The 72,089-nt window shown below is 44.9% G+C and overlaps 1 protein-coding gene across 1 annotated transcript; it reads left to right on the top strand.

Annotated features, from left to right (window-relative positions):
* Positions 1-34,190: 34,190 nt before the first annotated feature.
* On the top strand, positions 34,191-56,242 carry SP6 (Sp6 transcription factor). Its single transcript, XM_088474698.1, has 2 exons — positions 34,191-34,754; positions 53,508-56,242. Exon 2 carries the CDS (start codon positions 53,545-53,547, stop codon positions 54,562-54,564), a length of 1,020 nt encoding a protein of 339 aa, XP_088330824.1. The 5' UTR covers positions 34,191-34,754; positions 53,508-53,544; the 3' UTR covers positions 54,565-56,242.
* The last annotated feature ends 15,847 nt before the right edge of the window (positions 56,243-72,089 follow it).

Below are 72,089 nucleotides of genomic sequence, written 5' to 3' on the forward strand. Positions count from 1 at the left end.
ACACAAACGGAGGCGTTCCCTCCGTTTGTGTAGTATTATTTTTACTTTTTAAAAAAATAATTTTGTTGTGCCCCTTATTATTTACCGTTGTTCTTTGTACATAACTTTTTTTTTTTTTTAAGATTTTAATGTCTTTGTGTATTATGATTTTCTATACTTTTCTTATCCATTATAGAAGAATAGCTCCTCAATTTAGTTTCCTAATGTAAGTATAATAGAAGATGTTCAACTACAGAAGTGGGTTAGAGTCTAATAGGTGGGGTGTTATTTATACTATATTATCGTATATTATATTGATGTGGTGTAATGGAAAATGCTATTGTAACATGGAGTGTAGAAATGAGGATTCAAGACAGGCAGGTACTCAGTAAAGCAGTGTATTTTAATAGCAGCAGACACTGCACTTTAGCATGCATAGACTTAGGCCTGGACATACAGGCATATAACACAAATAATCAAACACAAATAAATGTCCCAGCACTCACAGTGCTTAATAGTAAGTCCCTGACACTACAACACTCTGGCCTACTAAACTGGCCGCTAGTCAACATCAGTGCCCAGAGCAGTGGGTGTATGAAAGTTTTAAACATGTTCCTGAGTGATGAATTGCAGCTGGGTCTGTGTAACTGTGAAAACCCAGAGTTTCAAATTTCCCTTGCTGCAAACTGGACAGGTTTCACTCTAGACTCCCATGGAGGGAGTTGATCCCTCAGGAATGTGGGCAATTCAGGTGAGAGATCACCCCTCTCACCACACTATATAATAACTTTATGTTTCAGTTATAGGACAAGAGAGAACACTATCTTATAAAGTCAGGTGCATAAATATTGGGACATTGACAGAATTTTCATATTTTGGCCTCTATTCACCACCATAATGGCTTTGAAATGAAACAAACAAGATGTGCTTTAACTGCAGACTTTCAGATTTAATTTGAGGGTAATTACATCCAAATCAGGTGAACGGTGTAGGAATTACAATGGTTTCTATATGTGCCTCCCACTTTTTAAGGGGCCAAAAGTAATGGGACAAACTAAACAATCCTAAATCTAACTTTCACTTTATAATACTTTGTTGCAAATCCTTTGCAGGCAATTACAGCCTGAAGTCTGGAACGCATAGATATCACCAGACGCTGGGTTTCATCCCTGGTGATGCTCTGTCAGGCCTCTACTGAAAATGTCTTCAGTTCCTGCTTGTTCTTGGGGCATTTTCCCTTCTGTTTTGTCTTCATCAAGTGAAATGCATGCTCAATCGGATTCAGGTCAGGGGATTGACTTGGCCATTGCATAACATTCCACTTTTTAGCCTTAAAAAACTCTTCGGGTCATTGTCCATCTGCACTGTGAAGCGCCGTCCAATGAGTTCTGAAGCATTTGACTGAATATGAGCATATACTATTGCCTGAAACACTTCAGAATTCATTCTGCTGCTTTTGTCAGCAGTCACATCATAAATAAATACAAGGGAACCAGTTCCATTGGCAGCCATACATGCCCACGCCATGACACTACCACCACCATGCTTCACTGATGAGCTGGTATGTTTTGGATCATGAGCAGTTCCTTTCCTTCTCCATACTTTTCTCTTCCCATCACTCTGGTACAAGTTGATCTTTGTCTCATCTGTCCATAGGATGTTGTTGCAGAACTGTAATGGCTTTTTTAGATGTTGTTTGGCAAACTCTAATCTGGTCTTCCTGTTTTTGTGGCTCACCAATGGTTTACATCTTGTAGTGAACCCGCTATATACACTCTTGTGAAGTCTTCTCTTGATTGTTGACTTTATGACACATATACACCTACCTCCTGGAGAGTGTTCTTGATTTGGCCAACTGTTGTGAAGGGGTTTTTCTTCACCAGGGAAATACTTCTTCTGTCATTCACTACAGTTGTTTTCCGTGGTCTTCGGGGTCTTTGTAAGAATGTTCCAAAAAGTTGATTTGGCCACACCTAATGTTTTTGCTATCTCTCTGCTGGGTTTGTTTTGATTTTTCAGTCTAATGATGGCTTGCTTCACTGATAGTGACAGCTCTTTGGATCTCATATTGAGAGTCGACAGCAACTGATTCCAAATGCAAATGTCACACCTAGAATCAACTCCAGACCTTTTACTTGCTTAATTGATAATGAAATAACGAGGGAATAGCCCACACCTGTCCATGAAATAGCTTTTGAGTTGATAGTCCCATTACTTTTGGCCCCCTAAAAAGTGGGAGGCACATATAGAAACCATTGTAATTCCTACACCGTTCACCTGATTTGGATGTAATTACCCTCAAATTAAATCTGAAAGTGTGCAGTTAAAGCACATCTTGTTTGCTTCATTTCAAAGCCATTGTGGTGGTGAATAGAGGCCAAAATATGAAAATTCTGTCAATGTTCCAATATTTATGCACCTGACTGTATGTAATACAGAACTTAAATAAAATAGCTACTAGGGATGGCAGTTCTTCATAATGCTATTGTCACAAGCCGTTGTCACGGCTTTTTACCTTCATGCCGTATACTCCGGCTGCAGGGTTTGACAACCTTCCCGTTATCCAGGCAACATGGACGCCAAACTGGGACAGCACCCGCGGTTACTGGGAGACCAAGATACCGGACAGCCGCGGGTACTCCTGGTTATGCCAGATAGACATGCAGTGTCCCAGCTGTCAGTCGTCAATCAATCTGTGCATCCGCATTGGTGGAGGATCTTCCATTAATCTGACTGGACCGGGGCCACGCTGCTGGTGATAGTTTACACTTCATGTGTGAATCCTGGTTCCTGTATGTCAGAGTCACTGTCTGCTACTATCCTGCCAGTTCATGTCTTAGACTGCCTTGTCTGTATCCCTGGCCGTCTTTACCATCCTGCTGTCATCCTAAGCCTGCAGTCTCGCTGCACCAGCGGCATTCACCTTTGAGTGGTGACTTCCATCCCTGGCTAAGAGTCATCTACTTTGCCGCTCACGCTACCATCACCTGCAGCCTACTTACCTTTACCACCAAGGTGGCATCTCGGCCCTCAAGGCTGCACCACAGCCTCCAAAGCACCATGACCCTCAAGGTCACACCTTGGCCCTCAAGGCCGCATCATGTCCTCCAAGGCCACATCATAACATTTCGTATGCATCTCGGCCCTCAAGGCCACACCTCGACCCTCAAGGCTGCATCATATCTTCTGAGCCACGTCTCGGCTCTCGAGGCCGCATCATTTCCTTGGAGTCGCACCTCGGCTCTCAAGGCTACACCATGACCCTCAAAGTCTCAACGTGCCGTCTAAGTCGAACCTATGCCCTCAAGGTCACATCCCAGCCCCCAAGGCCACATCATAACATTAGGATTGCTTCTCACCCCTCAAAGCCGCACTTTGGCTCCCACGGCCGCATCATATTGTTGGAGCGGCTTCTTGGCCTTCAAGGCCACTTCATATCTTCTGAGCCACATCTTGGCTCTCAAAGCCACATCCTTTCCTTTGAGTCACACCTTGGCCCTCGAGCCGCACCTCAGCTCTCAAAGCCGCATTTTGCCCTCCTAGTCACATCTCAGCTCTCAAAGTTGGATCTAATCATTTCAGATCACTAAACAGCGACTATTCCAGCGTAGTGACTTTCACTGTGACCTGTGTACCACCGACTGCCACATAACATCTTGTGATCTGCAGGATTGCTGTGTGAGCCCCTACTGTCCCGAGTTTAAGACCAGGCATCCACCTAAGTACCAGTGAGCGTATACAGCTCTAAGGGAGCAGTGTGTGGCTGTTATTGGCAGAAGACCTTGCCAGCTGAACTCTAGGGTTCTTACACGGTGGTTCCTTACAGATCATAACAGCTATTTTAATTTAGTGTAAGCAAGTATACACATAATGAGCAATACAGACTTGTATAGCCAGGGGCGTGGCAAAAGGCAACTCCTGAGTTTCTAAAGAGACACCTCTTTCCACAGTGCTCTGCCGGAGGGGGCATGACTAGTGCTGCCCAAGTGGTGCTGGGCCACCTGTATATAGCTCCTTGTACTGTTGCTAATGTACTATATACTGGGAGAGAGCCCCCCTGTGATATTCTGTGTTAGTCCCTTTGTATATTATTATTAGTGTGCATTATATTAGACAGGGTGCACTGCAGTCACATGTAAGGGAGGGGGGTGGCCCGGGTGGATACTTCATGTAGTCAGTGACTAGCTCTATGTGATGTGAATTGTTATCACGTGCAGCATCATAGGCAAATGCATGGGAGTTTCCGGTTGCCTGGAAACTCCCCTCCCCAGCCCACACCATGACCATAATAGAAATAGTAATATAATGGAATTTTACTAGTGCTGCATGTTCTTCTTAGTATCACAAATTAAATAATTAGCACCACCTGAGGATCTTTTAACATGTGTCAGACAGTAATAAATATACCTGTGTATCAACCAGGAGATCAGGAAAACATGCACTGTTAGGTTCTTCTGCTGTTCCCCCAGACTCCCGTACTTGCTCCAATACTCTGGAATGGTGCCCACATCTGAATTAAGAACATTCAGCTCAGGCAGGATGGCCCTACTGCCACATTTAATTGCATACTGTGCTGGAATTATGACACACAATACACTTTGTATGATGCATATTAAAGCTGATTACATGCTAATTATGCCCTCTTCATGGACTGGCCACACTCACTCTAAACTCAGGCATTTGGAAACCCCCCTCTAGAAATCCTGCGTTTGCCACTGAGTATCATAATTTCAGAATGGGGTGGGATTCGTAGAATTATCTTTATGGCTTCAGATTAGTGTTGTGTGTGAGAAATGCATATGCATCCCCGCCAAATTCCCCCACCCTCCACGCTCATGTATACAGTACATAATTTACTAGTTTCTTCATCCAGGACTCTCAGTCTCTCTCCCCCATCCAAACAGCCTTATTCCCCTCAGCTCTCCTTTGTCATATGCAGGGGCGCCGAGAGGGGGGGGGCGGGTACAGATTACCTGGGCCCGGGCTTCCAGAGGGGCCCGGCAGGGGCCCGGGTCCGGCGCCGGCCACCCCTCCCTCTGCTGAGCAACAACCACAGCAGTCTCCTATGCCTGTGGGGGTGAGCGATCACACTGATCTCGCCCCACCTGGCTTTGAGCTGGGCTGAGGGGGCTCAGAGCGCCCCCTCTCCCCAGCGCGCAGCGCCACTGCAAAACTTTTTCTTTTTTTCGGGAAGGGGGCGTGGCCATGCCTCCCACGATAAGGCCACGCCCCCTTGTTAACCGGGCCCGCCGCAGCTCTTGGTGGGCCTGGTCATATGTGCTCTCTCCTCCGTCCTTTACATCCTGATCTTTCCCTTTATCTTTCTGTTATTTCCTTGCTCTCCCTATTTTTTCCTCCTCATTGTTCCCTCTCTTCAGCTAACCCTCTCTGTTTTACTGGCTGTAAACCCTTGCTGCGGTCCTTTCTCCCCCCAACTAACTCTCTCTTTTCTCCTTTAAGCCCCCTGCTGCTGTCCTTCCTAAGCTCCCACTACAGCTATCCTTTTCTCTTCTCCTGTAACCCTGCCCCCACTACTAAATACAGGCCACGCTTGCTCGCCATCAGGCCCACCCAACTGTCACTCCAGCCTGCACCTAGTCGTCTGGCCCGCACTCACTCCTCATCCAGCCCACCCCTTCTCCTCATCTGGCCTGCTCATTCTACTCTTCAAGATCGTCCCCTCTCCTCGACCTCTCCTTGTCCTCCATGACACAGTGTGTAGAAGGCAGGGACAGCATGTAAATGCAAACTTGTGTTTTTTTGGGGGGGTCTACAATACACTTATCGCGCAAATGCTCCTAATTGCCCACCTTGCGCATTACAAAGAGCACAGTTGCAGCACGGCTTCATTTCGGGTTTTGGAATGGACCCTATATAAAAATGGTAAAGGGGGTGGGATAATGAGTCAGGGTTGTCAGCTCAGAGTATAGGGTGGAAATTAGTGAAAGCCTGTCATACACACAATGACTCTATGGTTGTGAAATGTCTAATCTTATTAAAATGCAGAATTCTAAGGAATTGAAAACAAATGTATTAGGGATATCAAATTTGGACTGTATGTCTGAGAAGGAAGGAAATGAGGCATTACAGGTACAGCATGTTCCCAGATTGCCAGGAGTATGAAAACAATTGGGTGATAAGATCCAACTTTGAACGTCGGTAGAGATGGAGCCAGATTATCAAGGAGGGGGACAGTCTCCCCAGACTGGTCCAGAGCCGTTACAAAGGATGCATTAAGCAAGCCATGCAGCCATGTAACATTGCTTGAAATCAAGGATACATAGACCACTCCCCTCGGAGGGACTCTGTAAAATCCTGAAGTACACACAAAGATATCTATTTGCCCATATAAAAAGGTATGATGTGGCAAAACAATTTAATACAGAGGAAGCAACGTGGATGAGAAAGAACTAGAAAAGGTTCAATATTCTGGGGAAAATTTTCATTTTTTTAAATTAGGTGTTAGGGCAGATCCAAGAAAAATAATATTTATCAAGGATCAAGATCTGCTGTTATCAGAGAGGAGATTTGTAAAATTTGCCAGGAAAAGTTGATAATGTTTTCTGGTCAGGGCCATTGAGACAACTGTGAGGCCCGGGTACTAAAAGGGGCATGGCCAAATCAGGAAAGCCCCCACCATAACAAAATAATGGAATTATACTATGTTTCCTGGTGCCGCATGCTGCAAAGGTGGACATTTGTCCCCATCAACAGCTGGCCCGGCCCCCCACCGGGACCATCCAAGATGCCTGGGTAATTAGTACGGTTCACTATAGAGATCTATTTCATCAAGAAGGTGCAGAAGAGAGTGGGAGGATTTTGAGGTCCACATTGAGTAATAATATTGGCCTATAAATGAAGTCTAATTTGAGGTCTCCGAAAGTTTTTGAAATAACCACTATGTTGGCAGCAGTGGTGGCTAAATCAAATAAGTCCCTCTAATATTATTATAGGATAGTTAGGTGGGGAACTAAAATAGCAGATAATTTTTTGCAGTATTGGGCTGTAAAGCCATCGGGGTTGGGTTTGGAACAAAATTTTTGAGCTTTAATAGCTCGAACCTCAGTTATCAGCATTCGGAAAGGTTAGCTGAGTTTCTGTAAGGTTAAGAAGTGTATGATGAGTATGCATCAAAGGTTTCAGCAGTAACAGCTGCAGGTTAGGGAGGTCTGAGCAGCTTGTAAAGGGAGTGATAATAATCAGTGTGACTAAACATAGTTTTCTTACTTCTGGGAGGCCACTGACCACTTAGATATGTTATGTAAATGTAGCAGAATCATCTATATCTTATCTTCACCATAACTAGTGGTAGATATAATCTTATCTGGTCCCATTATATTAGATTGATTAAAAGAGGGCTCATTGCCCAGAGGATAGAGAGATGATGAAGGGGGGCTCGGGCCCACGTCAGAACTATGTGGCTGCTTTGGCTATGAGGTGGCTGGTTGGCAGGGGCACTCAGTTACACAGTGAGACTAAACATAGGTTTTAAACTTTACTTACTTACTGCTGTTCTGGAAGCCCGGGGCCTGGGCCCACACCAGAACAGAGTGGCTGGCTCATCTTAGGCTGCAGATGGCTGACGGTAGAGACTATTTCCACTTCAAATTCTGTACCTGGAAGTGACATGCACTGAGGGCGGAAGTGTAGTTTCCTGCCCACACAGTCCACCAAAAAAAAAAAGTTAACCCCTCACGGGCTCGCTTTGCTCACAGCGCTTCAGGCACGGTGGCTCGCTACGCTCACCACATGGTTATATTCCCCCTCTATGCCCATTTGGATGGTAGGGAATGACATTGGACACTGGCTGATGATGTCATGGTCAATCTACAGAAGGGGATCTAGCTGTTACCGATGGCTGACTGCATGCAGAGGTAGGGCGACTCCTCACATCCGCTCTGTCCGAGTTTTCACTCTGGGTACAGTCATGAGATTGTGGCGTCATCCCAGGCAGCAGGAGCAGGACTGCCTCCCCATCAGCATAACCCAGTCACTCAAGAGGCAGAGAGGAGGAGCTGGGGAGAAATGAGGGGAGAGTCCCACTGCCCCTCCTCCTCCTCTGCATCGTCATTGTCAGGGGCCACAGAGCTTATAGTGAAATACAGCAGTTGGAAATTCCCACTATCCTGCATTTGCATGGCATTAACAAACAAGAAACACCAATATATCCTCCCTTATAGACTTCTTAAATAGCTGTCATACTTAATTCTGACCTAAACAAGCAGAAACAGACATTTCCGCATATTTTAAGGTCAAAATTACTTTGATAGATAGGCCCCTAAAAACCAAGCTGATCACATTCTCATTTGGAATTAGGGAAACAAGTTAGAATAGTTGAATTATCTGAGAATACACAGGTAGAATGCTTGTAAAGGGGATTTACTGTAATATGTCAAAAAATCACATGGCTTCTGAATAAAGATAGTGATTGTATTATAGGAATATAAATGCAAAACAGTTTCTTAAAATAGAATGTAAACAAAAGTCAGAATTGCAAGAACTACACTGACATACTCTTTCAAGTAAACTGCTACCTGGATGCAGATTAGAAGGTCTAAACAATTTCTCAGTATAAGGCTGGGTACACACTAAACAATGTGTGTACGGGAAACCCCCCGCCGATGAGCCAACATCTGGGGCATTAGACGATCCGCAGTGCCCGGCCACCCGCCTCATCCCACTGCATGGGGTGGTCAGCCGCATCGTCAGATTGCACTGCTTGCAGGGCCGACCTGACGATGCAGCCGACAACCCCAAGGGAGCGTGCACCAACCGACATAGTGGGTACACACTGCACCATTTGAACAATTTGTCGTTCCGATCCGCCGGAAAAGTAAAATCGTCCAAAATATTGTCTAGTGCAGGGGTTCCCAACCACGGTCCTCAAGGCACACTAACAGTCCAGGTTTTAGGGATAGCCATACTTGAGCACAAGTGACTTAAGTAGTTATATTGATTTAACCATCTGAGCACAATCATGGATATCACTAAAACCAGGACTGTTAGTGTGCCTTGAGGACCGAGGTTGGGAATCACTGGTCTAGTGTGTACCCAGCTTTAGACTGAAGGTGCCCACATACATAGCGATATTTTACACGATCTGGCCGATTCTGACGAATTGTGACGACAGATCGTGTAAAATATGGCCAAATCGTGAGTCCTAACTCACGATCACGATGCGATGCGCGTCCCCGCTGGTCGCACATCGCATCGTCAGATCTGCCGTGCAGTAGGGCAGATCTGACAATCTGGGACAAAATGCACTGGGGAAAAAAAAAAAAAGTTAAGATGCACGATAGATCTTATGCTTTTTACTCCAAATCGTGTGTAGGAGCTGCCGAGGGAGAGTTCAGGGGAAATCGCACACATCGTGGGATCGTGTGCAGGTCGGTATGTGTGTGGGCACCTTGATGCACAAAAACAGACAATTTGTAAAATATTACCTGATTTTTTAACCTTTTATTCCTTGCCTCCAATACATCCCAATTATACTGTCTAACAAGAAAGACATGCGGTGATCCGCCTTACAAATGATTTATTGCCCTATTGTCCAACGCTTCTATTAAGGGGTCACAAACATATGCCATAACTTCCATCCACAGCATAGAAATATTTTTTCCATAATTTAACTTGATCAGGCTATAACAATGACATGGGTGGTGAATCTAGTTAATGTTTTTATTTTCCAGCATAATCATTATATAACTATGCATATGTTTATTTTTAATATGTTTAAATGAAATTGTGTATGTATCCCAGGGTGTGTACAGTTTGGGACAATGTATGCCTCCTTACATCAATTAAATTTTATGTTGTTTGAAAGGCAACTAATTATTTCTTACAAGACATGAGTGATAGGAGTGTGCTCCAGGAGTGACCTCTTTAGTGGTGGTTGACAGTAGCAGGCATTGTAAATTGTAAGCACATTATAATACTACCCACAAAAACATTGTGCCTTCTCCTTAACATGTATCTGTTGAGTTAAACTTGCACGTCAGTAGTCTACTAAACTGCTGGTCTGTCATGGAATCTGTGGCGTAAGTTCATCCCAGATGCCCAGAGGCAAGTTATCATTTAGTGCCCCCTTATCCCCAATATTTATAGCCCTAAGTGGGGTGAATATATTGTGGGTGATGGAGGAGGTGCCCCTTAAGTGCTGGCGCCTGGCGGCAGGCGCCTCCATTGTCTCCCATACTTCTGCCCCTGCATGGAATAATGGCATGTCCTACTATAGCAAAGTGAAGACTGTATCTGCTAACAGTGCCACAACCCCAGGTATATTTATTTCTGTTGTGACAATTGTTACAGAGCAGTTTGCTCCGACACTGTCTTCTCTCCCCACTATACATGCTCAGTAGTAGGACCCAGCGTCAGAGGGGGGTGTGACCTCTGACCTGATGATGTTCGCGCTGGTCTACTGCTCATGTGCAGCTGGCTCCATCTTTACTGTATAGAGTGTCACAGTACTGTGTGGATGCCCAGTACTTAGCTTATGTGGTGAAACACCTAAATACAGCTGTTAACCCCTGTAATACTGCTATTCTGCTTACCGCTGTTACCCTGTTGACATCAATAAACCCAGCATCCTGGTTAAGGACTCTCTGTATGGCCTAACAGTCACTTACATACAGAGATGGATGAAATTGCAGAGCAGTACATAAGCAGCTGTGTAATTTCGTCCATCTAAAAATGTAAATGCAGCAGGAGGTGTCTGTGGGAAACAGACACTTCCTTGCTGCATCTGCGATCTGTCACCGAGGTCTCAGCCTGAGATCACCATCGCAATAATCGTGACCGATGGTCGCGATGGTTGCTCCAGACTGAAGCTTACCATAGCCTGGCCGGGTCCTGGCAGCTGCGAGGCCAGGAAATCTACATCCACCGATTCAGACCGTGGCCTCGGTCCTCCCAGGAAAATGGGGGCGACATGCCCCCGTTTCTGGAAACGGTGGCCAGCCACGCCCCGCTCTGCCCTCCAAACACCATAGCATGTCAAATATGCTGCAGCTTGGGGATGTTTGCGAGCAAATTTGGAGGACCCTTGCACAGTTCAAAGGTGTTTTGCTGTTGTATGGGAGGTGGGGCAGATGGGCATGCTCCCATAAATACAGGAGGTTATGTGCACCTTCAGTCCTCTGCCTGTGAATAAGAAGGAGTTCAAAGGTGAAATCATTGCCAGTCCCCCATCTGAGCCTGAGCCCAATACATTGGTACCAGATGTACCAGGGCTGTAACTAGGGGTGTGCGAGCTGTGCCATTGCACAGAGTGCAGGGCCCTGGGGGGGCACCATCGCTGCCCCACGGCAACTGCATGTGGCTTGCAGGGTGCCTGGAACGGCACCCTGCAGCCAGTAGAGCTACTGCAGAGTCGCCCAAAGTCTCCAAGGCACTGTGGAGCTGTCCAGAGCATCCTTAGGACGCTCCGAGCAGTGCTCTACTTCACATTACAGGAAGCCTCCCCCCCTAGGTGTGACACCATGACATCACATTTTGAGGGGACGGGACCAGAACAATGCAAGCACTACCGCCCTGTCATGGAGCTGGGATGTACCACCCTGATGGTGGCCCTACATGGCTCTGCCTCCTCATTGACAGCAGCAGCCTCGGTGGGGCCTGCCTGACAGGCGGCTGCTTCCTGCACACAGTGGCTGCAACAGGAGAGGAACAGATTCAACTAAAGAGATCTCCAAAATTGTAAGTTAGGCTGTGGGAGGTGAGGGGGGGTGAGGTTGGGTATAGTCAGTGGCGGATCTAGGGGCAGGCAAGCAGGGCTATCGCCTGGGGCACTGTGGACTGAGGGCACAGTGGCAATCACCCCACTGGTGCCATCTAATCTGATGGCACTTGCGCACTCTTGCCCGCCACCGGGACTTGGAGTCCCAGTCTCCCAGCAACCCTCCCAGAATGTTAGTGCCCAGCGTGATGATTTCATGCCGCGTGTTGTCATCATGCATGGCATGCTGGGAGCGACCACAGAAGATGGAGGAGCAGCACAAGGAGGAGGGACCCGCCTGCCTTCATTAGGTAAGACCGGCTCCCCCTCCCCTCTTGGCACAAATGGCTCCCCCCGGCAAACGGCACCCCCTCCCCGGTAAATGTTGGCCCTCGTGTAGAGGCTTCACAGCCCCACAATTACAATTTATTATTTTTTTTGGCAGTCATGCCCACGCCCCTGTCAGGCCACGCCCCCAGAGCTGAACGAAGCTCTCGTCCTGAACATTACTAACACTAGAACCAGCCCTGGGTATAGTTTATGGTAGATAATACTAAGAATAGGGGGTTAATGATTTAATGGGGTTAAAATAGGATTTAGGTTTTTTTTATGAGACCATTGGATGTATTTTTAATGAGTTTCATTCTGTCTGTATTATATGGCAGTCACTAATGCTGTCTGTAGTATATGGTGGTCACTTATGCTGCCTGTATTATATATCGGTCGCGATGTAGCTTTAGAAAGCACCCATGGGTCTGAAACGTTACTGTTTTAATCAACAAACCAAGTGTTGCCCTATATCTACATAATTCTACTATATATATATATATATATATATATATATATATATATGATACAAACTCGGCACTCACTCGGTTTTCAAACTGCAACTCCTTGAATACAGGGAATGTTGGTTCCAAAATATTGCAATAATTTGTTAAGCTGGCCACCACTTCACGGTCATTCCCATCTGGCTAGTCCCTACACTGATTCTCAGATAAATGATCTTGGGCTGTCTGAGAATCAGTGTAGGGACTAGCCAGATTGGAATAACCGTGAAGTGGTGGCCAACTTAACAAATTACTGCAATATTTTGGAACCAACATTCCCTGTATTCAAAGAAGTTGCAGTTTGAAAACCAAGTGAGTGCCGAGTTTGTATGATATTTTTTATGTAGATGGTGTGGTCACATACCAAGGGCACCCCAGATGGTTGAGTGCCATGGATTAAGCCTGATATATATATATATAATTAGATGTGGGAAGAGCCGCACTCTCAGTAGTCCAAATATCCATCGATTGCTGGGGTGCAACAAACCAGAGATGTCCCAACTTCCACTGGGATCCCAATAATAGTATAAAAAATTGGCCGCACTCATCAGGCTTGTTAGAAGCAATAGTGTTTAATCATAGCATATCAACAAGGTACATGTGCAGGGCGTGCACATGTACCCTGTTGATATGCTGTGAGTGACCACTAGCCGCTGTAAATCGTAAACTTTTCGTACACTGGGCAGTGAACAAATTGTTCATGAAAGTCTGGGTAGTGAAATACAGGATGCACACCGCACTAATATTCTGGGGCTCTATATTTATTTAAAGATAAAGATAGAGGGAGAGGCAGTGGCGGTTCTAGGGGCTGGCAAGTATGACTATTGCTCGGGCGCTGCGGCCTGAGGGCACAGCTGCAGTAACCCCGCTGGCGCCGTCTAACCTGGCGGTGCCCGCTGCTGCTCTGCCATTACAGACAGCAATGCGGCGGCAGCACCATGATGTTCAGTTGCTCCCTCCATCTCCCAGAATGCCGGTGCCCATTGCCAAGCGTGATGACATCACACCGTGTGATGATGTTGCGGTCGCGCATGGCATTTTAGGCCTGGGAATGGCAGCAGGGGAGAGAGGAGCGGGTCACGATTTGATTGAATTTGATGGATTTTTGATCAGAATATCTGATCTGCTGATGAGTATCATACAATATGAAACACTGTTCACCTTGCAGTTCAGAGTTGAGAGCAAAGCAAAAATAAGAAAGCAACTTTGTAGCTGGACAAGCCATGGGATCAGGGCGTATTAAGAGAGGAGGGGGCCCGTGTTCACTCACCCTCCGGGGCCCCCTCCTCTCTTCCTGGCTGCTGTCAGCTAACTGACAGCAGCAGTAGACTCCGGGCACTAGAGGGTGCCCAGAGTCTACTGCGCATGCGCAGTTCTCTGGGAAAATGGCGCAGCAGCCATTTTCCCGATGATTCCCTACTGCGTATGCGCAAAACGCCTGGAAAATGGCGGCGGCTGCATTTTCCAGGATTTATCAGCAGCAAATTACTGCATGGGACATCGGAGAGGTAAGTATGAAAAAAAGTATGGGTGCAGGGTGTGCAGTGCGGGGCCCTACTGGACCCAGGGGCCTGTGTGCACCGCACACACTGCACCCATTGTAAATATGCCCCTGCATGGGATACATATTGCCTGCTTTTGCATGTAGCCCACAAATTTATTTTTCCATTACATTTTAGAGTTTAGCCAGGCCATACCCCTCCCAACTTATATCCGCCTAATATCACCAGCTTTGACAGATGGTTTTAAAACAACAGTAATAAATGCTACATTAGGCTGGTTTAGTATTTATTGCTGTTGCTGTTTTAAGACTATCCATCAAAACTGCAGATCATCAGAAACACCATGGCACAGTAAATCTGCCCCTAAATCTCTCTGCCCAGTTTTAATCTGCCCCAACTGCAGCACTACATGGTTTTACCAAGCTGTAAAAATCTTCCTTTTTTTGTTTGGCTCCTAACTCTGAATAAACCCCATAGTCCCATAATCATTATACTTGAAATAGTAATCTGTATTCTGGATCTAAACCTTGGAATTAACAACATATTTAGTTTTATATTACCTGATCACTTTAATGAAAGATATGTGAGCTAGCAGTGTATTACTTAGGTCAACCTATAACATACAGTATATTGGGCCTGATTCAGAGCTGAACTCTCTGACCAGAGCGCTCGCTCTGAATCAGTGCCCTCCTACCTGAAAATGGAGCGGCCTCCTGGCCACTCGCATAGCTGTGGGTGACCACCCACAGCATATGCGAGCGGCCAAAAAGATGGTCGCGATGGTCTTTGACCATCGCGACCATCGGGCTTGCGACGAGACCCTGCGGTAGGGTCTCGCTGCCACAAGCCCAGGAGTGATTTCGGCTCTATCAGAGCCAAAATCACTCCCACTGACATCACTAGTGATGTCAGTGGGGCCGGCTTCAGATGGTAGGTGTTCCCATAGGAACGCCTCCGTCTGGCAGCCACGCCCCGGCACGCCCACCAAAGGGGGCGTGCTGTCAATCAACATCGACAGCACGCCCCCTTTGGTGCGAGACCCGGAGCGACGGAGAGCCCGTCGCTATCCGGGTCTCGCGCATGCGCACGACGGAGCTCCCTCCGTCGTGCGCATGCGCAGTGGGGCAACATCGACCCGCTTGCGAGCGTCCTTTGCTCGCGAGCGGGTCTGAATGACCCCCATAGTCTTTTTTATATATTACCTGTCATAGTAATGTATATCCTGGATCTGACTCTCGACACTCACAATATAACATTTGTTCTATTACCTCTTTCTAGAAGTGATATCTGACGTGCAGGTTATTATATTTATGTTCCCTTGAACACATGATTCTAAATTTATAGAAATATATAATTTTGTTCTTATTTCCTGGAACACACTAGGAGATGACAAAGTCTCTGCTTCCTGGAATACACATTCCCCCAACTCTGAAGATCTGCCCTATCTTGAGGTATTGAGAAGCGGGCAGGGAGGGGGGTGATGAATTATTTTCCAATAAATCTGTCTCAGGTACAGGTAATTAACCCGGGCGTTAACCCCCCCACCCCCAGGGATGTGTGTGCCTGGTACTCTGTAATCTTATGTCATTTAAGAAAAAAAAAATTGCACAGTATTCTCATGATAAGGCAAAGAGGCTTATACTCATGCCAATCTCCACCTAGTTTTCTTTGCTAAAGGTAAAGCTTTAAACAGAGGATAAATAATTATTGAGATACAAATTAAGACAACACTAGCCTAGCACTAGGATTGTATTAATTGCTGTTAAATATATTGTTTTCTCTGTCATAATTCTATATACTTGCAGTCTTATTGCGTGATTTTTATAGAACAATTAGTAAATGGTTGTTTTGTCAGACAATCACTTGGACTTGAACTCAGTATTCTTATATTAGAAGCTGCAATGGGTGTTAGGCTTATTTTACATAATTTGTAATTCACCAAGCTACGTTGACCTACATAATTCTACTGACCTGGGATTCCTCCCAAGGGCTCCAACATCCATTGCTTTTCTCCTATTTGTATATAGCACTAAAACACACTTGTGTAAATTGCACAGGAGTCTTGTTAATGTCCCTCCCCCATGGTTTTTGTATTGTGATCAATGGGAGGGGGGTGGGTGAAACATTTACATTTGCATGATATATGGTGCCTTCAGGGAGCCTAGGTCTATGTGCTTTCATCATAATTTAAGGAAGTCTAACTAAAACTACATTTTTCCTTGTTATTAACAGGCATACAGCTATGATAACCTGTAGCCTATATCAAACAATCAGAAACAAGATTTCATTACCCTGACAACACCACTGGACTGCTAAACATTTATGTTGCTCGTTGCACAACCTTTAAATAAATCATTTGTAAACATTTCCAAAATATGGTATAGAGAGAAAAAGAGGAGTGGGAGGTGAAATTGGGATGGGGGGAAGAATATGACTACTGAAATGGCAATAGATACACATGACTGCAACCACATGCATGTTTAATATAAGTAGGTTTGGAAATAACATTGCTCAATGCTGCCAAACCATTAAAAAAAGACTAAACACATACTGTAGCATAACGTTGTTTGAGTTAAAGAAGCCAGGTTTGTCTACAACATATTATGTCTGTGTGGTGTTCCCTCTCCTTTCTGTGACATACTCATGTCAACTTAACCACTTGAAAGGTTTCAAAAATTTCAGAAATCTTGTCCCATGCTCTGAGAGTATTAATCGTAGCTTTAGAGATGAATGAATGGAATAATGTACAAATCTTTAATGTGGAAGGTTCAATGCATATCATTCTCCAACACAACCAAGGGTTTGGGATTAGATGTAGAGATCCAATTGCCTATTTGATTCAATAAACTAGAGATTTGACAGTTTCATATTTGGGAATACTAAACCCTCCTTCGATTTGGACAGCTTTAGGTACTTCCTAGCCAGTCTGTCTCTCCTCTTCTTCCAAACATAAATATTTGTAACTTAATAGAATCAAGAATCTGGGACATACCTGGAGATTGATCTGAGCACAAATAACAGCTTAGGGAGTATCATTATTTTAATAGCAGAGAACATGCTCATCTTTGATATAAGCCTCAAGCTTACACAATAAAGGATGTTAATTACGTACAAAGTAATAGGTCTTCTTCCTTAGCTGGGATAAAGATACCTAAATATCTGAGGATGTCTGCTGCCAGGCATTTTTATAAGTTTCCATGATGTTGAGAGCCTGATGGATATTGGCCGGGACTATTGGTCCCAAGACAACCCCAACCCATCTGGATTAACTAGCTGATTTAATAAGGAATTCAATCTATTAATATCCATTTTTCCATAAAGCTTAAAATCAGAATTTAACATTGTGATCGGATGATAATTTTGACTATGCCTTGGGTCCTTATCTAGTGTTGTAATAGTGTTTATCTGGGCTTCTAGCATTTATGGATGGAAAGACACAGAAGAGGATCCCACCTCAAACACTCCCACATGAATTGGAACCAGCTTGTTTTGAAATGTAACATAAACATTATTAGAGTAGCCATTTGGCAGTCATATTTCATTGAAATGTACATTTAACATACAACTAAACACGTCACAGAAGCCACAGAGTATTATGTAAAGTCTATGTAGAACAAGACAAAACTGACTAAATACAGTTAGAGAGGGTTACTAAAATGGGAGGGTGTATACCATCAAGGTAGTAGAAGTATCCAGCCGGTGAAAGTTAGAATGGAGCAGTGACCTCAGCCAGGGATGCTAAACTATACCAAGAAGTTAAATGGATGGAAGCTTAAAGAGCAGATTTTGGTTTGAGTAGGTAGGGTGCAGTCAAAGGAAAGCCAGAATTAAAAGAACCAGTCAACCTAACCCTCTTTGCATATGGACATTTCTGTCCAGTCCATGTGAAAGTGGAAGGACAATCTAGGAAACATGAGTGATATACTAGGTACCTCCAGGGAGATCCACTATGAAATAATAGTTTTGAATTACTGCTGCCGCTCCCTGTGCCAGGAGAAACTTAGTTCCATAAGATAAACTACATTGGAAGAGGGTAAAAAAGAGATAATAAATTCCACAGTGCGTAAGTCAATTGAAAATCCCAGGTTGCATTGTGTATAATCGTCAACAATTAGCCAAAATGTCTGCACTTTGGGGCACAACCACATACAATGGAGGGGGTCAGACTCTGTTTTGCACATTTAAAACAATTTTAATCGGGGGATGCATCAATGGGGAATCTCAATTTGGGATTCAAGTAGGAACTTATAGTGCTTTTCTGCATTAGATGAAAAGACCATTGAGGAGTTTAATTGACAGTAGACTTCAATCTGTCTCACAGGGACACATTCGGTAATTCAGTAATCCATTTTGCCATACAACATGTGAGGGTGTCTAAATCCAATTGGGGGTGCGTACACAGCCTTGGTTTAAACTTCAGAGGGGCGACAGTACAGTCCACCCTCCAGCACACAGTCCTTGTCAGAATCTTCCAGGGTGGCTTCTAGGTGCTCCAGGTTTGCAAGGATTTATTTTTCTTACATCTTTTTAGTAAACAGGTTGTGTGGTCATTTACAACGGGCTCCCATGAATTTTCTCCTACTCCATACGCTTCTAATTTATTAAAAATGACACATATTTCTGTCAGATATGGTTATCTAGGATCTATTCAAAAGTGAATCCATCTTGCCCTTGCATTTTGACTGGAGGAACCTAGGGCCTGATTCAGACCTATGCGCTCGCGAGCGGGTCGATGGTCGGCCATTGCGCACGCGCATGCCCCGGAGCGAGTGAGAAATCACCCGCTCCGGGGCTCGCTACAAGACAGGGCGGCTGTCGATGTTGATCGACAACTCGCCCCGTTTTGTAGGCAGGGAGGGGGGGTGGCTGCACAAACGGAGGCATTCCTGAAGGTACACCTGCCATTTGTGGGCGGCCCTACTGACATCACTAGTGATGTCAGTAGTGGACTTCCTGCTCTATTAGAGCAGGAAGTCCACTCGGTCCTACCACAGGGTCTCCTCGCAAGCCCGATGGTTGCAATAATCGTGACCATTGCCAGGCCGCATGCACACGCTGTGGGTGGTCACCCACAGCTGTGCGAGCAGCCTGGAGGCCAGGCAAGAAAAACAATAGGAATGCCCTGATTCAGAGAGAGCACACGCAAATAGCGTGCGCCTCTAAATCAGGCCCCTAGTGTGCTGATTATATGGATCATGACATATTAGGCAACATGTAACTATTTGTGTTTATTAAGTGTACTTCTTTTAATTACCAGCAGGGTGACCTGCAAATGACCTTCTATGTGTGCTGTCTAGATGCAGGGTTAATTAGTTGTCTGAGAAGATCCTGTGTGAAGGGGTAGGCTGGCATATTTATGTATAGCCCATTATCACTGCCAGCAAATGATTCAAAAGACAGATAGTGGTAAAATTATGGAACCTGAATCAGAGATGTACCCAAAGCCGATGGTTTGCGTACATTTCTGATTGTTGGGGGTCTGAGCATGCGTAGGACCCATTTTGCGCATGTGCAGAATGAGTCCTGCATGATCACTCACAGTCCCTCCTTTGCCACAGCATGATTGACATGCAGCTGCATTTTGGGGTGGAACAGACTGTTCTCCAATTTGGAGGTATGCTGAGCCCAGGGTCTGCGTCATCAGATACAGACTTCCTGGACCTGGCTGTCCAGTTCAGACAGCCAGGCTAAGTAAGTCTTAGTTGCTGCTTTGGCCAGGCTGCGTAAGCTATCATATACTCATGGTCATGATGGTCGTGATAGTGATCGGATGCTGTTCTCGGATCATAGATGCATGCAAGATGCGTCTATTTCCTATAGACCCATCCTGCTACATTAGCAGTTTAGTTGGACAGTATTACATAGCTGCTGTGCAATACCATCCATCTCTGAATCAGGCCCTTAGACATACTGGGCTTGCCCTTCCCACCAACATGAGGTTGGCCTGGGGAGTGTTACACTTTCATATCTGAGTGCAGCATGCTCTGGAGAAAGGTACATAAAACCTAATTAACATCTGCACAAGCCAGTGATCCAGCAAAAAGTGGACTGTGTGACAGCATAAAATACCATGTAGAACTCTGAAACTTTGTACAATTATTGGGAGCCAATCTGATATTTGTAATTGCTACAACTTATTGCATCTCCCTGCAAAATGATTCATATAAGCAAGACTTCTGTTAATTTTTTCCTTTTTGTTTATGAGCAACCTATTTGCCAAGGTTATCTTTGTACAGTATGTCATTCTTATTAATTGTATTTGTATATACCTTGAACATTGTGAGTATCTTGCTCATATTAAACTTAATTTAATAAGATTAGTCTCTGTGATTCTTATCAGATTCATTTTGCCTGTGGATTCGACTTATCCATGCTACAGTACATATCTGTACTACAGGTTATTATTTGGGTAATGATAACTGGGACTTCATTGTAATTATGTAGGGGAATCAGAAACTTCCTACTTGGAGTAGGTTGCTCGTGAACCAATTTCTGTGGTGGCAATTATTGGAAAAATAATAATGAGTGGGAGAGATATTGGGAGTATAATAATTTCTGTAGACAGACCCGTTGGTTGTTCTGTGATTAACTCTGTCTGACCTACGTCACACAGGCTCAAGTTAGTGCTGATCTTGACAAAGTTACGGACAGTGGTTAGAGATCTTGGAACCAGTTCCATGACATATTGGAGGCAGCATTGGTAAAACCAGTTCCATGACATATTGGAACCAGTTCCATGACATATTGGAGGCAGCATTGGTAAAAAAAAAATTATTTAGAGGAAATTAAGTGACTTAGGTGTGTGATTCCTGAGAAATGAATACTGACCAAATTCATCAGAGACCAAATTCATCAATGTTTAAAATATATTAAACACATACAGTGAAAATAGATTATTTCCCCTCTCTTTATCTTGTTTTTATTCCATTTTTTTATTTAGTAAAAAGTGAGGACCAAGATGCCAGCTGTGTTACGAACAGCTGACAAAGGACGTGTTTATTGTACAATGTGTGAATTAAGGAATTGCCAGCAACAGCAAGACCAAAGATCAGCTGATCTCAGCACTCTTGGGGGCAAACCAGAGCCCAGATGCAGGAGGGAGCAAGTCAGATTCCAGTTCTGCTCCTCAGAGTTGTCGGGCATTGGACATTAGTACAAATACCCGTTGGCATTCAGAAGCCTCTAATAGTACCAGTGAGGATTCTGCCTTGGACATGTATTTTCAAATAACCCTCAAACACGTGGGGGATGCAGACAATATGACAAATATGCAACTGATATAGCAGTTTCAAGCCTTGCAGAATGTGAGGCTGCAGATGGCAAAGCAGCCACAGAAAAAGAGACTCCAGCACATCAAGCTGACTGGGAGGCAGCAGGAGGAGAGGCTGAATACAGGTTCCATTTAGATAGCCAGAGCCCTGACTATCAGCAGTCCCTGTACAGAGCATTTTCCTGGAAAAAGTTGGGATTTGTATACTTTTATCAAGGGATTTGAATGTGCCCACTGACTCCCGGTCAGTGGGTACATTATATAACACCTAGACTGAGAGGTAAGGCCATGAAAGCCTTTGAAGACCTTCGCCTGAAATGAAAGGAGATTATGCAGCTATCATGAAGCCTTTGCTGCTGTGTTTTAATATCACCCTAAGGCTTATATGCAAAAATTCAGAGCGCTAAAGCACAGAGCCTCTGATACCTATTTCAGTCTTGGATCCCAATTGTCCACTGTTTTCCATCAGTGGATTGAGGAATTGAAAGTTAGACTATGATGGGCTAAAATCTAATTATTTGTTTCTCTCACTGTGCTCAGCTGATATGAAAGAGTGGGTCTTGGATCTTGACCCTAAATCATCCCAGGAGGCAGTCAGCTTGGCAAACAAGTACACCATCACCAGGAACCCTGATGTGAATAGAGCCTGGAGGATGCCAGAGCAATCTGCTTGGAAAGAGAAATAGCCAGGAGGAACACGACCATTTTTCCTTGCATCTGTACCTAATGGATACTTCACTCTGGCATGATGGGAGCAAAGCCAGTTTTGGGAGATACCCGCAGGGGTCATAATTGACACAAAGTGGGGCATATCAGTGTCACCTGTCTAGAGAAAAAGAAAACTACACCCTCTTCTGTGGGGGTACCTACTGTCAAACTTTCTCCAGCTGTCTTGTCTTGTTGAAGGACCCCAAGAGTGCCCCAGGGACAATCTATAATCTGTGACTATCGGTGACCAGGTAACTGTGTGAGAGACAGAGGCAGATATTACTCTTGTGCATTCAGCACTAGTGGGTCCTAAGGACATTATCCAGTGAAAGACTATTACTATACAAAGAATGGGTAGGTTGCATCCTGCCATTCCAAAGGCACAGGTTTACCTGGATTGGGGATCAGGGAGAGGTGTGAAAGAAGTTTTAGGCAGAATACTTTCTGAGTTTATTACTGATTGTAATGTAATTGATGATCTTGTTGGGCAAACTAACCCTGTTTCTTCACAGGTACCCCAGGCTGATCAGGGAACAATGTGTTCACCTGTATCTAATGATGATATTATTAATTCGGTTGTCATGGACAATAATCATGTTGGTTCACAAGTTCCAGGGAATGATGAGGAAAAATGGTGTGCAAATGTATCTGATGTAGAAATGTCTAAGATGTCTGTACTTGCTAATGACGGCCATAGCTCCTGTTCATACTGTATTTACCTGACAGCAAGCAGCACAGGATAAAGACTCCACATTAAACTCTGAGAGAATGGGTAGTGAATTATCAGCAGCAGGAGTCACTGACATAGAGTCCTCCATTCTCACTCTCCTTCCTGGAGACCCTGCACACATACATGCCCCCTCGCTCTCCCCAGCACTAACCTACAAATTAGAAGTCAGGCTTCCCAGCTTGCACAATAGACAGATCACTCTCTAGCAGCCCTGAGAGTGTGGGCAGACCCACCTCTCACTCAGTCTGACCAAGAGAGAGTGTTTTGGGAAGGCAGAAGACTGTATAGAGAGAAAACAGTCAAAGATTTGCAAGATGTTGAGGTGGCTGATACACAGCTTGCAGTACCTCAGGCATATAGAGAAGGATTGTTGAGAGTAGCTCATGAAGTTCCCTTGGCAGGACATTTTTGCATAAATAAAAAGTCACACTTAGTACACAATTTTTACTGGACAGGAATAAAATAGCCAACTACTGTCACTCCTGTCATGCTTCTCCTCTCATGCTTGTCAGATGGTGAAAGCCTGGAAATGTAGGGTGTGTCCCTCTCATACCACTGCCTATCATAGCAGTGCCCTTTTAAACAGGTTTCTGTAGATATTGTGGGGTTTCTAGCCATTCCCAGTAGTTCACAAAAATAATACATACTAACAGTGGTGGACTATGCCACCAGGTATCCAGAACTGTGGCCCTCTCCTCCATATGGGCAGACAAGGTGGCTGATGCCCTTATAACCATTTCCTCCAGGGTAGGGCTCCCAAAGGAAATCGTAACCAATCAGGATATACAGTTTGTCTAACCTCTGTAAGAAGATGCAGGTAGACCACCTGATCGCTAGCCCGTATCATCAACAGAGCAATGGGCTATAAAAATTCTTTAATGACAACATAAAACAGATGTTTAGAACCTTTTCTGAGTCCCAGGAAAGAGACTGGGATAGGTTTCTGCCACAGCTCCTATTTGCGTACCGAGATGTGCACTGACTTCTCACCCTTGGTACTCCTTTATGGGTGTCAGGTACATAGCCCTTCTGATTAGAGATGAGTGGGAATGAAAATTGATCACCCCAGGAAACTTCAGTGATTCACTATGTGGTACAGTTCAGGGAGCAAGGCAATCCCTAATGGGGATGGTACAGAGCAATTTGAGGGCTGCTCAGACAAAACAGAAACATTGGTATGTCCACAGTGTTAGGAAGCACATATCTAAGGTGGGACAGAAGGTGCTGGTGTTGGTCTCTATGTTACAGACTTCCTGGGAGGGCCCCTATACTATACAGCAATAATGATGTTAACTATGTAGTAGCCAATGAGGAGAGACAATAGAAGCACAAGTGGCAAATGTAATAGGGTGTCAGTTTCAGTAACAGTACAAACTCGCACCTTCTCGCATTTTTTAGAGGTGCGAGTTTGTGCTGTTACCTGCAAATTCAATAGCCTGCAAACTTTTCTGCTCGAGGCTACTCCATTTGTGAGTTTAGGAGAGTTATTCCCTAGGTAAACTGACACCTTTTAATGCGACTAGCATTAAAAGGTGTGAGTTTAGAGAAGCCATCACAGATCAGTGAGATCTGTGATGGCTTCTGTCTGAATTTTAAAAAAAATGACGTGCAGCTTCCCCCCAAAGCCTTACCAGCCCCGGACTTACTAATACAGGGGACAAAATGTGTAGGGGTCTCCTGTATATTAAGAAACAGCACAGGGCTTTGAAGAGAGCCAGTCCAGTGAAAGGTTTTCCCTGGCTGTGGCATTATCCCTCCACTAGAAAGAGTTCGGTGCTGGTTTTGGAATTTTTAGGGGACCCCTACTTGCTTTGTACCCTGATTTTTTAGAACCAGGACCAGCTCAACAAAGCCCTGTGCTGGTTCTTAATATACAGGGGCCTCCTACGCATTTTGGACCCTGTATTTTTAGAACCAGGACAGGATTTATAAAGCCCGGGACTGGTTATGCTTTTGGGGAGGGGGTGCACATAATTTTTTTTGTATTTTAAAACCTTTTACATAAGTACACACAGAAACATGCACGTATCTCATGGATATGTGCATGTTTCTGTGTTAAAATGACCTGCTCAGGATATACTTGCTAGCCTGAAGCAGGTCTATTATTTGGGGACTTTTGGTTATCTTTTTTTTGTGAGTCTAAAACTGACACCCTATTACATTGGGCGAGTTGATTGTTTTCAATGTGAAAACATCTGGATGCAAGTTTGAGAATGGGGATTTTTAATAACTCTGAAAAATGCGAGTTAGAGTGAACTGACTCCGTGTTACATTGAGAGTTGTGAAAAATTGCGAGTTTAGCACAAAACTCGTCATTTTACCAAAACTGACACCCTATTACATTTGGCCCAAGGTATATCACATTAACATGATTAAGGTTTATCACAAAAGGGGAGCCTGTGTATAGTCCCAAAGACATGTGGAGAGAACTCGTTCTGAGTGGAGTATAGACGGTTAAATGCTGCCACTGTCTTTGATGCCTATCCTGCCCATGACAGATGAACTGCTGGATCAGGTTGCCAAGACATGCTGCATCACTTTTATCAATCTCAGTAGGGGGTACAGGCAGATTCTATTGACACCTGAAGCCCAGGAGCAGTCCACCTTTATCACCCCATTTGGGCTACTTTTTAGTCATGCTCTTTAAGATGAAAAATGCCACTGCCTCCTTCCAACACCTGGTTCATGATCTGCTGGAGGTCCAAGAGGGCTATGTTATTTCCTACCTGGATGACATTGCAGTGTTCAGCCAGACTTGGGAGCAACACCTATTCCACTTTAGCAGTGTGCTAGACCAAATAACCAGGCCTGACTATCAATCCTGAGAAATGCCAAATTGGCATGTGTGAGGTGCAGTACTTAGGGCGCCAAGTTGGGGGAGGTGCAGTACTTAGGGCACAGGGTCGGCACAGAACCAGGAAAGGTAGAGGCTATGACTACATGGCCTACTCCTAAGACTAAAAAAAAATAAATAGTTTTTTAGGGACTACTGGGTACTACTGAAAGTTTGTACTCCACTATAGCACACTAGCCAAACCCCTAACTGACTTATCAAAAAAGAAGCTGCCTCAGGTGGTGACTTAGACAAAGGACTGTGAAAAAGCATTAATTCCTTTGAAATCTGCCTGGATTTGAAAAGGAGGTTTATAGTGCAGACAACTATGGGCTGGGAGCTCTGCCAAGTAAGAAACTGCTCCCCAGAGAGGTGGCCTACACCATAGAGTAAAAAAGAGTGTTTACCCATAGTGTGGGCTATGCAGCAATTACAATCATAACTATACGGGAGATACTTCACTGTCATTACATAACATGATCCTAGTTGGCTGAAGATAATGGAAAGATACTAAGATGGAGCTTAATCCTACAACAATATAACTTTACTAGAAGGGTACTGAACTTTTATTAAAAGGGTCCTGAACATAGTAATGTTGATTAAAATCTCCAGGCAAGGTGAAAATGTGATGACTGGTGGGCAGGAGAACTGTGACAGGGGTTTCTTAACGGGAAGGTGATGTGATTATGTTATGGATCACAAGATAATAGGCAACATGTAATTGTATTTTAATTACCAGCATAGTGACCTTAGAACAACCCTTGATGAGTGCTGTCCAGCTGCATGTGTTATTGTTTCTTTGAGAGGATGCCATGTGAGGAGGCTGGCACATACATGTATAGCCCATAAGGATTGCCAGCAAATGATCCACCAGCCAGATAATGGTAAAAATATTGGTTATTTTTTTGTTGATTCAGTACTGATTGCAATTGCGATAAAGATAAAAATGCTGCGCAGGAAAAGCATGCCAGGGATAAGTAGTTAGCTTTAAGTGGCACAGTTGCAAAGAAGTTTATTGGTTCATGGACACTGAATCCGATCCACAAGGCATTTCAGTTGCAATCAAGAATGGTTTACAATGTTAAGCACATGCAGTCCTATAACAGTCATAGAAAGTGGAGATAAGGATAATACAGCTACAAAAGTCAGGACAATCACGGTACACCTAAAAGTGTGAAACCATATTCACAGACATCCAAAATGTGTTATTTGTACCAAATATGGAGACAAACCTCCTTGCCATAAGTGTCCTAGAGAAGAAAGGATTCAAAGTAAAGTTCGCAGAGAACATGTGTTGTGCAGAATAAAAGAGGGACTGTCATAGCGACAGCGACCCAATGCAAACAACTGTACATTCTGGACACGAAGGAGTGTTGTGCAATGATGATTCATAATCTATGTAACTCGGGCACAGGCAGTTAAGCCAGAAGTGTCACTACTGAATCCTTGCATGTGCGCATGAGAAAGGGGACAGACTCAAAACCACATTATAGTCCCATAGAAAAGGCATTAAGCTGATCAACCAGAGTGTAAAACTCCATGAGAACTGCTTAAGGTCTAGTAAAGGTGAAATACATCCCATTGCAAATAAAATTTCAGCTAAGTTCTTACCACTAGGATGACTTTATTGTAGGTTAGTGGAAATGCAGAGCTACAATGTCATTCCAAATGCTGGCAGGAACTGTGTTCATTATGTTAAAGAACACAGCTATCAAGAGGAGGGGACAGGGTGACTGGCAGGAGGGTGAATCTTTTGTACTGTAGTTTCTTCTCTAAAAGCGAACCAAGCTTGCATGTTCAAAAGTGGTCTTGCTGCACCAGTTAACTGACCTTCTGATAAAATAATAATGTATAATTAAAATGCACAATCTGGAACCTAACTCCTAGAGGAGGGTGTCGGTCCACAGGCAGTGGGGCCCTCCGATGATTTCCTCTGTATACCTGTGGGCCAGTCCGACCCTGATGGCGCACACATGCGTAATTGCAGCATTGTTCGGTGACACCATCCGAGGTGTTGATACCAAAATAGCAGAGCAGCTCAGCTATTTTAATGTCAACCTCTTAGATGGTGTCATCTGGTGAGGCTTGCACTCCCCCGCACCTCCCTAGTCATGCCACTGGGTTAGGAAACCTGGGGTACGAAAATGTCTAGAAACTTCTTGACAGGATGGAGATGAGTATAACTGCGAGTGACACAGAGATACCGGCATGTGAAATTTGTATAATGAGTAGACAAGCCCACTGTGTCTCTCCAAGATCAGCTACCAGAGCTAAAGCACCTTTAGCAATGGTGCATACAGAGACGTGTGTGGTCTGATGGAAGTAAAACTGATCATTGTATCTACTACAAAAACACAGAACAGAGACTGTTTATCATTGTTGGGTATGTGAATGATCTGTTACTAGCAGGCCAAAAGCAGCACATTACAAGTTGAAGATCTACACATCACTTGCTAGGCTTAAAAATCTTACAGAACTTGGAGACAAGAATTATCACTATTGATCATCAAACATACATTGAAGCAATACTCGCAAATTACAATATGTCAAATTCAACATCACTGAATAGTCCCATTGAGAAAGGCATTACACTGACCAAAGCAATGTCACCAAGAGATAAAGCACTTGACAAAGGTTTCTTATCCAAGTGTTGGAACTCATCCAGATATCACACATTCAGTGAACTGGGTGAGCCAATTTGCCATTAATGCTGGGAAGCAACATTGGATTGCAGTTAAAAGTAGTGGAGAGACAGTCAACCATATTTGAAATCTTTTGTATACAGCAAGCCCCTCCCCATTGCCAGTTTATACAATTTTAGGCATTTACAAAAATTTCTAACAGGGATTATAGTATTTGTCACCCCACATTTTCAGCAGAACAGGACTAAGACCTAGGTTATGAGACAGGCCAAATTCCATTGACTGCCAACTCATTAGTTATGATTGCCCGGTAACAGTTCCTAATTTTCCTCCTCCACTTAGCCTTCTTCCCTCCCTGTTCCACGTATGGTGGGAGTGCTAGGCGATTGCCTCTATGTAGAGAGAGTTTATTATACTATCTACTATAACAATGAGAAATCCCATTCCTTCTGGGTCTGGTTTTTCTGCTTTTTTCCCACTCTAGTATTCCCATCTCCAGGTATAAAATATTGAAAACCCGCCAGGGCCTTAATCACAGTTTGCCACCTAGGCTAGGAGAATGGTTATAAAATATTGGTTTTACTTTGTTGCAAATTATTTAAAACATATCTATGCTGAGATTATTGTCAGTCACCTTCCCTATCTGAAGCCTTTAAGATAAATATATATATATATATATATATATATTATCATGGGATGGATGCCTAGTATTGTGTAGGACCCCTTCTAGTGCTGCAACACGATGTGGCATCGATTCCACAAGTTAACGGAAGACCTCTGGAGAGATGTTGACCCATGACATCTGGATAGCTTCCCACAGCTCCCGGATATTTGTAGGTGCAGGACCTTGGGTGCGAATGGACCTCTCCACCATGTCCCATACGTGCTCGATTGGGTTCATGTTGGGCAAATGCGGTGGCCACACCATTCATTGGAAATCTCCAGAATGCTCCTGGCAACCAATTGTGGACAACTTGGGACGTGGTGTATTATCCTGCTGGAATATTCCAGTGTTGTGGTGGTACATGAAGTCCATGAAGTGCTGCAAATGGTCATCAAGCAATGCAACGTAGCAGTTACCGGTCAATGATGTGTTCAGCTGGACCAGCAGACACAACCCCCGTGAACACACAATACACTTTATGGAACCAACACCAGGCTGCACGATGCCTTGTTGACAACTTGGGTCCATGGCCTCATGGGATCTGCACCACATCTGAGCCCTACCATCAGCCTGAAACAACTGGAACCATGTCTCATACGACCATGGAACATGTTGCCGTTGTTCAATTAGCATTTTCACGAGCCAAGGTAAGGTACTGTGTCTTGTGTAGTAGTGTTAACGGGGTCACTCTGGTGGGTCTTCTGCTACCATATACCATGAAAGCTAAAGAATGCTGCACTGAACTGCTGGATATGCATCTGGTACCTCCTGCATTGAATGTGGATGTGATTTGAGTCAGTGTTGCTTGTCTGTTACCACTGACAATTCTGTCCAGATGCCACTAGTCATGATCATTAAGAACCCGTGGTCCGCCACTGTGCTGTCCCCGGTTGGTGGTAATGCCTTCCATGAGGTATTCCCGGTACACAGGTGACACAGTATATTAAGGAATGTTGAATGTCTGCACAACTTTGGAAATGGAATGTTCCATCCATTGGGCATCCACTATCATGCCCCATTCAAACTTCGATAATACACGCTGCCTTGCCATAAGCAGCCTAGCTGGTGTACAAACTAACTCGTGAGATGCCAGATTACAACTAATGCAGGTCTGGGCATTTCCAAGATGTCACAGTACGGTGATGCCACCTACAATTACCTTTACATACTGCTATCCCATGACTATTGGCACTTCAATGTATATATACACTGAAGAAAAGCAGGACCGGGCATATTGTAGTGATGGCCTCAATGATAAGTAACTTTTTAAATGTTGTTGTTATACTTTTTTAAGTGCTTTTGAACTTGTCTCTAGTGTTCATACTGGATTCTAGTTTGTACTCCCACTTATGACCGTGCAAAAGCAATGTTGTACTAGGTGTTTGTGTGTGCAAAGCTTGCTGCCTGTATTATTTATAAATATATACTGTATATATATATATATATATATATATATATATATATACACACACACACACAGCAGTCAAAGTGGACAATTTGGAGTGTGGTATGGGTTTATCAAGGGGGCTTTACTTAGGCAGGCCCAAATCCCGAGCCCTCCTGACATTCCATACCCCCCAATTTCTCCCTTCACAGCACACCTCACCTCACAGCACACCTCACCGCACCACACTTCCCCTCCCCTCCCACCACATCTAACCTCACAGTGCTGAGTTCCACTGTGAACTGCACTGGTGACCACTTCCTTCCCCTAACTCCTTGGTTGCATTTTGAATTTGGTGCCGGCCACGAGCCAATGACAGCTCACGGACCGGCAGCCAATAAGGAGCAGCCACGTGGCCACCCCTGGGTGTGTGCCAATCCAAGAGCTGTGATTAGCAGTCGCTTGTTGACTGGTTCACTGGAACAGTGAAAGTGCCAGCGCCGGGTGATGTGAAGCATTGGTAACATACCATCTCATACCAGCACATTGTATGTATATATATATATATATATATATATATATATATATATACAGTACTGTGCAAAAGCTTTAGGCAGGTGTGGAAAAAATGTTGCAAAGTAAGAATGCTTTAAAAAATAGAAGTGTTTACAGTTTATTTTTATCAGTTAACAAAATTAAAAGAGAATGAACAGAAGAGAAATCTAAATCAATATTTGGTGTGACCACCCTTTGCCTTCAAAACAGCATCAATTCTTCTAGGTACACTTGCACACAGTTTTTGAAGGTACTCGGCAGGAAGGTTGTTCCAAACATCTTGGAGAACTAACCACAGATCGAATGTAGATGTAGACTTGCTCAAATCCTTCTCTTTCTTCATGTAATCCCAGACAGACCCGATGATGTTGAGATCAGGGCTCTGTGGGAGCCATATCATCACTTCCAGGTCTCCATGTTCTTCTTTACGCTGAAGATGTTTGGGGTCGTTGTCGTTTAATAAATTTGGAGCCAATCAGATGTCGTTCACCAATTACTGACTGTTACATTATTGCTGAGGGCACCCAAAGAACTCATTTGAGGAAGAGTGCCGGGCCTATGCTGTTGTGTGTGTGTGTGTGTGTGTGTGTGTATATATATATATATATATATATATATATATATATATATTAAGATAGCTGCAAGCTATCTTTATATGTGCACACACATATATATAAATATATATATATATATTATAACAAATAAAATTAGGAACAATATAGTCCCAAATAGAAAAAAGGATCCTTCACTGCAGATGCCACTAGTAAAACAAATAGTAAGTAACACACGTACAATAAATAAAATGGATAGAGCATATCTATCCATGGGGGAGGTCCAGTGTTTTTTTTTTCTATGAAGAAAGGTACCAGTACTCTAAACGCATTTTAACCATAGCATGGTGCGTGTTTTTGTTACTGCCTCTATATCACAATACTCTGGTACCCTCATGTAATGCAAAGTAATGTGTGTCTGGTCAGCACATTAGATCACATAGTAGGGCCTGTTGGTTCCCAACCTGGTAATTCATACATATAGAGTATGTAATTAAGTGACTGATTTGGATTCTTGCTCTGTGTGTGGTCTGGTCTCAGGCTCACACACAAGGACAGGCAGGTAGGCTGTGGCAGCTTAACCCAAAATATTATGTTCAATAACATAACCTCTTCATCTCCGGCTTGCAGCTATCTTTCTATGGAAAGCAGGTAACTAGTAAAAACGGACCTCATTATAGAGTTACAGCCTTGCTTTTTCATCGGTGTATCTGGGTGATCCTCCCAAAACACTTAAAAGGTGCAAGCCTACTCTCCTCACTTGAGAGATGTATCCACAAAATAGAAGAGCATCTAGTATTGCAAGGAGGCAGAACTATCAAAAGTGTAAAGGTCACATCAAATTTCAGTCTTCTAACTCTTTAGAGCTATTACCCCTTTTATTAAATTAGAATGCGGGAATGGGTATTATATGTGTTCATTTGTTGTTGTTTTGTTTTTTATATGGCAAATTGTGCATAGAAATGAGCCTTTCTGACAAAGTCCAAATGAAAGGTGCAAAATGCTCCCCAATAAAAGTATATTACGCTATAAATCATATCTTGCTTTAAACATCTAAATTAACCACTTGCCTGGTGTGGTCGCATCATTTGCAAGCATGCCAAGCTGTGCATTACCTGACATGGTCGCACAAACAACGTGCTAGTCAGAAATGCCTACTGGGCGACTGCCGGAAGATCATCTCCTGGCCCCTCTGCATCCCTGCACCTGCCTGGCCACATCATCTCCTGGCCCCTCTGCATCCCTGTCTGCTGTGCTGCTGATTGGACAGCCCGGCAGTATCCCCTCCCAGTGGCGGCAGAGAGGAGCAGCTGCCAGGGAAATATAAAGTTGTGATGTTCCAATGATCGATATTCCAATATATATCGCCAGCCAAAATTAAAAAGAATAATAATATTAATGTTATGTGTTTCTAAATATATATTTTTTTTATTAAAATCGTGTTGGATAAGTTTTAAATAGATCTTCTTGACCTAATTCAATCATAAAGATAAAAAAAATATTCTGAGTGGATTTTTGAAAAAAATATTACTACGGCAACTCTCATTTCCAGATTCTAAGCAAGACTGATATATATATATATATCTTTTTCCAGATAAATAAACCAAATCATGTTCTGCATTACAATATTATATAAAAAAGTAATTTCACTGTAATAAATCTAATTTCTGATTTCAGTTGTGTGAGAGTTCTCCTTTAATGCAGATTGTCAGAGTAAGCCGAGCAATTGTTCAGTTAACTTTCTTTCACTGCCTGCTTTATGCCCAGTTCAGATTCAAATCCCTAGCATAGTCTGGTACACCTGGGAAATACAGCAAGAGGGCAGATGTTGGTGGTGACTGTCTCTGGGATCCCGACGGTCACAATCATTCTGATGGTCAGGATCCTGACAACTACCTGTCACTGTCTTATCAATGAGAAGGATCTGGATGTTGGGGTGAATAAAACAAATGTTTTGATTATTAATTTAATTCTTAATTCTCTTTGAAGAAAAACTGCTTAAAGTCAGGGAGACTAACATGAATGCAGTACTAAACCTACAGATTAGTTAATTTCTCAAAAAGAAACATAGTAGTTGGTAGTATTATCAATTCTGCTAATTATCTCAGCCCAATGCTAGTATAGGATAGACACTACCCGATGGTATAACTTACTAAGGGTGCAGAATTACCTAAGCCTGTCTCATATCAGTAAACATTTCAATCATAAAATTTAAATAGGTTCAAAATAATTTACTGTGTTATACAAGAACATGTTCTGTGTTTACTTTAACACAAATGAGGAAAATACATTCTTGCTAAATATTTTCATTCTGACTTCTATTTCAACATTCACTATGCAAGGATATGTTGGTTTTAATTGACTTTATTTATTATAATGGTCACAGAAAATATTAGCCAGTCCCACAACTAAAGTCCAGGCGTAAACTCGGTTCCTCAGTTGCTTCTCTGTACTTCCTATAGTATAATCCTGATGATACTGAATATCTGAGTACAGTACATACTGATTGCTGAGGGTAATGAATGCTATTGATACTTCCTTGCTTCCTTCCTTCTTTACTTATACTTGAGGCGCTTTATACTTCTCTTACTAATGTACATCTCCCAGGTAATCCCCAAATCCCTCTTTCTTTCTTGTGTTAGAGCTGTCTGCCGTGCGGCACACCCCTCCTTTGAATAAGTTAAACTTCATGGGGTGAAGCAATGCCAGCTGCAGCTCTTTCCCCTGCATCAAAGGGTTAAAGTCATCAGAGAAGATGGGGGGGGGAGGAGCTCCGCTGGGAAAAAGGCTGAGGTGCAACCTGGAAACTTTAGGTGTGAGACAGGAGCAGGCTGGGACAGAAAGCGAATCAGGAGTTGAACTTGGAGGGGATCGGATGCTGCTGCTGTTACTGCCATTTGGATGGTTTCCGATGTCTGAAGAGCCTCACCTGACTGCTGTGGGCTACTGGGGGTTTCCTATACAGCTGGTCTGATACATTCTTCAGGTGGTCAGTGGCTGTCCTCACCCTTCTTCTCTGATATCTGCGGGCGAACCAATATCCCAGACCGCACACCATTAGCGATCTACGGCCGAGCACATCGTTAGATCTCCTCGGCTGTAAATGCCTCCAATGTATATTCCAGAACGGTCTGAGGGACATAAAAAATAGCCCTTCTCTAACCTGAGGACGGACATAACAGAGGGGCACAGACCAATAGCTGCTCTGGTTGAACGTATTTATGAGTCCTCAAGCTGCTGATTTCTTTTAAGAAACATATAGCGAGTGTACCCCATATGGACTAAAGAGATGTTTCCTATAAATCCTCAGACACCTGATCCCATGACGTTCCAGGAGGGTCCAGCCTGCATCCCCACAACACGCTAGTTATTGGTGGCGTCCAGATAGTGAAGGTATGTCATGCAGTCCTGTCATCGTGTTCGTCTCATTGGAGAGTAAAAAAAAATGTCATCATCATTCCTCATTATAACTAGATTCACATATTTTCCTGTTCTTACTGACGTACGTGTAATTTTAGTCATGTGTCAGAAGCCTGTAATTGGCCGGCACATAAATCCGGTGGTTTATGTACCAGTGCAGTGCAGACATACACAATTTAGTGTAAGTGGCACATACATTTAGTAAGTCTGATTCATAGGGGTCAATCCTATTTGCTGCGATGATCTCGCTGGTGCGAGTCATCGTGGCAGTGGCCGCACTTTACGGCAGCCCGGATTCGCCAAATTTTACCCGCAGCACCATAGGGCAGCGTGCAAAGTTTGTCGAATTCAGGGTCGAGTTAGGCTGCGAAGGGTGCAATGTGCCGGTCCGTTGCCGGCGTTTTAACTCCATTGCAACGGCCCATCGCACCCTTTGCACGGAATAGGATTGACCCCTTAGAGCACTATGCTGTCATTCCTATGTACTGTACTTGAAAGGGTGAAAGTTGAGTTTGAACTTAAGGTACCTACACACTAGGCGATGTGCTCACGATGCGATATCGTAACCGCTTTCCCTTGAACTCTCCCCGGCAGCTCCCAGGCTGTCCAGGACACGATATGGTGCTAAAAAGTGTCCATTCTGCCTACAGATCAATCTGCAATCTGCAAGATCTGAAGATGCGATGTACGACCCACGGGTACTAGCATCGGCATCATGATCGTGAGTGGACACTCACGATTTGGACATATTTTACACGATTTGTCGTTCCGATGCGTCGAAATGTGGTGAATCCTGTAAAATATCGTCTAGTGTGTACGCACCTTAAGGTAAATACAATACAACTTCAATGTTTAAATTTTATATGCAGTGGATGTAGTGTCTCCATCTCTCCTTTTGCTGGTGACCACCATCCTATTTTATATTAATATTTAGCAGTTTATTATATGTCAATAGCTCTGGAGATCTATGAAATGTGTAATTTCATGCATTCTAGTGATATCTATAGCTCAGTCAGCACTCTGAGCTCTCTTCCAACAATTTGGTGACTTACGGGAATGTAGTTGGCATCCTGATGGGCGCTCAGAATGCCAGCGTCAGAATTCCGACAGGGGTCAGAATCCCAGCACCAACATCCCGACCACAGACATCCCGATGGTAAGTATTAGGGGGAGGGTTAGGCACCAGGTTAGTCTGCGGGGGGGGTTAGGGTTAGGCTGCGGGGAGGAAGGTTAGGATTAGGCTGCAGCGGGGGGGGGTTAAGGTTAGGCTGCAGTCGGGGAGGGGTTGGATTAGGAGAAGGGTTAGACAATTTACCTCCAGGGGTCTTTATTGCAAACCAGTCGGGATACCGGTGTCAGCATTCTGACCGCCCGTCATGCTGCGCCAGCATCCTGTACCAACCCGGAATGGTACAAATGATGCTCTGGAAGATCTAGGTGGTTGTATCCATTCGTACAGGTGACTGCATTTATGCACTTGTCCAGGGGCAGATTTAGGGGTCAGTGTGCCCCTAGACAATACAGTAATACCCCCTCTCCACTGCCCATTTTATAATTTTGATTGGTTATAATACCTCAATTGGCAATTAGCAGTTTATAATATAATAGTAAAACAAGCCATGAGCTGGCATTTAATTTTAATTTTAATTATATATATTTACTAAGTAGCACAGCTTATAGGGGTAGTCTGCGTACGCCCTACTCGTCCGCACTCCACTCAAGATGGCAAACGGTACAGTGGGCATATTTTGTTATTAGGAAATTTCGGACTTACAGTAATAATGCAAGAATTCATGTGCCAGCGCCCCTAGGCATGTGTCTCACTTGCCTAATAACAAATTCACCACTGCACCTGTCCAAACAACAAAACTTAAATATATAGATTATAATATCTGAGTGAGATCTTACAATGGTAATTATTTAATAGGCTAAATGTATTAAGTATTTTAATTTGTATAACAATGAATGTCTTTTCCATGCAATTCAACCCTTTCTTTCACCTTCTGCTACCTTGCTTTTTGGAAGTGCAAATAAATAAGTTGCAATAATGACACAATTGGCAATGACTGATTGTTTCATAGCATACAGGGGAGTGATCTGACTGTGTGTAGGGAGAAACAGAAAGTGTAATCATGACAAAGAAAGAGTGCTAACTTGCGCCAAGCTAACCTTTCAAGAATGACCCATATCATTATGCTGACTAAAAATGGTCATTGTCTCCTCATGCTAAGCTAATAGGGAAGGACATTGGACATCATTCAGACCCGGTCGCAAGCGCTGAGCGCACGCAACCGGGTCGATGTTAAGGGCCTGCGCACGTGCAGCGGCCGCACTAAACAGTAGAAGCGACCAGGAGAACGCACTAAAAAATAGAAGCGGCCGCCCTCATTCAGAACGAGCGCTCTCTTCTTGCGACCGCCTCTGAATGAGGGCCATTATCTTTTTTTTTTTCTTAGACCCCTTCAGTATTTGTTGTTGTTATTTTTTCTTAAGATTTTATGGGAACTATACCATTTCCCCATACTTGTATTACAGGAGTGAAGCTACTGTAGGTACACACTGTCCGATTTATTTTTATTTTTTTGATCGGCTGACAAAGGGAAGATATTTAGGCAAATTGAAAGCCACAATATCTGTGCTACACATTGTGCTATATTATAATAGAAGTTACCGATTTTTGGTCACAACACTCTGATTTTACATATGTCCGTCCACAAGAAGGATGATGTAGTTACGGGAAAGCGTAGGAAATATGGTCAGATTATCGAGGATGCACACACCATGGTCATTACTGGGAGATTGAAGCTGAGATTTTCTGTCTTGACCGATCGGATAATCGAAGGAATGTGTTTTTTAACCATTTTATCGGTGAAATGCCAAAGCGATCGTTCATACACTGTACAAAAAGTCAGGCCGATCACCCGGTTATTGGCAAATCGGCCCAATCATTGTATAGTGTGTGTCTAGCGAAACTCTGGACCTCATTCAGAGTTGGTCGAAGCGGCCACACGGTCATACGCCACCGATGTTCGCTATACTGCGCAAGTAGTAAAGTTCGCAATGCGCATGCACAAACTAGCCGCTACGATCAGAAATTTCTCTCTCCTTGAACACAGCCAGGTCGGTAGTTTGAGTGATAGATTGAGGCGTTTGTGGGTGGTAACAGGGGAAGGTGCTTGAAAACGGTGGAGTGGAGATCCGAACGCAGGCGTGCCTAATTATGCGAACGGTGTTTTATGGGAGTGCATACGGTTTATGGGAGTGCATAATTAACAAAGTAGCGTCATGGCACATGTGACATGGGAGGTTTTTACACTGACATGAACGTAGAGTTTAAGAGAGGGTATGGTCAACCTTAAGCTCTACGACCAGTTCCGATGGTTCCCGATGGTCTCGATTAATCCTTATATGCCCGGAGATGACGTGCAATGCGTACGGGAAGGGGGCGTATTTTTTTTAATTCCGGCCGCTTCCTCCCCTTGGTCGGCCAGCTACCGATCCGAAGTTAGGGACGCAACTTGCGAGGGAATCATTTGAATATCCGGCCCCTTTTCCCGTACGACCGTGCAGCCGCTTCGACCGACTCTGAATGAGGTCCTCTGTGTGTTGGGGGGGATATTGCAGTTTCATGCCTTATTCATTCCATAGCCCTATTCAGTGAAGCTTTTACTGTTGACTCCTTTAATGTAACCTATTGAAATACTGTAGCAGTCAATGAAAAGAAAAAACAAATTAAGATATATAGTAAGAAGATTAATGAGTGTAAATATGCAGATGGACTACAGTGGCCAGCAAACAAAGGCACTGCCTGAACAATAAATTGTTTTATAACTGGGTGGGGATCTATATCAGACCAAGCAGTGCTAGGGGCATGGGTTCTATTGTAACCAGAGCTCTATCTGTGAAGTTTGCATGGGTTTTCTCAGGATGCTTACGTTTACTTGTGCAGTCTGACAAAATAAAAACTATACTAGTAGATTAGCTGACTGCTGATAAAAATGATCGATAATATAGATTGAAAACTCCAAAAGTGCAGGGATTGATGTATATCACACTTGCCTACTTTCTTGAAATGTCCAGGAGAGTAGACCACCCTTTCATGTGGATTGTGTCATGCCATGACGTGATTCATCAGGACCTGTCTGTGATGTGTGAGAGGCTGGGGCCTGATGTTGAAAATTGCACCATTTTGGCTATGACGCCCCACTGTGCGATGATTAGGGATCCTTTTGTAATCCCAGGATTTCTAGATTACTGGGATTTAATCTTGGAATCCAGAGATTGGGAAAAAGTTGTAATAAAAGCATGATATTTTTTATTCCATCTCCCACCTCCTGTCCTCTCTGCCATTCATCTCCCACCTCCTTTCCTCTCTGCCATCCATCTCCCACCTCCTGTCCTCTCTGCCATCCATATCCCACCTCCTGTCCTCTCTGCCATCCATCTCCCACCTCCTGTCCTCTCTGCCATCCATCTCCCACCTCCTGTCCTCTCTGGAATTCATCTATCCTCTCTTCCCTCCTGTCCTCTGTGCTATCCTACCTCATGTCCTCTCTGCCATCCATCTCCCACCTCCTGTCCTCTCTGCCATCCATCTCCCACCTCCTGTACTCTCTGCCATCCATCTCCCACCTCCTGTCCTCTCTGCCATCCATCTCCCACCTCCTGTCCTCTCTGCCATTCATCTCCCACCTCCTGTCCTCTCTGCCATCCATCTCCCACCTCCTGTCCTTTCTGCCATCTATCTATCCTCTCTTCCCTCCTGTCCTCTATGCTATCCTACCTCATGTCCTCTCTGCCATCCATCTCCCACCTCCTGTCCTCTCTGCCATCCATCTCCCACCTCCTGTCCTCTCTGCCATCCATCTCCCACCTCCTGTCCTCTCTGCCATCCATCTCCCACCTCCTGTCCTCTCTGCCATCCATCTCCCACCTCCTGTCCTCTCTGCCATCCATCTCCCACCTCCTGTCCTTTCTGCCATCTATCTATCCTCTCTTCCCTCCTGTCCTCTATGCTATCCTACCTCATGTCCTCTCTGCCATCCATCTCCCACCTCCTGTCCTCTCTGCCATCCATCTCCCACCTCCTGTCCTCTCTGCCATCCATCTCCCACCTCCTGTCCTCTCTGCCATCCATCTCCCACCTCCTGTCCTCTCTGCCATCCATCTCCCACCTCCTGTCCTCTCTGCCATCCATCTCCCACCTCCTGTCCTCTCTGCCATCCATCTCCCACCTCCTGTCCTCTCTGCCATCCATCTCCCACCTCCTGTCCTCTCTGCAATTCATCTATCCTCTCTTCCCTCCTGTCCTCTGTGCTATCCTACCTCATGTCCTCTCTGCCATCCATCTCCACCTCCTGTCCTCTCTGCCATCCATCTCCCACCTCCTGTACTCTCTGCCATCCATCTCCCACCTCCTGTCCTCTCTGCCATCCATCTCCCACCTCCTGTCCTCTCTGCCATTCATCTCCCACCTCCTGTCCTCTCTGCCATCCATCTCCCACCTCCTGTCCTTTCTGCCATCTATCTATCCTCTCTTCCCTCCTGTCCTCTATGCTATCCTACCTCATGTCCTCTCTGCCATCCATCTCCCACCTCCTGTCCTCTCTGCCATTCATCTCCCACCTCCTGTCCTCTCTGCCATCTATCCTCTCTTCCCTCCTGTCCTCTATGTTATCCTACCCCTCTCTGTGCCACCTGATAATCTCCCCCTCCCTGCTAATCTTCTCCCTAACCCCCTTTCCCTCCTAGAATCCTCCCCCTCCTCTTCTTTCATTTAACTTATTCACATAGTGGTGCTCACCAGTGCCGTAACTAAACTTTTTGGTGCCCTGTGCCAGAGGCGCCCCCTCCCCTACCATTTTTACATAAGGACATAAGATAGTGCACCTGAAAAAGGGCCATGGCCTCATGGGGAGGGGCCAGGGAAGAGATAGGAGAGACCAGGAGATGCTGGGGATAAAAGAAGAGGAAGCTACAAGTGAGAATGATAATATACAGGAAAATTGACAGGCCCATACAGCGCCCCCTGCCCTGCGGTGCCCTGTGCCATGGAACTGTTTGTACTACCCTAGTTACGGCCCTGGTGCTCACAAGAAGTGGCGTATTACCCTCAAGGCACGTGCCTAGAGGCGCCACCTGCTACGGTTGGCATGGCAGGCCATCCCGTGCAGATAAATAAATTTTTGCAGGGACCAGCAGCGTGCAGCGCAGCATGACGTCATATGCGCTGTAACGCAATAAACAATGCAGGTTCATTTTGTTTATTGTGGCAAAGTGCATATGACGTCACGTCGTGCCACCACTCTGAAGGCACAGGAGCCAAGCTCGAAGCGGAGCAGCAGCCAAAGAGGACCCACAAGAAGGTAAGTGACTGGGGCTGGAGAGACAGAAGGGGTCTGTTTATGCAGAGCCGTCTGTCACAGCTATTTGGGCAGCTCTGCAGCAGCTATACTTCATCCCCACCCCCCTCGCATCAGAACATCGGCGTGGAGATCAGGAGGGCAGTGATAATGTTGTGCCTATGGGCGGCCTGATTCTTAAATCCGCCACTGCTCACAAAGGACTTCATTTATTGGCGAGCGCACTGTCTTGTCCTCTCTCACGAACTGCAGTGGAATAGCTGGAGTCCGGTGATGCGGTTGCTGTCAGTCACTGATTGGCTGGGAGCGTGCCGCACAGTGTTGGCGTCACTGCACAGCGTGCTCCCAGGGTTACGGATAGATCTTCCAGTTAATGTACTATGACGTCTTAATTTACTATCCACATGGACATCTATTGGGAATAGCCATCATGCCCAAAGCGCGGTGAATAAAGTGAGCCCATGAGGGTACAAGGTCCTACTGTTGGTGGCCAGATACTTCATTTGGGACAAAATAACAGCGCTTTAAGAGCATGGAACCGCACTTCTGCCCTCACTCGACATCACATCCAGGCACATTAACTGAAGGGGATTTATATACAACCGTGCTCCCAGCCTATGTATGACTGAAAGCAGCTGCATGGAACCCCATCTATTCTACAGGCAGCTGGGGGATCCTGAGAGGACCGCAACCAAGAAGGTAAGTATCATCCCACTGACCCCGGCCCAATCCGCAGTGTGTATTGAATAAATCCCTAGCAATGATGCAAACTGTTCTTCATGCTCTCTGGACTTCTCTTCTGGGATGTTGAAAGGTCCAAAAAGTACACTAAATCCAGGTATCTGGCCAGATAATGGGATAGCACACAGATAAACAGCACAGAAGAGGTGGTTGAAGATGAATTTGGTGGCCCTGCTATCGGGTGAGTGTACGGATATATGGGACAGGCCAGGTATGTGGTTTGGTGTGACTTCTTATTCATTACTGGCAGATAGAGGAAGCCTTCAGCAGGTAGCAAGCGTGTGCCGACCAGCTAAACTGCGCATGTCAGCACAGATATTTTAGTGCATTTATACATTATATAATAATTATCTAGATCAGTAAAGAGGTTATGCTTTTAAAAAGCTGCTACATGGTTTCAATGCTGTACAGATAATATATTGTTGACATCAGTGTCATCCTATTGGAGTTACAAAAAAAAATATGTACAGTGCTGTATAGAAAATATATATTTTATATAGGTCTCTGCCCAATTCAATGAATGGTCTAAATGCTCTAACGCAAACCCAACACTCCATTTTTGTCAGCAGCAAATAACCTACCTGCATTTTATTTTCTGACTGTGGGAGTAAACCAAAGCAACAAGAGGAAACAAACACAAACAGAGGTAGTACATACAAATGCTATAAAGGACCCTGGTCTGATTCAAACCCATGGCCCCAGCGCAAAGCTATAATTGTATGTTTATACTATATAGGTGTACATGTGTTCAATGTGTAATATGGAATTGATTTTTAAGGGATCACATTTCTTGTGATTCTTATAGTATCTCTCACTTGTGAAATGAACCATGGTAGTGATGTTGTCTAATTAAAATAATTTTGTTAAATACTACTACTTACTAGCATAACTCATAAAGCTTGAAAAGGAACTTCGGCTGAATTCAACCGGTTCAAACTACAGGAACCTGCCACCTGACAGGTTATATAAATGAATGACTTTCCTTAGCAACAACTGTAACCAAGGGAACAATCGGCACAGTATATTTCCATGGTTGTGTTATAAATGATGTTAAAAAAGGTAATTTATTCACATCCTAACAACCTTTGTAACCATGGAAACAATCTGAACTGTACTGATTGTTTCCATAGTCACATATGTTGTAAGGTAGGTCAGCTATTCACAAATTTTCATCAAATTGCAGCAACAGTGCAAGTTGGAGTTTTCAGCAGATGGATTAAGGTAGAATTCCTATTTCAAGTACCAAGATTTATTCCAGTAATTTGTAGTACCCAGGATAATGATTTTAAGTAAGTAATATAATGTTTACTACTAGCAGTAGCATTTAGGTGCACTTAGTAAGAATGTATACCAATTAACATAAACTCCACTAACTTTTCCTATTACTATTTGTGATTTGCTATTGTACAGCACTTCAGAGTTTTGGGTTGCCTTGCAAAAAAAAAAAAGATGAATTTGAAGCAACCAGAATTGCTGCAAAAATAAATTGCCAAAGTTGTAAATATCCAGATGACTGAGGTTACTACCATTGACACGAATTATCCGTTGCCAGCTTCCTGGTTTAAACTGGACATCAAACATTAACAGTCTAAGGCAATAAAAAAGGAACTGGTTAGGATTTATTTATTTTTAAGGTATTGGGGGCATATTTATTAATTATCTGGTTTTAGACACCATAATTATAAATTCTTATTGCCACTCTCCACCTCAATAAGAAATTATGTTCTGCCAGGATGTATTATGAAACACATCCAGGGACAGGGATAGGAGCCCCCGTCCCTGTGATGTGTAAAGTGAACGTGCTGCAATACTTTACTTTCTGCTACAGGACCACCAGACCAGCTCCATCAGACTACACATGTGCGAGCGTCCATTACCAGGGAGAATTCCCAAGGATCCCTCTCCCAGTAAAATGTGAGCTTTGTAGCCAATAGGCTGCATTGGTTAATGCCATCTAAAGATTGCATTGGCTACCAGGGCCAAGCTACGGAATACTTCAAATATTGGAGCTTGGTAAATTTCCCAATATAGCAACCCCCGTAGAAACTTTAGGGGCTTTTATTGTGATCACAAATAGGGCAACTGCAGAAGATACTGTATCTCCAATATCTGCTGTAGAACCTCAGTAATACATCTATACTGTTGAGATTCCAAAGAACAAATTCGATTTGGAGATCTTGATCACATTTGGGGGTCTATTCATTATCATACAATTGTTATAGTGATAGTTATGTTTTGAACTCTATGGGGCCTATTCATCATGATAAAAATATCATGAGTGATATTTTAGATTTGAACTTGCCACGGGTTCAGTGTTAAAACTCATGCTATTCATCATTTGCCTGTTACAAAAGTATCAGTTCCGAAAAGATGCTATTTTTGCGAAGACATCTTTTCAGAAAGTGATACTTTTCCCCTGTCAGTGTCCCCTCTCTGCCTGCATCCTGTCCACACAGAGCCTCCGCCCCCGCTTCAGGATCATCTGTATATGTCCCTGGTGCCCTCGCACACCCCATTGCTGTAATTAACCCCGACCCCGTGGCATCCTGTGTCATTCCCGTCTCATCCTGTCCATGCAGCCCCCCTCCGGCTGACCATGAGAGCGCCGGCATTCTCTTCCCCTGTGGCCGCCTGTGTCAGTCCCGGCTCCCTGTGGCTGTAGATGATGTCCATGCGGCACCCCCCCCCCTCCTCCAGCCACGAGTGACAGCGCCAGCCCCCTCTCCCCCCGCGGCCGCCTGTATATGTCCCGTCTCCCGGCAGCTGTATATGTAAGTGCAGCTCTCCCCCTCTCCCTGTGGCCACCAGTGACGGTGCCGGCTCTGGCTCCCCGCAGCCGCCGGTGTCTGTAGCCGACCACCCTCTTTCTCTATCCACCACTGGAGTCTGACTCCCCCTCCCCTTCCAACCCTGCAACTGCCGCTGCTGCTATCCTTTCCTCCCCGGCGCCCCTGCAGCACAAACCCGCTGGCAGAAGAGAACAGCAGGGAGCCGGTCACAGCCAGAGACACCGGAGGTAAGTAGAGACAGCAGGAGGGATCCGAATAGGTTCCTCTGCTGCACAAGCTGCCATGTAATCGGCAGCTTGTGCATGTGATCGGATGCTGTACGCCATCTCAGGGTGGCGAATAGCATCACTCACAAGTTCCGAAAAAAATGCTACTAAAGTATGGGGACTGTGGAAATGATCGATGTACAATTGTAACCAGGAGATATCTGTGATATCTCCTGCGTTACATGAATGATGAATAGCCCTAACACTTAAATTATATAAATGTTATTTTTCACCTACATTTGTATAAATTAAGTGATGAAGAATAGGCCCCTATGTGAGTGGTGATTTCTGAGGCACTTCTCATGTCTCATTAACTAATGTATCACTTCCGGAAAGTGGTGTGCATTGTACCATCAGAAGTTTACAGAGGGGAGGGGGTTCTGGTTGGAGGCCCATATCTCAGCTCTCCGTGGGCAGCTGGAGCTACAACTGGACTTAAAATATAGAGGTGGAGTGGGCCTATCTGGGGGTACCTGCAACATGTCAATGCCACCAGGGAACCGGAGATACCAGCAGCTTAAGTCAAGTCGGGACTTGGCACCAGGTAAGGATTCTCGGAGCCCGCAGTTGGAGCCCCAATATCTCAGCTCCCCGTGGGCTCCTGGAGATATCAGCCTTCAAAGTCAGCAGCATGTAAAACACCAGAATGAAGACTGCAGCTGCTGCAGGGAATGCCATGGAGCAGAAAAGAGGCACGAACTGGAGGTGGAGATTAGAGCCGGAGGCCGTGAGGACACAGTGGGGAGGGATCTGAAAAGATCCCTCTGCTGCAAAAGCTGCAGTGTAAATGGCAGCTTGAGAACACATTCGGGGGCTGTAACCCATTTCAAAATGGCATACAGTTTCACTACCAAGTTCCAAAAAAAAATGTTTTTCTTCTGACCTTGATGAATTACAGAATTTCCACGTCCCCATAATGAAGTATGGGGACTGTGGAAATTGTCAGGGGAGAATTGTAACCAGGAGATGTTAGTGATATGTTACATGATTGATGAATGGGTCTGTAACTTAATTTCTACATACCGTATATACTGGAGTATAAGCCGAGTTTTTTTTGTGCGGAAAAAGCACACCCTCGGCTTATACTCGAGTGAAGTGTGTAGCGCTGACCGGACAGAGTTCGGTCAGCGCTACACAGCACAAACACACAGCCGCCGGAGCCAGCAGCTGTGTGTTTGTTGTAATCAGCAGCCGATGAGAGTCTGTCAGACTCTCATCGGCTGCTGCTGCTCCCACTGCGGGAGCCATCTTCCGGCTCCAGCAGTGGGTAATGGGAGAGACGTCATGAGTAATGACGTCTCTCCCATGCAAAGCGGCCGGAGGAGCTGTTAGCGGCGGGACCAGGAGCGGGGGTTTCAGGTAAGTGGGTTTTTTTAAATTTTTATTACGTCTCTCTCCTAGGGGGGGGGACTACTGGGAGCACTACCAGGGGGGATTACTACAGGGGCTGCTACCAGGGGGGGATTACTACAGGGGGCACTAAAAGGGGTGATTACCACTGGGTGTACTACCAGGAGGGGATTACTACTGGGGCACTAAAAGGGGGGATTACCGCTGGGGGAACTACCAGGGGGGGATTACTACTGGGACACTAAAAGGGGGGATTACCACTGGGGGAACTACCAGGGCGGGATTACTTCTGGGGGTTCTAAAAGGGGGGGATTACCACTGGGGGCAGTATCAGGGGGGGATTACTCCTGGGGGCACTAAAAGGGGGGTTTACCACTGGGGACACTACCAGGGGGGATTACTACAGGGGGCACAACCAGGGAGAATTACTACTGGGGGCACTACCAGCTGCTGCATTTCCCACCCTAGGCTTATACACGAGTCAATAAGTTTTCCCAGTTTTTTGTGGTAAAAGTAGGTACCTCGGCTTATATTCGGGTCGACTTATACTTGAGTATATACGATAAGTATGTAAAAATTTAAATTTTCACCTACTTTTGTAGAAATGAAAGGATGATGAATAGATTCCTTGGTGATAAATATTTATAAAATGCTTGGGTGGACATATCTTTTTATATGATTGATAATCATGTGTATAACACTGTTGAAATCATAATATAATGATATGCTGTGTCCAAATACATCACTTGTAGCACTTTTGCATTGAACAGAATGGGTTGGGTACAGTGGCATAACTAGGGTCTTTGGAGCGCGCACCAGGGTCCTTCGACACACGCGCAAAAAGTGGGCATGGTGAAATACCACATGGGGCGTGGTATTGTCAACATGACACACCAGCGTTTCTTGTCCCTCTGGGAACATTCCTTTCTATTCCATGTGCACCTTAATGCCCCCAGTAGTAGTGCCCCTTATGCAGTGCCCTCAGTAGCAGTGCCAATTATGCAGTACCCTCAGTAGTAGTGCCCCTTATGCAGTGCTTCCATAAGTGCCCATTATACAATGCCCCCAGTAGTGCCCAATATGCAGTGTCTCCATTAGTGTCCCTTATACAGTGTCGCCCTTTATACAGTGCCTCCAGTAGTGCCCCTTATACAGTGCCTCCATTAGTGCCCCCAATAGTGCCCATTGCCCATTATACAGTGCCCCGTACACATAAAACACTTACACAGACATAACACAGACACACATAATTTATTTACCAGAATCCCCACTCCTGCGCCTGCCACCATCTGCCCCTTCCGATCCCACTCGGCACTCTAGGAGAGACATTATGACATCTCTCCCTTCACCCAATGCGGGAACCAGAAGGCGGAGCTCCCGAGTGAGCTCCAGCTCGGCTCCGGCAATGGGTTCAGCAGCTAATAAAAGTTTGTCTGACTCTTATTGGCTGCAGTGCTACGGACTGCGGGCGGCGCCCAGGGCACGTGCCCTGCTCCTCGACACCCCCACGTTACGCCACTGGTTGGGTATGCAATGTCGACAGGTAATAATGTTGACGTTGACCATGTCGGCATTCATCATGTAGACAGTGATAAAATGTCAACATGATAGAATGTCGATATATCGGGCGGCCAGTACACATTGCATGATCGGGTGCCCGATCGCCCAATATGTTGGGCACCAACTTCATTCACCTGCCTGGCGTCGTTCATCACATTGATAGATTGAGCAGCATGTACTGCAGGTCTGTTGATGCGATAAATTACCCCGCGGGAACGCGCAAGGGCCAACATAGTGGGTACACACTTACCAAAGTAGACAATATGTTGGCCTGATCATATTGTGTAATGTGCACCCACCTTTATGCTTCATCTATATATTAGTAAGTCCAGGAGGCTGCAGCGCATGCGCAGTTCTGCTGAGTGCACATGTGTGGTTGCCTTTGCCGGGGGAGGACTCCGGAGGAACCCTTCGCCGGCTAATTATGAGTATGCACAATGTAGCCCACAAGCAACAGCGGCTAACGCCATCTTCAGATGGCGTTAGCTGCGGGGGCCAATATCGGGAATGCATCGCATTTCAGATATTGGTAAATCTGGCAGCATCGTATCCCCCATAGAAACCTATGGGGGATTCGGCTGCCTGCGGGAATGGAGGGATCGCTGCAGGTATCTGTCCCTCCGTAATACATCCGGGGCATACTAAATATTTGCGGTTAACCCCCGAAAAAGGGGGTTTTCGGGGACATAGCAGCAAATATAGCATGATAAATGGGCCCCTTAATGTTTCTTCTGGTCTTAGTGTACATAAAGAAATCCTGTCTTTGCATGTGAACTTATAATGAAAAGCTTTACTGTTTGCCCACATTTTGGAATAGGCAAGTAATAATACCCTTTGTTATGTGAAGTTATATATTATGTTCAATTGCTTCCTGCAGCCTCCAGTATGAAACCCTCCCACTGCTGTCGTCTCTCACGGCGGGCCCTGACAAAAATAATTCTCAGAAGATCAAATCCTATAGAATGAGTTACCATTCATTATCACTATGCTGCAGCAACCACACGTTTAAAAAAAAGTAATTAAAATCATGATATAGGTAATTCCTCATATTATGTTAATAAAGAATGTCGTTTTACAGCAAAAATCTCTCTAACTAGAAAAAATATATATTCTTTTTATATAGCGACACATATTATACAATGACACACAGTGTCGGCTTGGAACAGAGGTCCTGAATCAGACCCGCTCGCGAGTGCTATGCGCTCACAAGCGGGTCGATGGTGGCCCAGACGGAGCCGGCTCCGTCGTGCGCATGCGCGAGACCCGGATAGCGATGGGCAATCTGTCGCTCCAGGTCTCGTACGAAAGGGGGCGTGCTGTCGATGTTGATTGACAGCACGCCCCCTTTGGTGGGCGGGCCGGGGGCGCGGCTGCCCAGACGGAGGCGTTCCCATGGGAACGCCTACCGTCTGGGGCCGGCCCCACTGACACCACAAGTGATGTCAGTGGGAGTGCTTTCAGGTCTTTTAGAGCCGAAAGCACTCTGGGGCTTGCGGCAACGACACCCTACCATCTTCCTGGCCGCTCGCTATAGCTGTGGGTGGTAACCCACAGCTATGCGAGCAGCCAGGAGGCCGCTCTGAAAAACAAGAAGGACAGCCCTGATTCAGAGCGAGCGCTCTGTCAGGGCGTCTGGCTATGAATCAGGGCCACTGGCCGGAGGCTGTGGGGGAGAGATTTGAAAATCTCTCTCCTGCTACTAAGCCTCCATAGGCGTAAAGTGGTTTATACCATCTGAAGATGGTGTAAACTTACGGGGCCAAACTCCGAAATGCTTTGCTTTTTGGATTTTGGTACATCCCTAGGGGTCAGATCTTGATAACAATGGGGACTACGATCTGCACTGCTAATTTTCACTGTGCGAGAGATTTCTATGAAATCTCCCTCATTGTGCTATCCGTATATAGAAAAAAAAACATAAAATGATGAAGAAACTTAAGTTTTTACATAATTTTATGAAGAAAAAAAAAGCTTGATAAAGAGGCCACCCAATTTGTGTGTGTATATGTATGTATGTAATGTATGTATCAATTAGTCCAGTAAAATCAATTCAATAGTAAATTCAGTAGGCTGCTTCCCCAGGAATGACCCTTTGTCAGCACTTTTTTTTTGTTTTGGGATAGATGACTTTCCTAGGATGTGCCTACAGTTTAGTACTTATTAAAGTTCAATAACACTTTTTTTTCACCAGATAACAATGCTCCTATATGGGTGAATCTTTCTTTTATGTAAACTTATCTCTGTCCTTATGTTTCCTCTTAATTAGACTAGAGGATGAATGGATGTCTTCTTAGATTGATTTCTTAAACGAGGCCCTCAAACCAGAGATACCCGAAACACACTACCAATTAGCTTCTTTTTAATTGATTAAAATTGATTTAGATAATATATATAAAAAAATCCTTACATGACTTATTCAATGTGGCCTTATATGGGGGTAGTTCATACAAACTTGCTGCCGTTGCCCCTTATGAGCAAGTTGGGCCCCTTTAGATCACTCGTCTCTTGCACTAAGTATCCAACGCGTTCTATCAGAACAGACTTACTCAGGGGTGTATTTAGATCCTAATGCAATTCTCCCAGTATAAGTCCTGCAGGGATGCAATCGGGAAACCGGCTGACGTGATCCCAACAGCCAGCTTCCCGACTGCTTTATCCCGGCGTGGGTTAAATGACAGGCGTCTATATCTAGGGAAGGGATGCCGGGCGCCGTGAGCGGACAGCCGCGGGGGGGAGGGTTAGGTTTAGCACACACGGGGGGACTTAGGGTTAGGCACCCCCCCGGGAGGGTTAGAGTTAGGCTAGGGGGAGGGAGGGTTAGGCACCCCTGGGGGGGACTTAGGGTTAGGCACCCCCCCGGGGGACTTAGGTTTAGGCAGCGGGGAAGGGGGGGTTAGGCACTTACAGGGGGGATTAGGGTTAGGCACTTGGGGGGGAGGTTAGGGTTAGGCACCCCTAAGGAGTTAGGGTTAGGGGGGTTAGGTTAGGTTAGTTATTACTTACCTGAGGATGATAGAGATTTCCAGCGCTGTCGGCCTGCCGCTGCCGGGATCTGTTCATCTGTCGGGCTGCCGCTGCCGAGAATCGAACCGCCGGCCATGCGGCTGCCGGTATTTCATACCGATTCCTGTCCTGCATGTGTTCAGCTCCCTTGTCAGGTAGTAAATCATGCCACTATATAAATACATACAGGTGGTTTTAACAAACCTGTAAAGAGGACGTTTGTTGTGAATGGTAAAAATTGCTTCCCCAACAACTTGATTCTAGCAAGTTCTGCATATATAATTGTCAATCCTGTCATTAGCTCTTTCATGCGTCAACCTGTCTGATTGTAGTGCATTTTGTTTTTTTAATGATATATTAAATATACGTAAACCTTATGAATTTCTTGTCACTGGAGGATATATGCGAACTATGAGCCTGATTCAGGAGCGATCGCAACTGCGATTACGCACGCAATCGGCTGATTGTTGCGTTCTGCGCATTCGTATGCATCGCAGTGCGCGAGTACTCCACTGCGATCGGGACTGCGATCACAGTGACTACGACAGACTCATCGCAGAGTGATTGACAGGAAGTACCGATTGGGGGTGGTGATGGGGGGTGTTTGGCGTAACGTAGTTGTGCCAGTGCGTTTGAATGCCGTTGCAGGGGCGTGCATAATTTATCTACTGTGATGCCATAGGCTGCTTGTGTACTCACTGTGTGCTATGAGGTCAGCAATTCCTGAGTAAGTTCAGACCTTGTGCAAGTGTGTGAGGCTGTTATTGTACTCAATGTTACCAATGGTTTTACAGTCTTGCTTAGTGTTACAGATAAGGTAAGGTGGGCATCCTTATGTTGTGCTGCTGCAGCATAGCGATTGCAGGCATTAGCATTTCTCGCAGTGAGACTGCGTGCGTAATCACTATAGTGATCGCAGTTGCGATCCGTACTGAATCAGGCCCTATGTACAAAATCCTACTGCAGACAATCCGTGACACGCAAAGGAAACCACAAGTTTAATTGTTTCCGTGTATATTTGATATTTATGCGATAACTAAGTCTCCATGTTTAAGATTTTCTGCAGTGCATGGGTTAAATTTTGTGTTCCCCAGACTTTCTGACCCTAATATTCTTCAGGTCTCTCTCAGCCTCTACTTCTCGTTACAGCTCAGACAATAATTACTGTAATTTGCATCCACTAGTCCTTTATTACAGCTGCTGGCTCCTGGGATATTTAGGATGAAAGATAAACTATATTTACATTTCCTCTGTATATTTGAAAACATCTAATCAGAGTGGGTGACGTGGGATCATTCTGACATTTTGCAACCTGGAAGTGCCGGGTCCTAGCCACCGGTAAATACAGCAGAGTAGTAAGGCAGCGCCAGCACATTTACTGTAAATAGGGAAATTGCCATTATCGCACATGGGAAAGCAATAAAAAAAATCAGTGTAACTGGTTTTAGTAAACAAAGGAGGAAGGTTGGGGTCCTAGTGAATAATGGAAGGATATGAGGAAGAGAGCAGATGTTTTAATGCCAAAGGATGAGAGGAAGCAGGTTCTATCACTAATCGGAGTAAATAGTTGGCTACAGTAAAAATATGTAGGATCTAAGGGCCTGATTCAGAGCCGAACACTCTGACCAGAGCGCTCGCTCTGAATCAGGGCCCTCCTACATGAAAATGGAGCGGCCTCCTGGCCGCTCGCATAGCTGTGGGTGACCACCCACAGCATATGCGAGCGTCCATGATGATGGTCGCTATGGTCTTGACCATCGCGACCATCGGGCTTGCAACAGAGACCCTGCGGTAGGGTCTCGCTGCCGCAAGCCCTGGAGTGATTTTGGCTCTATCAGAGCCAAAATCGCTCCCACTGACATCACTAGTGATGTCAGTGGGGCCGGCTTCAGACGGTAGGCGTTCCCATGGGAACGCCTCCGTCTGGCAGGCAGACCCCCGGCACGCCCACCAAAGGGGGCGTGCTGTCAATCAACATCGACAGCACGCCCCCTTTGGTGCGAGACCCGGAGCGATGGAGAGCCCGTCGCTCGCCGGGTCTCGCGCATGCGCACGACGGAGCTCCCGAGTTGAGTCAAGTCCCACCTCTGATCACTTTGGGGTTCCAACTCTTTTTCCCAAATTCGGAACTCCGATCTAAAAACTGGATCTTGCGCATTTTGGATTGCATTTAAGTTCCTGATACATGATTTCAAGTTCTGTGAGGTGGTCAAAATTAACTGGAAATGAATGTTATTGATGTTAATAACACTATAGGAACAACACATTTTTTTTTAGCTTTTTTTAATCAATTTTTAAAGAAACCAAAACTAAATCAAAATACTTGAGGGTGGTTTTGGCAAAACCAAAATCAAAAGATGGGGGTCGGCACACATCTATTCTAAAAACAAGGGTTTCAATGCACACAGAATCTCAGGCAGAAAACGAGAGCTATAGTTCTCATAGACCCTGAGGTAGGAAACGGGGGTTCTACATTATGAAACAGAAGAAGGAAGCAAGGGTTGTATTTTATTTAGAAAGCAGGTGTAGCAGTAGGCTTTCCAGTAGGACCTGAGAGAGGAAGATCTCCAGTGCACACCCAAATGAAGCAGTGAGGCAACTGAGATGTAGTTTTTCCCTTTCATGCTAACGTGTATTTCATTTATCTTTCTACAGATCACCCTTACCTGGACAACTGTTTTTTGTTGTTGCAATGCTGACTGCTGTATGTAGCTCTTTGGGTAACCAACCATCAGAGGCTCCTGGATCTCCATCCACCTCTGAACTGTCCCTGAAAACATACACCCTCCCTCCAGATTCTGATCCAGCATTGTCTGTTCTGCAGGAATCTACCCAAAATCCACCCTATACTTCTACTGAACGATACACCTCTCTTTCATCTGTAAGGCTTCCCTGCCAATCTTTTTCAGGCCAGGAATCTGCAGAGAGCACATCATTTACCAAATTTCTGCACCCACCCTTTGAGATGTCTCATCCATATGAGTCCTGGATGAGACCTCCAACCTCTGGAGGGCCTGGAGAGGAGAGTGGAGTTCCTTCATGGTGGGATCTTCATGCTGGGTCCAGTTGGATAGATATGCAGCCTGGTGCTGGAGGTTTCACTACTACTCCATCTCACCAGGCGCCTCTGGGGGCATATGGCTCTGACCTATGCATTCCCAATCCACATATGCTGCCTCCCACCCCTCATCTCATTGGAACTTTGGAAGCCCCAATGGAGTCTCATGCTGCTGACCAAAGTTCAGATGGCTCCCCTCGTCCCAAAGGGGCTAGACGTGCAATGCCACGTAGTGCTGCTCAAACTGCTTGTCGTTGTCCCAACTGCCAGGAAGCAGAACGTGCTGGCTCCAATGCAGATGTAACCAAGCGTAAAACCATGCACAATTGCCACATACCAGGCTGTGGAAAAGCATATGCCAAGACATCCCATCTGAAGGCTCACTTACGGTGGCATAGTGGAGATCGACCATTTGTCTGCAACTGGCTGTTCTGTGGCAAAAGATTCACCCGGAGCGATGAGTTGCAAAGGCACCTACAGACCCATACCGGGGCCAAAAAATACCCCTGTCCTTCCTGCAGCCGTGTCTTTATGAGGAGTGATCATCTAACTAAGCACATGAAGACCCATGAGGGAGAGACACGGGGGCCCACAGAGACTATGGGTAAGACCAAGATGGAGCCAGAAGAGAGTAGCAGTAGTCATACAAACTGAAAGCTCCCTTTCTAAACTGCAATCTCTATAATGGTGTAAATCATACACTGTATGGGGATCTCTCCCTTGAATGATTATCCCCCACATTCCAGAATTAGTAGTGTGGGTTGGGTTCTTATTGATTTATTTATTTGTAGATAGACAATTGCCTCTAGCATTAGCTGATGCCAGTGTGTAAGAGTAGAGCAAGAGATAGGGATAGGGATGGAGATAGGCCAGTACAAGCAGTGTGATGTTTAATAAATTGGTGTAATTGAGAGTTGTGGCCAATATACATCGCCTTTCTACAGTTAAGTGAGTCAGTGATGCAGTGTAATAGGAGAATACAGACACAGTGGATCTCCTTACGGAGCCTACTTCATACTGCAAATCGATCTGCACACTCCTACTTTTTATTGGCTATCACTTTAGAAGAGACCTTTTCATTAACTAAAACTTCTACATTTAAAATATGGCTAGTTTAGGCTAATTTATGGTTTACATTAGTCATTGGAAAGAAGCAACATTAGCACTGCCTTTATTTTATATAACACTTTTGTGTGTGTTTTTGAAGTTTGAGGGGGGGAGGTTTGGTGGGTGAGATGGGATGTTAGGAGACTAGTGGGTTGTGGGTTTTTTCAAAGTTTTTTTGGTTTACATTGAATGGAGCACACCTTAAACATACTTGCCGACTTTCTTAACCTTCCCACCCCTGGAGGGAAGATGCATAACCGGAATATGTAAAAAAAAATAATAAATATGTAAAATTCATCCCATGTAAAGGTTTAGGACTAGAGCAGATTTTCCTCCAACTTAGGGTCATATTCAGTTAGCGGTGAAATCGGACGATTTTTCGCCCCAAAAGCAACGAAAACTGCAGATTTTCGGCCAAAAGCAGGCGAAAAAGTCAGGACAAGCAGGAAATTGCATCTGTACCCCAAAAAATGTCTGATGTACATCGGAAAAAAAATTAGAAGTGCATTATTGGCCATAATAAAAGTATTTAGGCTACTTAAATTGTGTCGGTTGCAACCACATGCAATGTTTAAAACACTTGACGCATCCGTATCGCCTCCCGAAATACCAGACCCAATACGTTAAACCATACTTGCCTACCCTTACGATTTGGCCGTGAGCCTCCCGAAAATCAGGTGCCGCTCCCGGCCCACTGGAAAGGCAGACAAGCCTCCCGGCAGCCGCCGCACCATCTGGCCCGCTCACAGTTGCAATAGAAACCCCCGACGCGGGGGGATGGTGAAGAGATTCTCGAATCGCGTCATTGTGGCCCCGCCCCCTGCTTCACATCGCCATTAATTTTGCCATTGTGAAGAGAGGGTGGGACTACAATGATGTGATTGTGCGGTCACACCCTTTCTCTGCCCTCACTGCCACATCATCTCCCTCGACACGCCCCCTTTATGCCGCACCACGCCCCCCCTCCCCTCCCCTCGAAGAAGACTGGCTTCCCCTCCCGGAATGCTGGTCCTGGATGTCAGCAAGTATGCATTAAACCCATTTTCAAAATTTTTTTTTTATACTACAAAAATTTGACCGGTTGTTTTTCGCCAAATTACGCAGCTTTTAAAAAAAAATTTTTAGGGTCATTTATCAATGAGTTCTGAAAGAAATCGTCCACATTTTTAGTCAATAATAGATTTCGCCCCTTATTGAATATGGCCGTTAAGGGTATATTTACTAAAGTGAGAGTTTTTAGAAATGGAGATGTTGCCCATAGCAACCAATCAGATTCAACTTAACATTTAACTAGCAGCTTTTAGAAGATAATAGCTAGAATCTGATTGGTTGCTATGGGCAACATCTCCACTTCTAAAAACTCTCACTTTAGGAAATATACCCCTTAGAGCTGGTGCAAAATTCAAGTGTTTACAAACAAATGCCCACAAACTCCTCCTTTTTAGCAATTGATCATTTCTGTTTTGCTGCAAACACCACCATAAATCAGTGCACCTAACCAAGCAGAACTTTGTGCTGCGGCTCACTGTTTTGTACCCCGTGTAATGGTAAATGTTTATTAAATGTCCCCTAATGTGTGTACATTTATTTTCAGAGTTGGCTCAAAGCAACCCACTCCTCCTTATGCATTTAAATGTTGTTGTTTTTTTTCTTTTTTTTTAAAATCCACCTTCTGATTATTTTTGCATGTGTGCTTTACTATTATTACTAATAAGAAATGTAATATTAGATTCAATGTGTGTTCATCAGATTATTAAATATATCTGCAAGCTTTGGTTCTAAAGAGTACAAAGTATGACCGGCTGAATAGAACTAATAATATGACATTTCACCTACCCACTGTACATGCTGTAGATGGAACAGTTAAAAAAATAAAAAATAAATGCATTTTGTGGTATTATATTGCATATTAAATTCCTTGCAGAGCACTACAGTACATTTTTTTTCTTTCATTTTAACTTTTTAATTTCCAGAATGCGTGGATTAGAGGAAACACCCTCTGTTCTTCATTGTTATTCTGTTTGTGAGGGGCTACCCCTCCCACGTACAGTCTCTTCCCATGTTATGGGGGGAATGTGTCTATAAAACTGGGTGTGGATGTATATGGAAAGAGAACAGCTCCACGCCCAGTGAGACACCAGCACGCACTGGCTGCACCCAGGGGAACCATAGGGTGCTGCATTAACCCTTTGCTTTATGCTAAGAGAACATATATTTGCCTTGGTGCATTAACTGCACTATGGTGGTCTGTATGGTGCTGATTAACCCTGGGCCTACTGCTAAGAACACAGATGGTACCTTAGACTGTAACTGCCAAATCCTGTACTTCTTCTCAATAATCCCAAACTGCAGTATTTCAGCCATACATGGAAATCCAAATATAACACAGTTCACATTGACTTTCTTTCTAAGCATGTTTTGGGATTATTACAACCTGTACCTTTATAAGATATTCATGTATGTGTTGGTGGATTAAAAGGCTGTGACTGCAAATACTTCATGGACCATGGAGATTATACATGATTACAAAGACCTCATACCCACTGTCATTAATTAAATGCAATAAATTAATTTTTTTAGCACTCTTATAACACTAGAAATTTTCCTCAAACTTATTAATGCTGTTACTAGCATTTGTGTTCCTTTTTGGTTATATATTTTTCTAGCCATATGTTTTGTTATTTTTTTTTCTTACCTGGTCACCATCTGGGCCACAGTGTAGCTTTGCACCTGAATGTGTGCAGAGAACATTTTTAACAAAATCTATATATACTGTTTTTCATGCAATCTGCCAATTAACATGTATTCTTGCAATTTTTCAAAATATGTTCTGTATGTATATGCTGAATATTTCTACACATAACACAAAGTAAAATGTTATGTATTCTGTATTTAAGTCCTGGTTTTTGGAGGTTTATGTTATTTATTAGGTCCAAGTTAGTGGAAGGGACAGAGGGCTCGATTCAGACCCGCTCGCTAGTTGACTTTTGCATTCTGCGCATGTGTACGCATCGCAGTGCGCGAACCAGTGCGAGCGATCGGTAAGCGTACGTTCACCGCGCATAGACTGCCTTGCAAAATGAGTGACAGGAGAAGCCGTTTGTGGGTGGTGACAGGGGCTGGCCACTAGAAACAAGGGAGTGGAGGTGCGTGAAATGGCGTGCCTGAGCGTCTTACATTTCAGAGGTGTGCATAATTAACAGGCAGCGTCATAGTACACGTCACCTGGTTGTATTTCACACTGAAGTGCTCGCAGTGCTTGCGGTATGCTATAGTCAACCACAAGCGCTGCGTTCGCTTCTGATGGTACTTATACATACTTGCCTACATTGTAGTACTCTTTTGCGGGAGACTTGGAGAGAGGAGAGAAAGATCGGGTCGTGATGGGGGCGGGGCCTGACATATTGCATCATTAGGCCCCGCCCCATTTGCAGCAAATTGCCGCGATTGGCTTAGATTTGCATAAGGGGCGGGGCTAAATGATGCGATTCCCGCAGAATCGCGTAATTAAGCCCTGCCCCCTACACAGAGACCCGCGAGTGCTGCGGAAGTTCTCCGCATTCTGCCCACTTCACTAGGAAGTCGGCAGAAAGCGGGAGAAATGCCTACCCTTCCGGGGGTGCAGGGGGTTACCCGAAAAATCGGGAGCCTCCCACGAAAACCGGTAGGGTAGGCATGTATGTACTTATACTGACTGGTGGGCATCTGCATACACAAAGCGATCGCACACACCAAGACATATCGGGCGTTAAAAGGCCTGCCTTCCCAAATTGCAGACGCATCGAGCGAGCGAACGTATCTAGCGAGCGTGTCTGAATGAGGTTCAGAGTGTGATATACTGTAGCCAGTAATTAATCTTATGTATTTCATTTTGATTTGTTATGGTTTTAAAATTTCGCTAATACAAAATGTGGGAAAAGCTGTCAGTCAGACATGTCATGATCACTGTAGCATTAAGCCCAGATCACCGATCCCATGCACATTATCTTCTAAGGTTTGGTGCGTGGCCTCATAATATTTCACCAGCACCACAACAATCTTTTACAAAAATAAAATGAAATAAATAAAATACACACAAATAATAAAATGTTAGAGTGTTTACAGTAACACTAGGATGAGGAAGTGACTGCTACTGTAAATGTTATTAATATTATTGTATAAATTATGACCAAACAATATAAATCGCTGAAGTATGTTTACTGGTGCTTTCTAAACTAAAGTGCAAACCTTATAGGGGAATTTTTTTGTTTATTTTTTTGTCCTGTCCAACTTCGTATTGTTATTCAGCAGCTAAAAGGTACCTCACTACCTCCCTGAGTACAGCTATTGAGTACCCCCTCATCGCACACACGTACGGATCACCCATACAGATGATGATGAATCTACTGATGTTGATGACAATGAATTTGTGATGGCAAAAGTAAAAAAAATTAAATAAAAAACTGGATGATTTGTGATGAGTTTGTGTGATTTTCTTGGGGCAGAGACTGGGAGGGGACAGGAGCCTGGATCTCAGTCTGCTCCTCAACAGGCGTCGATGGTGAGCACAGTATAATCCATGAATCAGCGTCTCATGTGAGATTTGTGGTTGCTGCGGATGTAATCCTGGGATGGGCTGACAGGTCAGTGAGCAGCAGATGGAGCTGTCACAACAGCTATGATACTGTAGCTCTGGAGGTCACTCACTATAACAAAGACCTGCGTGACTGTGCAGCCCATATCTATCACAGAAATATAAAACAGGAGAATACCATATGACATCTTATTAAAAAAAATAAAAATAATGGTGTATGTGGTAATGATTACAAGACCACCATATACCAGGTGATCTAAGAGTAGCCAATAATATTTGGATGTAAGATACTATAAATGTTATGTTTAATATATTTTTCACCCATATAAACTTATAAAAGGATGAATTGTAGCTTTGGATTTGAGGGCTATGACAGATTTAAGGTGCATACACACGTACGATTTTTTTAACGATTTGTCAATAACGACGTTCTTATCTTTAAATCGTTCAAAAAAATTGTTCAGTTTATGAGTTATAACAATGAACGATAATCACAAATGCGCACTCCCGTTTGTAGTTATCGGTCATCGCTCATTTCAGTCTGTCCAACATGACGATTTTCATTAAGGGAAGGAACATTATTCTTTCATCGTTCAAAAAATCGTTCATTACACTTCAAAAAATCTTTCACTTTTTCAAGGGAATATCTGACAGATAATGGTTGGTTACAAAATCATTACGTGTGTATGCACCTTAAGGTTTACATTTGCTATGCTTTTGTTTTTTCTTAAATACATTCTGCATTTCAGTGATTACCCACTAACTAAGGGAGTTATGTTCATTCCTCATTTTAGAAGTAAAGTCAGTAACACTATGGGGGGAATATAATATGGTATGAGCATGTAAAAGTGCATATTGCAAAAATGTTCACACAATTGTCTTTTTTTTTTCTTTATTATCAAATTATGTCAATTATCAAATTAGCTATTTAAACCTAAGAATCAAAATATATATATATATATATTAGGGGTGAGCGGGTTCGGATTTCTGAAATCCGAACCCCCCCGAGCCCCCCCGATCCGAGTCCGATCCGAGTCAGGCTCGACTTTTCCCGCCTGACTCGGATCTGACATCGAGGCAAAACGTCATCATCCCGCCTTCCGAGTCTCGCGGGTTTTGGATCCTATATAAGGTACCCGCGTCGGCGCCATTTTCTCACTCGGCTGTGGACAGTGAAGAGGGAGGGTGGGAGTTAGTGCTGTGTAGTGTAGTGTAGTGTAGTGCTGCTGTTGTCCACTACTTCAAAGTCCATAGGGGCTGGCTGTGTTGTGCTGTGCTGCTGTTGTTAATAGGGGCTGTGTCCACTACTTCAAAGTCCATAGGGGCTGGCTGGACTGTGTTGTGCAGTCAGTTCTCCATAGGGGCTGTGTCCACTCCAAAGTCCTGTGCAGTGTCCCAGTCCTAAAGGGGTGCTGTAGTGTTGTCCAGGGGGTGCTCTGTCCATCAGGGGTGCTCCCCCCAAGTGCTAAAAAAATAATATATTTTCTGTGTTTGTGAATTGTGTGCGCAGTAGCCGCACGTGCATCAACAAAGTAGTGCCAAGCGTGCGCCTGTGTCATAAGTAAAGGGCCGGCTGGCTTGACCGTTAAAGGGTGCTGTAACCCCCGAAAGTACACTCCAGTCCAAACCAAAAAAAAAATATTTTCTGTGTTTGTGAATTGTGTGCGCAGTAGCCGCACGTGCATCAACAAAGTAGTGCCAAGCGTGCGCCTGTGTCATAAGTAAAGGGCCGGCTGGCTTGACCGTTAAGGGTGCTGTAACCCCCGAAAGTACACTCCAGTCCAAACCAAAAAAAAAATTATTTTCTGTGTTTGTGAATTGTGTGCGCAGTAGCCGCACGTGCATCAACAAAGTAGTGCCAAGCGTGCGCCTGTGTCATAAGTAAAGGGCCGGCTGGCTTGACCGTTAAAGGGTGCTGTAACCCCCGAAAGTACACTCCAGTCCAAACCAAAAAAAAATTATTTTCTGTGTTTGTGAATTGTGTGCGCAGTAGCCGCACGTGCATCAACAAAGTAGTGCCAAGCGTGCGCCTGTGTCATAAGTAAAGGGCCGGCTGGCTTGACCGTTAAGGGTGCTGTAACCCCCGAAAGTACACTCCAGTCCAAACCAAAAAAAAAATTATTTTCTGTGTTTGTGAATTGTGTGCGCAGTAGCCGCACGTGCATCAACAAAGTAGTGCCAAGCGTGCGCCTGTGTCATAAGTAAAGGGCCGGCTGGCTTGACCGTTAAGGGTGCTGTAACCCCCGAAAGTACACTCCAGTCCAAACCTAAAACAAAATTATTTTCTGTGTTTGTGAATTGTGTGCGCAGTAGCCGCACGTGCATCAACAAAGTAGTGCCAAGCGTGCGCCTGTGTCATAAGTAAAGGGCCGGCTGGCTTGACCGTTAAAGGGTGCTGTAACCCCCGAAAGTACACTCCAGTCCAAACCAAAAAAAAATTATTTTCTGTGTTTGTGAATTGTGTGCGCAGTAGCCGCACGTGCATCAACAAAGTAGTGCCAAGCGTGCGCCTGTGTCATAAGTAAAGGGCCGGCTGGCTTGACCGTTAAGGGTGCTGTAACCCCCGAAAGTACACTCCAGTCCAAACCTAAAAAAAAATTATTTTCTGTGTTTGTGAATTGTGTGCGCAGTAGCCGCACGTGCATCAACAAAGTAGTGCCAAGCGTGTGCCTGTGTCATAAGTAAAGGGCCGGCTGGCTTGACCGTTAAAGGGTGCTGTAACCCCCGAAAGTACACTCCAGTCCAAACCAAAAAAAAATTATTTTCTGTGTTTGTGAATTGTGTGCGCAGTAGCCGCACGTGCATCAACAAAGTAGTGCCAAGCGTGCGCCTGTGTCATAAGTAAAGGGCCGGCTGGCTTGACCGTTAAAGGGTGCTGTAACCCCCAAAGTACACTCCAGTCCAAACCAAAAAAAAAATTATTTTCTGTGTTTAGCCGCACGTATATATCAAATCGATATAACATAAATGGAGGACCAAACTTTCTCCGATAAAAATAAAATAGAGAAAGATCAAGAACCACTTCCTCCTAGTGCTGAAGCTGCTGCCACTAGTCATGACATAGACGATAACATGCCATCAACGTCGTCTGCCAAGGCCGATGCACAATGTCATAGTAGAGGGCACATACAATCCCAAATGGCAAAGTTCAGGAAAATTACCTTGAAAAAGACATTTAAATCAGCTGAAGAGAAACGTAAACTTGCCAATATGCCATTTACGACACGGAGTGGCAAGGAACGGCTAAGGTCGATCCCTAGTATGTTCATGACTAGTGGTTCAGCTTCACATGACGATGGAAGCACTCCTCCCACTAAAAAAATCAAAAGAGTTAAGCTGGCAAAAGCACAGCGAAGAACTGTGCTTTCTAAGAAGATATCACAAATCCCCAAGGAGAGTCCAAGTGTGGTGGTGGTTGCGATGCCTGACCTTCCCAGCACTGGACGGGAAGAGGTGGCTCTTTCCACCATTTGCACGCCCCCTGCAAGTGCTGAAAGGAGCACCCACAGTCCACTTGCTGATATGCAAATTGAAGATGTCACTGTTGAAGTACAACAGGATGAGGATACTGGTGTAGCTGGCGCTGAGGAGGAAGTTGGCGAGGAGGATTCTGATGGTGATGTGGTTTGTTTAAATCAGGCTCCGGGGGAGACAGTTGTTGTCCGTGGGATGAAAAAGCCCATCACGGTCATGCCTGGGCAGAAGACCAAACATTCCACCTCTTTGGTCTGGCAATATTTCTATCCAAATCCGGACAACAACTGTCTTGCCATATGTACCATATGTAAAGGTGAAATAAGTAGGGGTAGGGACGTCAACCACCTAGGAACATCCTCCCTTATACGGCACCTGCAGCGCGTTCATAAAAAGTTACTGTCAAGTTCAGAAACTTTGGCTCAGACCGTAAGCAGTCCAGGGACACCTAAATCCCGTTGTCCTGTTGTATCCAAGCGCCTGCAAACCACACCGTCAACTCCCTCCTCGTCAATTTCCTCCTTAGTCAGGATCGGAAGTAGTCCTGCAGGCCATATCACTGGCATGACTGACTCTCCTATCCGGGATTCCTCCGGAGGATCCTGCATTGCTACGCCTACTGCTGCCGCTGCTGCTGTTGCTGCTGCTGCTGGGAGTCGTTCATCATCCCAGAGAGGAAGTAGGAACACCACTACTTTTACTAAACAATTGACCCTCCAACAGTCCTTAGCGAGGAGGATGAAGTACGACAGCAGTCATCCTGAAGCAAAACGTATAACTGAGGCCTTGACTGCTATGTTGGTGTTAGACGTGCGTCCGGTATCCGCCATTAGTGCAGTGGGATTTAGACAATTGATGGAGGTAGTGTGTCCCCGGTTCCAAATCCCGTCTAGATTCCACTTCACTAGGCAGGCGATACCGAGACTGTACAGAAACGTCAGAAAAAGTGTCCTCAGTGTCCTGAAAAATGCAGTTGTACACAATGTCCACTTAACCACGGACATGTGGACAAGTGGAACAGGGCAGACTAAGGACTATATGACTGTGACAGCCCACTGGGTAGATGTATCACCTTACGCAGCAACAGCAGCAGCGTCACCAGTAGCAGCATCTCAGAAACGCCAGCTCGTTACAAGGCAGGCTACGCTGTGTATCACCGGTTTCAGTAAGAGGCACACCGCCGACAACCTCTTAGAGAAACTGAGGGAAATCATCGCCCAGTGGCTTACCCCACTTAGACTCTCCTGGGGATTTGTGATATCTGACAACGCCACCAATATTGTGCGGGCATTACATCTGGGCAAATTCCAGCACGTCCCATGTTTTGCTCACACAATAAACTTGGTGGTGCAGAATTTTCTGAAAAGCGACAGGGGCGTGCAGGAGACGCTTTGGGTGGCCCGAAAAATTTCTGGCCACTTTCGCCATTCAGCGACTGCGTGCCGAAGACTGGAGCGCCAGCAAACACTCTTGAACCTGCCCCGCCATCACCTGAAGCAAGAGGTTGTGACGCGGTGGAACTCAACCCTCTATATGCTTCAGAGGATGGAGGAGCAGCAAAAGGCCATACAAGCCTATACATCCACCTATGACATAGGCAAAGGAGGGGGTATGCACCTGACTCAAGCGCAGTGGAGAATGATTTCCGTGTTGTGCAAGGTTCTTCAGCCCTTCGAACTTGCCACACGTGAAGTCAGTTCAGACACTGCCAGCTTGAGTCAGGTCATTCCCCTCATCAGGCTTTTGCAGAAGCAGCTGGAGAAAGTGAAGGAGGAGCTAAGACGGAGCGATTCCGCTCGGCATGTGGGACTTGTGGATGAAGCCCTTCATTCGCTTTGCCAGGATTCCAGGGTGGTCAATCTGTTGAAATCAGACCACTACATTTTGGCCACCGTGCTCGATCCTAGGTTTAAAGCCTATGTGGTGTCTCTCTTTCCGGCCGACACAAGCCTGCAGAGGTGCAAAGACCTGCTGGTGAACACACTGTCAGCTGAAGCGGAACGTGACACGTCAACGGCTCCTTCTTCATTTTCTCCCGCAACTGGGGCTGCCAGGAAAAAACTTAGGTATCCTAAGCAACCCGCTGGCGGTGATGCAGGGCAGGCAGGACCAAGTTTGGACATCTGGTCCGGACTGAAGGACCTGGCAACAATTTCTGACATGTCTACTGTCACTGCATATGATACTGTCACCATTGACAGAATGGTGGAGGATTACATCGGTGACAGCATCCAAGTAGGCATGTCAGACAGTCCATACCTGTACTGGCAGGAAAAAGAGGCAATTTGGAGGCCCCTGTACAAACTGGCTCTATTTTACCTGAGTTGCCCCCCCTCCAGTGTGTACTCCGAAAGAGTGTTTAGTGCAGCCGGGAACCTTGTCAGCGAAAGGCGTAGGAGGTTGCTTCCACAGAATGTGGAGAAGATGATGTTCATCAAAATGAATTATCAGCTCTTCCAGGGAGACCAGCCTCCAGAAGGTACAGAGGGACCTGTGGTGGTGGATTCAAGTGGGGACGAGTTAATACTTTGTGAGGATGAGGATGTACACACTGAAGAGGGTGAGGAATCGGTGGATGAGGAGGATGAGGATGACATCTTGCCTCCGTAGAGCCAGTTTGTGCAGGGACACATTAATTGCCAGCTTGTTTTGTGGGGGCCCAAACGAACCAATCATTTCAGCCACAGTTGTGTGGCAGACCCTGGCGCTGAAATGATTGATTTGTTAAAGTGTGCATGTCCTGTTTATACAACATAAGGGTGGGTGGGAGGGCCCAAGGACAATTCCATCTTGCACCTCTTTTTTTCTTTGCATTATGTACAGTTTGGGGCCTAGTTTTTCTAACTGCCATCCTGTCTGCCACTGCAGTGTCACTCCTAGATGGGTCACGTGTTTGTGCCGCCCACTCGTGTCGCTTAGCATAGTCATCCAGCTACCTCGGTGCAACCTTTTGGACATAAAAACACTATTGTGAGGTGTGAGGTGTTCAGAATAGACTGGAAATGAGTGGAAATTAAGGTTATTGAGGTTAATAATAGCATAGGAGCAGAAAAACCTACAAATTCTGTGATTTTAGCTGTTTTTATGCTTTTTTTCAAAAAAATACAGATCCAAAACACAAAACCCAGAACCCAAAACACGGAAGGGTGGTTTTGGCAAAACCAATCCAGATCCAAAACACGAAGAAAGATCCAGATCCAAAACCAAAACACAAAACACGAAAAGTGGCCGGTGCACACCCCTATATATATATATATATATATAATATATATATTCTAACAAATATGCAGACTTTGTTAATAAAAAGATACTGAATCAAGTTTATATATAGCTATTATTTATGCTATTTGATGATTTACACAAATCAACAGCTTTGGCGACATATTTGGACAAATGTGTTATACAGTAAAAAAAAATTCCCCAAATATTTACTCTGATTAATATATATATTATATACAGATATATATATATATATATATATATATACACACATTCACACAATTTAAAAAAAATAAATTCCTTTTTTTCTTATTTCCCTATAAAAGTAAAACTACTTCTTGCATGACGTCACAGAAGAGCGCAGCATCAGCAGGGGATGGTCATTTCTTAGGATCGTCCATCACTGCTGCAGAGCTTCCTGGGAAAGGTGTAAGAGACTGGATGAGGCGCAGTTGTAGAGGAGAACTCAGACTGAGGGCTATCCTGTTAGGAATGACAATCACAGTCCGAGTGGGACCGAGGAGAGCCGCCCGTGGCTAGGATTGCAGAATTGGCCTTCACTGTGGCCAGGGTGGGGACTGTGAGGGATTGGAGGGAGCAGAGGAGGGCCGGCACTAACTCCTGCGTATCTGACATGGTTGCATCAGATGCGGCTGTGTGAGGAAAAGCATAACTTAGCGTGGTAGCATTCTCATGGAACTACGCTAGCCAAGTTGTTAAAGCAGCAACCTGGTTTTGCCTTTAAAAATATCACCCTTTTTAATCCAGCAGCAAAGTTGTCAAAAAGCTGACACTTTTACAAATGTGTATCCAATCCCATCCCTCCTCTCTATATCTATTTTGCTAATTAATTAAACAAGAAAATATAACACATTTAAATAGATTTGAAATTTAGATTGATTTCATTTTAATTTTTACTATTTGCTGTCCATGCACACGTTACACATTTTTTTCTATATATATTATATTATATATTAGGGCCGTAACTAGGGCAGTGTGACCTGTGTCATGGCACAGGGCATCGCAGGGCAGGGGGCTCTGTTTGGGCCTGTAAATTTTCCTGTTTAGTGTCATTCTCAGCATCTCCTGGTCTCCCCCATCTCTTCCCTGGCCCCTCCCCATGCCGTTTTTCAGGTGCATTATCTTATGTCCCTACATTGGTTATGGGGGGGGGGGAGGGGGCACGCCAAAGCTCTTTCTGGCACAGGGCACCAAAATGTCTAGGTACGGCTGTTATATATACTCTTGCTGTCTATTTGAATAATATGGCCTGCAAAATTTGTATTTTCAAGAAGCAAAAACATAATTTATATAAAATTGTAATGCATGGTATGAGCATTGGCATATCTATAATGGGTGCACAATGGCCTCTGGGTCCAGGTGGGCCCAGACCGCACACCCTGCACCCATATAATTATACTTACCTTTCAGGAGTCCTGCATCGGCCAGTGCCGCAGACAGAAATCACCAGGAAAATGGTGCAGTGGCTATTTCATTGGGAGATTAGCGCATGCACAGCGCAGAAGTCACCAGTAACATGGTGTGGCTACAGTAGACTGGAACAAAGCCAGAGTCTACTGCACTGCCAGAGAGGAAGGGGTTCGCATGGAGCCTGCACACAGGCCCTCTTCTCTCTAAAACCACCCCTGGGTATGAGAGCTCATTAAACTTTGTCATTTTATTTATTTCTTTAAAGTGAGTTGTTATAATTTTTCAAATCCGTGCAGTGAGTTGTTACAATGCTCCTTGTACTAAAGTACAACTATAGCATATACTCTTTATGGTGAGCTCTCCTACATCACAATACTAGATTACATGATATAGTGACATGTATGCAGGTAGGGAACAACAAAAAAGGAAAACCCAATGTAAATTCACTTAAAATGGCAGTGTACTACGTAGTGTATGTGGCCAGTATGAGCACAATCAATGAGTTTACCAAGGTCTGGAATTGTGGTGGAGGGATGCAGAACAACTATTGCATAAGAAAGTATCTCAATTAACACTTGGTTTCTGGTGCAAAATGCAATCTATTTTTCCCAGAGTATTCATAAATACAAAATTAGGTTTTTGGTCTGGTTATTGCAAGGAGGACAATGACATATGGAAAACATTAGTCATCATACAACCCTTGGGGGACCACACTTGCTCTGTGGATGGTGCATTGTCTTATTGGAAGACACTCCTCATGTCAGGAAAGAAATGCTGCATAATAGGGTGAAGGTAATCACTCAGTACAATTATTAAATAGCAATTAGCATTAAACTTCCCTTCTAAGAGAATGACTGCTCCCAAACCATACCAGGAAATTGCACCCCACAACATTATAGATCCACCAGAAATCTTCACTAATAAAAACAAGCTACATGGCTAGGGGTGTAACTATAGTGTGTGTTGGGGGTGCCATTTCAATGGGGCTCGGAGGCATAGGGGTCCTGACTCCAGGCATTCCTCCGCTGCACCCAGCTTACATTGGGATCAGTGGAGCATGGCGTGATAAGAACAAGTGACACAGTAATGAATACAGAAAGGGACAGTCTACAAACTACTTGCCATGATACAAGTGTAGTTAATACACTGCATTGATTACACTACTAGACCATGTAAGTAGATTGTAGGATGTCTCTTTCTGTATTCAATACTGTCTCATCTGTTCTTACTGCACCATTCTGCACCACCACCGCACAGTGAACTGGTGGCAGTCCAATGTGACATATCATTAAGAGGGCACCTCAGTTTGGCAGAATATGGTGGCACTGCATGGCATAATGGGTACTGGGGGCACTACAATGAGAAAACTGCTGCAGAGAAAGGTGTCTCTCTATAAGCATTTGAGGCTCTTTGAAAATATTGCAATTAGGCTGATGATGATTTAGTTACACCCCTGCTTTCTGCTGTACAGATCTTTAGGTTGGCTCCATGTGTTCAGTCATCTGATCATGTCACCCTTCTCCTCTGTTCAGTAGTCCTTTGTCTGTGCTCTTTGCAACCCTGCACTACTGAACCCACAAACATACTGTACATTGATGTGTGGATTATACACTGCAACTGGATTATAATATCCTGCTCTGTGGTGCTCACAAATTACTTGGGTCCAGGCCTGTCTGGGGACAAGTTGAGCTGTCTTGGTCACTGAAGCTCCTGCTAAATGCAACCTGATAATTACCCTTTTCAAAATATATTTGAAGCTCTGTTCCATTTGAAGTCCTCATATAGTATTATTAAGCACATTGGACCTCATTCAGAGTCGGTCGTAAGGTAAAAGGGGCCGGATATGCAAATGTAGCGCACGCAAGTTGCGTCGTTAAGATGGGATCGGTAGCTGGACGAGCGAGGGGAGGATGCGGCCATAAGACTAAAAATACGCCCCCTTCTCGTTCGCATTACACGTCATCTCCGGGCATATAAGGATCAATCGAGACCATCGGGAACCATCGGAGATGTTCGTAGAGCTTAAGGTTGACCATACCCTCTCTTAAGCACTACGATCAAGTCAGTGTAAAAACCTCCCGTGTCACATGTGCCATGACACTACTTAGTTAATTATGCACTTCCATAAAACGCCGTTTGCATAGTCAGGCACGCCTGCGTTCGGATCTCCACTCCCCCGTTCACAAGCACCTTCCCCTGTTACCACCCACAAACGCCTCATCCTGTCACTCAAACTAAAGACCTGGCTGTGTTCAAGGAGAGAGCAATTTCTGATCGTAATAGCTAGTTTGCGCACGCGCATTGCGAATTTTACGCATGCGCAGTTTAGCGAACATCGGTGGCGTACGACCGAGCAGCCGCAACGACCGACTCTGAGTGAGGTCCATTATCCCTAATTGTATAGAAGAACAGGTCAAATTGGGTGTGCATTTATCTGCATTTGAATTATGTGATTGGCCCCCTGTCCTGTTTCAGCCTTTCCACCGGCTTGCAACCTCCTCTCTGTTGCAGGTGTTGTGCAGCGTAAGTGACATCTTGGATATGGCCAGGCAGAGGAGCAGGAGCTGATAGAAGACACCATAGGTAAAGGGTTTAGCGTGGGCGAAGCTGGTGGACCCTGTGCTCTGGCCACTGGAGGGGACAGGGGGCATTGCCAGGCGCAAGCTGCCCATGATGTTATAATCCACACCTCTAGAGTCAGGGAAGCACAGCACACATAGCGTTACCCGGATGTGCCGGGAACATTGGCACTGCCGGGAGAAGATGCAGAAAGTTGCTTCTTCCGGCGTGAAACCCCTGACAACGAGCACGAGACCCATGACAATGAGCATGAAACCCCTGACAATGAGCATGAAACCCCAGGCAACAAGTATGGAACCCCTGACAACGAGCATGGAAACTCATAGCATCAAACCCCTGGCAGCGATCATGGAACCCAGAGCATAAAACCCCTGACAACGCACATGAGACACCTGACAATGAGCAGGCACTTAGAAGCCTTAAAGTGGGGCATACAATGTATATGACATAATGTGTAATGGGCATTACAGTGTGTGGCATATTGTGAAATGGGCATTACAGTGTGTGGCATAATGTGTAATGGGCATTATGGAGTGTGGCATAATGTGTAAGGAGCATTATGGTGTGTGGCAAATTGTGTAATGGGCATAACAGAGTGTGGCATCATTTGTAATGGGCATTATGGTGTGTTGAATAATGTGTAATGGCATTACAGTGTGTGGCATATTGTGTAAGGGTCATTGCAGTTTGTGGTATAATGTGTAAGGGGCATTGCGGTGCGTCATAATGTGTAAGGGGCATTACGGTGTGTGGCATAATTTGTAAGGGGCATCACTATAAGGAGGAAAAATGACAAATAATGTAAACTGTCTATGGGGGGTGGGGGTGCATTTTACATTTTTACCTGTTTGCACTGGGGACCTGATTCAGACCCACTCACTAGGAAGCGTTCGCTCAAAGCCAGACGATTTTCGCATTGTGCGCATGTGTACGCATCGCAGTGCGCGTGCGCATACCAGTGCGAGAGATTGGGAAGCTTTTGCTCGCTGCGCATAGACAGCCCAGCAGAGTGAGTGACAGGAGAAGCCGTTTATGGGAGGTGACAGCGGCTGGCCATTAAAAACGGGGGAATGGAGGTGCGAATGCACTAAGCATCTTAACGTCGTTTCAGAGGCGTGCATAATTAACAGGCAGCCTTATAGTACACGTCACCTGGCTGGTTTTTACACTGAAGTGATTGCAGTGCCTGCGGTAGGGTATAGTCAACCACAAGCGCTGTGTTCGCTTCCGATGGTACCCAATGTACCGATGGTTAAATACACTTTCTGCAGATGACGTGCGCAAGTGGGCATCTTAAGACAGGCTGGTGGGCGTCTGCATACACAAAGCAATCGCACTCCAAGACATAGTCGGCGTGCTTATGCCTTGCCGTGAGATTGCCTGCTTTGCCGTCACTTAGGCGAATTTGCATACGCATCTAGCAAACAGGTCTGAATCAGGTCCTGGGAGACAAATTGCCTAGAAACGGCCCTTTATTTGTTTTAAAAAAATGCCATGGGGGGTGGGGCACCAGAAAGTTTTTTGGCAGTGGGGTCACCTCCGAGGCCCAGCCCACTCCTTGCACCTAGGGTGCCAGGCCAGCCGTGGTCGTGTCTTCCTTCAGCAGCAGTGCCAGTGTGCTGCGCTCAGCAGGGCAGGCACATCTGCCCTCCCGGTCGGCTCCACCTAAACCTCTCCTCACTGACTGATTCTGAGAGGAGGTGTAGTCGTGATCCGGGAATATCCCAGCAGGCTCAGCACGGCTCCTCCCAGCATCAGCCAGTGAGTAAAGATGGAGCCGACTGGGAGATGACAT

This window comes from Taudactylus pleione, unplaced genomic scaffold (genome assembly GCF_031769625.1).
Source record: "Taudactylus pleione unplaced genomic scaffold, aTauple2 ptg000155l, whole genome shotgun sequence".
Classification (NCBI taxonomy): domain Eukaryota; kingdom Metazoa; phylum Chordata; class Amphibia; order Anura; family Myobatrachidae; genus Taudactylus; species Taudactylus pleione.

Coding starts and splice junctions, on each gene's coding strand:
- SP6 (XM_088474698.1), top strand. CDS start 53,545: ATGCTGACTGCTGTATGTAGCTCTTTGGGTAACCAACCATCAGAGGCT.